Genomic DNA, 53,328 nt, shown 5'->3' on the forward strand with positions numbered 1-53,328 from the left:
TTTTAAATGGATACCACACTGAAGGATACAGCTAAAATGCTACTAGTATTGTTGACTTACCTCATTTGATGTGCATATTGATGGAAAAAAGTACTATAAACAGTAAAATAACAAACCACCAAGCCAAAACTGAAACTCATCTCTGTCTTGAGAAATGTCACAGGAATTTTGAATACATAATGAGGAGGTTTCCCTAAGCAATGAGACATTTCTCCACCATTCAAGCACCTTCTTGTCTAATTATAAATGCCTGTATTTTACTATAAATGCCTAAGGGAAAGCTTACTCTCAAACTAGAGTATAGAACACCAAGTGCCTACACCCAGTGTAATACATTTTCTATATCCAATGTACTTGAGATGGTAGTTTGTCACAAATACTCTGCCTCAACAGACATGAAAAGGAGATTCCACTGCAAGAGAAGGTGGACTTTTAAAAGCAAACACAGAAAATGCAACTTAGCCACTGTCCAGATCCTCATCAAAAACCTTGTTAATACCAGAACAAAAAGTTGATCTTAGAACAGCGAGGAGGGACTATCCTCCATATAACAGACCTCACAAAAAGGAAGTATTGGCATTTTCTCTGTAGGAATATCAGTTGTAAATGCATAGAGACCAATAGATTCCCACTTGGAATATCCCCCAGCAATAAATGCCTAAAAAATTAAATTAAACCAGGTGCATATTAGCACTGCCCTATCTGAAGAGCAACTACTGAGTGAGATTTCCCTTACCAATCCATGATTTCCAGGAACTAAGTTTCTATTTAAAAATATATTCTTTGTATTCTTCTAGAAGGCTGACATTTCTTCTGAGTCATTCAGCCTAGCTGCAGCCAGGATCCACACCCTTCACACACTTGAAAAACTTGGAAGGCTTCAGATATCATGTATCTAAAAAGAACCCTTAAATCCTACTTCCTGCAACTTTATATATCTTTTTTAAGACTGAAAGAATGAAGGCAAAGAAGGGTAAACAATAGCCTATGTAATCAAACCAAATGGGATGCTCCTTAAGTTTCAGCTGCAACTCAGTAGCAGGCAAAGTACCTAATGCAGAACCCAGCCTAATTGATAGAAAATCTCTCATTTTTTCCCCCTTTTAATCATCTCTAGCTCAATTAAATCTATTTATCCCAACATGTTACACTTTTGATTAAATTTATTTTCAGACTGCAGTTTCAGTGCTGTTAACTGGACAACTACATCACCAAATGGAAAACGCTGCCTTTCTTCGTACTTAATCCACTGCTCTCATTTTGCCATTGCTGTTTTGATCATTATTAAATCACTTCTAGTGATGCTGCTAGAAACCTTAGTATAATATTCTTCCTTATTCTCTCAGGTTTTCTGGAGGAAAAAAAACTAATATTTTAAATATAATCACCTGTTGAATACTTTTAATCCTATCTCATGAGACAGCTGCAGTTTTAATAGTCTCTAAAAAGCATTACAACAGCAAGATTAACATTTCAATAGAGTAATGTTTAGATTGCTTGATCACAAGTCCTCTCCAACAACATTGCAACAAGTCATACGCTACTCTTCTGCAGAAAAACTCCACAAATCAAGATCTTGTGCTTAAATTTATCACCTTGCTCTTAAATTTAACACAGTTCCTTCCTACACCTGCTGACAATTTATTAGAAATTAAATACTTCAGGTGAATAGCATTATGTATTCATGCCTGAAAATAGTCATTCTGTCCCTTTGTATAAAGTTTTAAAGTGTTAAATAGACCTTTCTAAGTCTTTTATATTTATAGGAAGTCAGGCATTTTGAAGGCTGTTTTAGTGCTGTTTAGTGCCTTTTTTGGCACAGTTACATCTTTGCTAAATTGGTGTAATAAAGCAGGAAATGGCATAATTTATTAAAGAACAAATTTAGGAGGAACTGATGGTGTTGAACTCCATGCTTCCTCCACATTTACAAACCAATTATCTCTTTAGCAAACATTCAATATCTAAACATTACATTCTCAAAACATTGCACTGAACATGTTACACTTGAACTTACATCACTAGTTACCACTAAAAGGGTAGAGGTGGGTTCAAATTTACAAGATCAGGCATATCTATTTTTCGCCCATTCTTCACAGATAAGATGCTTTTCTGATTAGATAGGAAAATACACATAAAAACCCTCAGATAAAATTGATTAAATAGAGAACAAAGATAAAGAAAAGAGAACATCTGCTTGTTTGTTAACTGTTACAACCAGGAGCAGCATTTTAAAGGAAGATAAAGTTTGGTGTCATGCCCAGAGTTTTAAAATCTGTAAGTTTGTAATGCAAGCAAAATTGTCTGTAAAGAGGAGGAAGTGTGCAAAATTATACCTAACAAATTATTTGTTGACCACTACCCTTCGTATGCCATTATCCAACCAATTCCTGACCCACTGAACAGTCTACTCATCAAATCCATATCCAGTTTAGAGAGAAATGTGGAGAGCAGCCAGGCAGAGAGGGACCTGGAGGTACTGGTCGACAGCTGAATGAACATGAGCCAGCAATGTGACCAGGCAGCCAAGAAGGCCAATGGCATCCTGACCTGTATCAGGAATAGTGTGGCCAGCAGGACCAGGGAAAGCATTCTGCCTCTATATTCAGCACTGGTCAGGCCACACCTTGAGTACTGTGCCCAGTTCTGGGCCACTCAATTAAAGAAAGATGTTGAGGTGCTGGAACGTGTCCAGAGAAGGGCAACAAAGCTGGTGAGGGGACTGGAGCACAGCCCTACAAGGAGTGGCTGAGGGAGCTGGGGTTCAGCCTGGAGAAGAGCAGGCTCAGGGGACATCTCATTGCTGTCTATAACTACTTGAAGGGAGGCTGTAGCCAGGTGGGGGTTGGTCTCTGCTCCCAGACATCCAGTGACAGAACAAGAGGACACATTCTCAAACTGCACCAGGGCAGGTTCAGGCTGAACATTAGGAAGAAATTCTTCACAGAAGGAGTGATCGCCCATTGGAATGGGCTGCCCAAGGAGGTGCTGGATGCACCACCCCTGGAGGTGTTTAAAAGGAGGCTGGATGAGGCACTTAGTGCCATGGTTTAGTTAATTAGAAGGGTTGGGTGATAGGCTGGGTTCAATGACCCTAGAGGTCTTTTCCAATCTGGTTAATTCTGTGATTCTGTGATCCCATGAGGTCCCATAGATTTATGTAGATTTAGGTTCCTCAGGTGGTTCTGAATCTAATCTTCCTTTATAGTGGGAAGGACTTTACGGTCCTCAAGAGGGGTGCAGAACAAGATTGCCAGTGAAGACTGCGGCAAAAAGTTATTGAGTACCTCAGCCTTCTCCTTGTCTGTTGACAACAGCTGCCCATTCTCACTCCTCAGACAGAGTACACTTTCTCTAACCTTCCTTTGCTGGTTGATATACCTGTAGAAACCCCTTTTTGTTATTCTTTGCATCCCTTACCAAGTTCAGCTCCAGCCATGCCTTTGTCCTTTCTGACCTCACTCCTACACAACTGGGCAGAGATACTCCTTCCCAGGTTGTTTGTCCCTGATTTCACTGTCTGTGTAGTTCCCTCTTGCTTTTTATTTTCAACAGGTCCAAAGTCAGCTATGCTGGTCTCTTTCAGGCATAACAGAGAAATCAAATTCCTTTTTTTTTTTTTTTTTTTTTTTTTTTTTTTTAGGCTGTCTTGAAGCCAAAATTATGCTTAAAAGGTCACATTGATCCCCTATGAAATTAAGTTTCTCTCAGCAAAAGCTGCTGTCTGCTCATTTCTTGGCATATACTCATGCTATGCTGTTCAGGTAATGTAGATAGGGCTTAGATTGAGGATTGAATGTCATATTTAACATCTTTTGAAAATATGTTTTCCCATCATCTATTCTTGGTATAGAACATCAAGCATAAAGAAAATGAGAAACCCCAACTTAAACTTATTAGGATAGAAAAGCATTTACAAGCATACTTGAAGCTAAGGCTAGAAAAGAGTTTACAAGTATATCTGGAGTCAAGGCTTATAGAAAAATAAAACTTTCCACCTAAACCTATATATAGCATGCAAGCATCCACTGCTCCTAAGGAAATCCACAGAAACCTAAGTGCCTCCACATATCAAACTTGAGACTCTAAATACTATTTCTAGATGGGTACAGAAATTCTAGTGTAAAAGATAGTTGCCAGTCATTAGCATTGACATACAGAATAGTAATGACCTTATGCAGTAAGAGCTGGGACTCAGTGCTTTTTAGTCATCCCAGACTAGAATACTGATGTTTTTGGCATTTGACACCAAATGGGCATCCTGCAGGTGCTTTCTGGGAGGTACAGACCAGCCCCAAGTTTGATGATGCCATTAGTGAGGTTTAAGCTGAGATACGCAGCAAAAATTACCTCTTAGCAAGTGGTTGTCAGCATTTCCTCCTTCAGTATCTTGCTTCACTTGCTTCATTTGAACACCACAGTACTAAGCACATAACACTGCAACTCCAGCATGAACTGTACACACTTTCTATAAAAACCCATTGTGGAATGATGGAAACATTGTTTTTTTCATTACATTTAACCACCACACAAGCACCTTTCTGTAAATATTTACAGCACTACAAGCATTTGAAATAGAAAATAATTGCCTGCTGTGGCAGTCACAGTTCCTATTTTCTTTTCCAGATTGTTTTACTATTTCCATCAGCACGATCCAGTGAACATTTTTTTTAAATGCTCCTTCAATATTGTACTTTTTTTTCCTCCCTCCAGTTTTTTCTTAAAGATTCAGTGTATAAAGGCCTTCTTAATTCAGAATAAAAACAGCTTATAAAGCATAAAACATTCCATTCATAAGATCTGACCTTACTTTAGCCAAAGCAAAACCTAGATACACAGCTTGTATTTTTAATGTTATCTTGCAGGGGGAAAAAAAACAAAACCAGCTAAACAAAAGGTCTGTAAACATGACTCCTGGTTTGTTTCCAAAAGCTCTATGCAAACTATTTTGCATCAGGAGAAATAAGGAGATGAGAAACCGGGAAATAAAAATAAAGAAGGAAAGGAAACATGTTAGCATTTCTTTACATGATTCTACCCTTCCTCAGATTTGTTAGTTACTGATGTATCAGAAGGTTCAAGGGAAAAAGAGACAATTGTAGCAAAACAGAAAAAAGTCTCAAAAGCTCTTACCGCTAGCCAGCACTAACCAGCTGCACAGGAGCCTGGCCTGTCTGCTGGCTTTCCTCCTCTCCTCCTGACATAGGGAATCTCCTCTGCCCTCAATTTGGTAGAAATCAGTCATTATCTCTATTCTCAGTACAAAGATCAACTTCCTTTCCTTCTCTACTTTGTCTTCTCTCTCCTTTGGATAAGTCTATGCGGAAATTTAATGGGTATTGTATAATTAACACAGCTTCCTTTCTTGTTGTGATGCTTTTAGTTCCTGGTAAAATTAAGTGAGATCAACTGGAGAGGCAGCAGACTCTCACAGAGGAGGGAGTATGTTTAGCTCATCAGAGCTGGGATGGAAAGGATAGCTAGAAGTAGGAATAAACAAGCAAGCAGATTAGGTAAAACCAAGGTGAAAGAACAGTCTCTTTGTATCTCTGTTGAAGACTTTAGACTATTTTTAATATGGGATATGCAGTGTTTAACTCTGAAAATGTCAAATCAGGTAAAAACTGTTATACAGACACTTCTAAAACCTATTATGTTAAATATGTGAATACTGAAAAGACTTTTTTTTTTTTTTAATTACACTGTAATTCTTTATTTTGTGGTTTTTTTTTTTCCAACTCACAGTATTATGATACAGTCTTTAATTATATCTTAATCTAAACTTGCCTATGCCATTCCAGATATAACAAATTGGATATGTAGGGAGAAAGTAAAACAAAGCATCAAAGCAAGCAAACAAAACCCAGAACTTTGCTAGGATTTTCCTGACTCATTTGCAATTTATATATCCTGACATTTAACTGAAATTTCAGCTTCCCAGGATAATATTTCAAACACAATCTTGTGTGTGCTCTTCTAGATTATGACAGTAATTCAAATTCCCTAACTGCCATTGCTGCAAGTTAATTCTATTAAGTCAAGAATTAGGTAAACTATAACAACAAACTGTCTAAGCTTTGCTACCACTGGATGGGAAGTCCACCATCTTGCCAGTACTCTCTAATACTGTTGCACTCAATGATTTTTAAAAGGTCTGAATATTGAACTTCAGCATCAGAGATACACTTTACATCTTTCATAGAAGGTTTGCATTTACATGGGTTCAGCTAAATTTCTGATACCAATGTTCTGGATGTAAACAAGAAACTGCTGTAAGTAGCATAGAATTATGGAATCATAGAATGGTTTAAGTCAGAAGACACCTGAAAGATCCTCTAGTTCCAACACCCTGCCATAGGCAGAGACACCTCCCATTAGAACAGGTCACTCAAGGCCTCATCCAACCTGGCCTTGAACACCTCCAGGAAGGGAGCAGCCACAACCTCCCTGGATGATCTGCTCCAGTGTCTCACCACCCTTACTGTAAAGAACTTCTTCCTAACATCTAGTTTAAATTTCCCCTCTGCCTTCCTGTAGGCCCCCTTCAGATACTGGAAGGCCACTACAAAGTCTCCTCGAAGCCTTCTCTTCTCCAGGCTGAAGAACCCCAACTGTCATAGTCTGTCCTCATAGGAGAGGTGCTCCAGCCCTCTGATCATCTTCATGGCTATCTTCTGGACTTGCTCCAGCAGTTTGATGTCCTTCTTATATTGAGGGCTCCAGGACTGTACACAATACTCCAGATGGGGTCTGATGAGAGCAGAGTAAAAGGAGAGAATCCTCTCCCTTGTTCTGCTGGCCACACTTCTCTTGCTGCAGCCCCAGACATGGTTGCATACAAATAGCTATGAATTGTTAATCCACAGAAGAAAACGGAGGGATTCAGATGCTGTGACATTAATGAGGTATTCAGTATGTAACTCTAATTGGAATGAGTTGGTTTTTTTCTCTCTTCCACAATCAAATTAATCAAATTGATTGAAAACTAATTATGAATTTAAAGGGGTTTGGGTTTTGGTTGGATTTTTCAGTTTGTTTGTTTTTGTTGGGTTTTTTTTATCCTGTAGGAGAGGACAATAAAGAATTTAGCCTGAGAATACAGGACAACAGCAGACTATGGGGGTGGAAAAAGACTACTATAGAGTGAGCAAAAGATTGCTTCTCTGTTAAAAACAGTCTGAAGTTATCTCAGAGGAGATGATGGAGACAAAATGCTCCTGACTGCTAAATTATCTACCTGAAAGTGGCTCAACTCAGAGTGGGACACTTGTCTACTACAAAAACATGTCTACTTGAAATGACCAGTCTGTGCTCACTGCCAAATGCAACTATGGAGATTTTGAGTGAGCCAAGAGGTCAATCACAGGTTAGTTGTGATTTGCTGATGTAGACAAGGAAATTTATGATCATGGATCACTAGTGCAAGCCACAAGCCACATGGTTCCATTTCACCACCCTCTCCCCATCTGTCTCCCAGTATATATCTGGATTTCAGATACACTCCATGATAGTTTGGATGATCTGGTTAAAGAATTGGGTAATTCAAGAATGAATACAGGAACAAAACAGACGGAACAAAGGTAAATTTGTTCACTGCAGAGCATTATAGACAAACAAATGGGGATTCCACAAGTTTAGTGCAAGCTAAGTTTTGTGGGAAAGCATTATGAGAAAGAAATCTAAACCAAACAGCTATTTAGACTGCTTATACACCTCCTTTAACAGAGAAGAGGTCATCTCTTTCATAACCAGAATATTTCCAGTATATAGGATGATTATGACTCAGAACTTTGTTACAGTAGCAAAGTGGATAGGAGCTCCTGAGGATTTTACTGCACAAATTAGACAGGAAGTATGTTTTTTAATATACTAGTGCCTGCTGACAATTCTGAGATTTCGTGCACTGAAATTAATGGGGGTAATAAAAGGTTTAGTAATGCGTTATATCTATGGCAACAGTAACTTGAACGAAGGAGTTGCAACAGTGGTTAGAGATTTGGGGGAAAAAAGATGCAGATCCAGGTACAGGATCTTATGTAACAACATGACTCAGTATGGGCACACAGGAGGCTGGACTACGGCCATGCAAATATTTAAGATTTCCTTGAGGGAAGAAATCATCCTCTGCAGTCTTGGTAGCCATTGCTTTAGACAGCCAGCCAAGGCATTCCCTGTGCACAAAACAGCAATAAGGAAGTCTTGTGTCTTCCTGTTATAGGACTAGGTGTGACAGGGTACTCATAAATTATTATAAAAGTCTCTTCCACCAGTTAGACACTTGGATAAAAGTTTGAAGAGTACCAAAGATTGCTACTGCAGCTGGGAAACAGTGCAACACCTTTGGACAGTTTGCCCACAGGGCATATTCTCATACTCCAAATGGTGACATTTGCAACAACTATAGTTCATACTACTGAGGATGTGGATGGTATCACAATTACTCTCAAGGAGAAGAGCTTAAAGCAGATGTGAAGGACATGCTACCTTTGCTGGAAAGAAATTAACAAGATAAAAGGAATCAGCAACAAAGTCCAGTTAGGATATCCAAAGAACTCAGCAAGGGGCTGAACAGTTTCTCTCAGAAGACAAGCTGTCAAGTTATAGGAGCTCTGAATTACTAGTATCACTTTCAAGAGCTAGCATCACAGACCATTAAAATAGCATCCTGACTTAAAAAAACTCAAGCAAAAGTATTCCAAGAAGGCTGTATGTGTGTGGGAGTTGTCACAATGTCCAGGGACTACCGATGACCAACCCCAACAGTCATAACAGAGAATCAGTGACTTAATATCTTGTACTTAAACCTATGATAGCAAGGTGGTTTCATATGCAAAACTTATAATTAGACAGCATGTTTTGCTATTAAAAGAAAACACTCACCTCCCACTAAACATGTAAAAGCAAAAAGAGGTTTTGATTCAGTTTCATTTCCAAGAAGATGTATTTTGCATTGGTCAGTGCAAAATAAGAACACGGTGACTAACAAAAGCAATATATACGTGAATATACGGAAATATCTGGACAACCTTCAACCTTGATAAAAGTCCTAAGATAAAGTAATATATCAGAATAAAAATGTAAATGGGGTTGAAAGTTCAAAGTATCACTTGATCATATAAACAGCCAACACTAAAATATTTGAGTTTCTAAGAGCCAAGCATTACTATTAGAAGTGTCTGCCTAAGGATCAGCAGAGGGTGAACAGGCTGAAATGAGAAGGTACTCACCATTCGGCAGCATGATAACGAAGTGGGAGTACTGCCAGTCAAGATTAAGTGTAGAACAGAGTAGAGATAGTAGAGGAATGAGGAATTTTTAACAGAGGAGATGCATCTAGTAATAGTAGGAATTATTCTGGCATTGGCTTGCTATACAGACCAGAGATTCTAGGTTATATGGAAAGTAAAAGTGTACCTGACTAACACAATTCATGTTCAAGGTTTTTCACACGTTATGATGATAATAAGAGATACTTTGATAACACCCATACCCAGAAGGTCCTAAAAAGGATTCAGGTTTGCACCACACCTGTGAGTTCTCCATTAATTAGTTTATGTAGTCTTATTTTGATAACAGTTGAAGGCTTCTACCAGAAAACAAATTTTATGTACAAGAAAACAATTGGTATGCAATTCATACTCAAGCTTTTGGCAACAGATTGAAATTTTTATATCATGTACCATCTAGAGAGATTTGGCAAAGTGTAGAGAATGAACACAGCTGTAAAAAATGAACTACCAGAAGCAAACCAGCCAAAATTAAATGTTTTTCATTTATTGTAAATTCATTAGAACAATTGAAATAACTGAATAATTCAATTTGCTGCAGTGCAGCAGCTCATAAAATTTTGGGACAGCAAAACCAAGACTGGTTTAACACAAAGGGTGATTTTACAGATCACAGAAAGGACACACAGATCAGCTACTAAGCCTCTCTGAGAATGAGAATCTCACAATTACTAGGTCACCTCTTTCTAGAGTGCCTACTGGTTGTACAAGGACTGCTTTCCTCCCCTACACAAATGAACATGAAAACATGAAAGAAATGGGCTCCAGACATTTCATCAGTCATCCCACAGTTCAGTTAAGTTCTAAGTAATATCTACCTAACATTAAGATAAATAATCACTGATTTTTTACTCGAAGTAATGTTATCATAGATGAAAATTATATAAGAATAACACTGAAAGGGCACAGACTGTTAATCTGCTATCTGTGATAGAGAACTATGTAGAATCTCTCTAAAATTAAAAGTACTGCTGTTAAGCCTCTAAAGTACTAGTTACTATGTTGTTAACAGAACATTATTGCAGAAGTCAAGTTTTAGAGTAATTCTCTTCAAACATTTACCAATTCTGACTCTCTTCCCAAGAACATTATTTTCCCCATATCAAAGCACTTAAATATTTGCTGATTAAGCCTTTGGGTTTGAAACAAAGGAAAGTGAATTAGTGAATATCAGTGAACATATTCTGGAATATTCTTCAGCTATGCATATATCAGTTCCACTTGAGACAAAACATGAGGTATAGATAAAAATACAGGTATGTGTAGCACAAGCTGACATGCAACTACACGGAGCTAGGCTACACACAGAGTAGGTATTTATTTTAGAACTGTCTTTTACTGCTTGTTCTGATGCTCCTTGTGATGCAGGAAATTATTCTAAGATGTTTTCCCAGCTTGAGCCATTCTATAATTGCCTCCTGCATGTAAAATGATTGCTGCACAGCCATGAGGATGAGATACTGGGAACCACTCCTACCAGAGACAAGTAAAAACATACTGATATTTGGCAAATATGAATGACAGACAGGGTTTACTATACCATCAATCAAAATGAAGTCTTCTTTGCTGAGAAATTAAGACAGACTTCAAGGTCACAAATGAACTGGAGCAAGAAGAATATAAAAAACAAGAGGGAGAGTCCACATCACCAGTAATGTTTGATTAACAGTACCAAGCAAAGATACAAGGAGAGATCATCTGCTATCAACTGCAGGATGAGCATGTTCACATTTCAAACACCTATCAGGTACACTGTCTGCAAGGCTCTTCTGCGGTGTAAGCTTTTCAAAGGGTTTTTATTTTGTTGTTCTAGAGAACAGGCTCTGATACTGAAGGCAACCTTTTTAAAGAGGTGGCCTTTGAGCAAAACAGCAGTGTGCAGGTTGCCTTTGAAGTGTCTGACATTTTAAAATGCACATGAAATAGCACAGAGGAAAGGGAAGGAAAACCGAAATACTTTGAAACTCGAACCAGGACAAATAAACCACAATTGTCAAATGCTAAATAATTGGTAGCATATTAAAAATAAGGAATCTGTAGACAGTACCATCACCAGTTTGAAACAACTCTCTTGTACTGTAATGTCTAAAAAGCCATGCTCAGCTGGTTTTGGAGTTCAGCAGCAAAGGACTTAATTCTACTAGCAAGTCTATGTTCTATTGTGGCCATTTGAGCTAGGTTTCTAGCTCAGACATAAAAATATTCAGAACAGAGAAACTTAGAAGTGGAAGCTCTGAGTGGAGAGGTGAACATTGTAGGGACAGACCATATAATGGCAACAATGGAGAAGTTAATATAATTTCATTGGTGCATCAAGAGCTTTATGTCTGGAAGCACAGCTTGTACCTTCCCCTTGCTGCATCTGCTGTGCTCACTGATATCTTCCCCTGCTTTTGCTGCTTTGCTGCCACTTGACCCCTTCCCCATCTCCCTTAAGGTTATTATACTTCTGTAGTAGTTTATTTTTCTTATACTGCTATATTTATTTTAAACTATAAGAAACATAATTTCAATTTTCCTGACTTCTCCAAAGATCCGTGGTGTAGTGAGTTTACTTTACCAGGGGAGGGATCCACCCTAACCTGGGACATCTGTAAAACTGGGGAGCCAAACAAACAATAGTATAGAAGCCTGGTCCTGGATATAGAGACTATAATGTTGAGAGCTGATAGACTCATACAGATGCAAAGAAGCTAGATGACAAAGCCATAAACTCTACTTTTCCTCTGCAGGCAGGAAGTGACATGAGAAATCTTCAGGCCAATGATCAGAAAACTCTGAGAATAAAAGTTGCAATTTTATAAGAACTGACACAGGTACAAAAATGTGTAATTGTTCCATCTAGTAAATGTTATATCTTCACTAACAAACTTTAAATGGACCTTTAGAACATGCAGACAAACCCAAAATAAGCACATAAAGCTAAACCTTTATATAGAGGTATGAGTTACAGTTGACTCAGTTCTAGCATCTTTCGTTCCAGGAAGTCTGTGTGAAAGGAAATGTTTTTGCATTTCTATCAAGTTTCCAGAAATGGAAGTTTCTTTCATGGGTGTTTGTTGAAAATGTTCTGCTGGCTCTATCTGTGCTAGAGCTCCTAATTGTTAATAACCTGACTTTTATAGTACTTTCATGCAAACAGGTTGTCGTATTTTACAGAGAAGCAACTGAAGCCCAGAGAAAACAGCTGTTCAAAATGTTAGGAGTGCAAAACTGAAATATGCAGACTATGTGCTGCTTTTTAAGTGACAGTTTTACAGCTGTTCTAAGCACAGCTCTAGGTAACTTGCAAATGCCAAAAATAGTAAAAGGTGCCTTACTTGCTGCATTGCATGAGAGGAAAATCAAATCAAATCAAATCAAATCAAATCAAATCTACCTATTTTTATTGTTAAATGAACATCCCCAAAACTATACTTTCACAATGTGCAAGGACTATGCTCACCACTCTATCCTATACCTGCCTCTTGTCCAAGATCAGACTTCTCCCCTTCTTGTCTCATTTGTTCAGTGGAAGAGCAAATTCATTTCAGACTAGGGCAAGGTCTTCTTCACTGAGCTCAAAGAGCAGTTTTGCCTGTTGATGAAATATTAAATGCCATTCCTCACTGGTTCTTCAGACAGCTTCACGTGAACCCTGTGATGGATGAGACATTACCATTTGTCATTAGAAAGACATCTAGCCACAACTCTGAAATTTAAAGTGCTGCCTGTGTATAGTCAGGTGAAAGTGAGTAGTGTGAAAGTCTGGATCAATACCCATGCCTGCTGTTCAGCCTTCCCCACATAACTGTCACCATCACAGGCTTTGGCCGTGTAGCATTGTGTGCGCACCCACACAAGTAATGCAACCCACTGCTGTTAGGTTAGAAACACAGAATCATAGAATCAACCAGGTTGGAAGAGACCTCCAAGATCATCCAGTCCAACCTAGCACCCAGCCCTAGCCAGTCAACTAGACCATGGCACTAAGTGCCTCATCCTTTTGTTGAACACCTCCAGGGATGGTGCCTCCACCACCTCCCTGGGCAGCCCATTCCAATGCCAATCACTCTCTCTGTGAAGAGCTTCCTCCTAACATCCAGCCTGTACTTCCCCTGGCACAACTTGAGACTGTGTCCCCTTGTTCTATTGCTGGTTGCCTGGGAGAAGAGGCCATCCCCCACCTGGCTACAATGTCCCTTCAGGTAGTTAGATGGCATTTTGCAAGTGTATTAACGGTGAGAGACATTAAAGAGAGAAAACTTTCTCCTTCACCTTGGATTTACACAGAAACACCAGTCACAAACCCAGAGGAACAACGCACAGCCCTGCTGCCTTACCTAGCACCCCACAAACCGGCTGAGACACCGGTAAGCCGCGCCACTCTCGTACACTTGTAGGTTTGACCGGCTCGTTTCACGCGGCGCCGTGACACCGTTACCGGCGCGCTGCAGGACACCCTTTCCCCTCACACACTGCGGCGCCCCCTCGCCCTGCCAGGCGCACTGCCGCCTTCCTGCCCTCTCCCCGCCCCTGCCAGGCGCACTGGCGGCTGCGACGGCGACCGCGGCACGCGGCAGCTCTTCGCGCCAGCGGGCCCCGCGCGCGCGCTCGCGGGCAGAAGCGGCGCCGGCGAGGCGCCATGGCCGGCGAGTCCTGCCTGTCCCACTTAGTGGCGGGAGGCGACGAAGGAGGCGACAGCGATGACGATGGCTGGGACATCGGCGTTGTGCGGCATGAGCCACAGGTGAAGCCGAGCCTCCCTGCTCCCGTCGCCCGGCAGCTGGAGCCTGCGGCCGGATAGCGCGGTGGAAGTGGTGTAGGCCTGAAACTGCAGTGAGGGGGCTGCGGCTCGGGGGAGGGTGCCTGACAGAGGGCAGCGGCTGCAGCCAGTGCCTCTTCTGTGGTTGATTCCTAGCTGATGATAGGCTAGTCCAATAGTGCATAAAACGTAAATTTGGGGAGTTTATCTTCTTACATAAGACCTCCCTTAATGTTTATTTAAAGCGTTTTATTCCCCCTTAAATAACAAACCCTAGTCCCTATTTCAACATGAGAATAAATTTGAAAGTGAGTGGAGGTCTGTGAAACTGTTTTGTCTTAACATAGGAAAGAGTCTCCAACGTGTAACACGAAAATTCTGACATCATTCTATCTAATAGATAGCTTGAGGTAGAGGGAGATTTTGTGAGACTTTTTTGCCTGTTGGTTTGTCTCATGGCTGGAGCTGGAAAATGGAAATAGTTGAATACATGTCATACTCTTTTCAACATAATAGTCAGCTTTATAGGGGCTTTAGCACTTAAATTGAGGTTTCTGTTCAAAGGTATGCGTTATTCGGAAATTGCTGGCTGTGTAGAACAAAAGTAGCACTAAATTATTAAATTGCCGTTTCTCACTTGGTTTTCTAGACACTATGCACACTAAAATACTTGCCAAAAATGTTTACAAGACTACAGTGTGCTGGGGAAAGTTGTATGATTCTGACTTGTAACTTAAAAACTTACCATGAAATATGACTTCTTTCCGTACCCACTTCTGTCTGCAAAGAGACTAGTGAACAATCCTCCATTTGGTGTAAGTGTTTAATCTAATGTAGATAGTGCCAGCAGCCATCTAAAGTTGTGTCTGCAGCAAATCTGTGATGTTTGTGAAAGGGACTTGAATCAGACAAATGTGTGATGTGTAAACTGGTACTTTGGTTGGGATTTTTTAACTGAAGTCGTTCATGGTGCAGCAACCTCTGCCACCACAGGAGTAGGAGGAAGGAGGAACAGTAACCCATTCCAGTGGTGGATTCATGCTGTGTTAAGCCAGTCATTGAATTACATTGCTCTAAGCTCTAACTTATGTCTGATGCATATATTTTTCTAATGTTGTGCTTCACAACATATGAAATACGTGAAAAAAACACATAAATGTTTAGCAGCAATTTTCTACTGCCAAAGGATGAAAAAGAATCTTAATTGAAATCAAGTTCCATTAAGAAAAAGGTTCCATTCTCTGAAAACACAGGTATTTTCACTTTGACTAGTTAATTTTAAAATTTATGTTTTACAGTAGGCCATAAGCAGGTCTACAGAGATTTAAGAAGGAAATTTTACCTTGTTACTCCTCCCACCTAGTAATTGTCAATGAAGAAATCATTGGTGCTTTTATACCTAAATCAAACTGCAGTTTTTACCTTGAAACAGTTACTAGGTTTTGTCTTGACTTTTCTTTGTCTGTCTAGCAGTTGGATCAAATGTTGCAGGCAGACAAGAATGAAGCATTAAAGAAGGCTCTGCTTTCTGGTGATGTGCCATTAATTGAAGAACTATTAAACACTGGTGAGAAAAGTTATGAAGCTGAATGTTTTTAATTGATCATGGCAAGCTTCAGAGTTCCTTGTTTCAGAGTAATGTCTTGAGTGCATGTAAAAATATGTAAATGTTTGCACTGCAGGATACAAACTTATGTAAGGATGAAATTAGTTTTTCAGTGCGTCAGCATGCAGAATTTCAGCAAATTCCTTGTAATTTGTATTTCTTTCATCTGTCAGGAAACCTGAAAATTGAGAGAATTAATGCATGAAATATGAAGTAAGATAATTTGAAGTAATTTTTTTTCTCATTTGCAGCCCTATGTGATACTGTTGTCCTGCTGGACAAAGATTTTGTGGTTCTGAAAGGTCTAATAGGGTTTATGTGGCATTTGTCACTAAAACGTAGTTTGACATAGAATCAGACAGGTTGGAAGAAACCTCCAGGATCGTCCAGTCCAATCTATCACCCATCACTATCAATCTACTAGACCATGGCACTAAATGCCTCATCCAGCTTTTTCTGAACACCTCCAGGGATGGTGACTCCATGGCCTTCCTGGGCAGCCCATTCCAATGGCAAATCACTCTCTATGAAGAACTTCCTCCTAATATCAAGCCTATACCTCCCCTGGCACAACTTGAGACTGTGTCCCCTTGTTCTATTGCTGGTTGCCTGGGAGAAGAGACCGACCCCCACCTGGCTACAGCCTCCCTTCAGGTAGTTATAGACAGCAGTGAGGTCACCTCTGAGCCTTCTCCAAGCTAAACAACCCTAGCTTCCTCAAACTCTCCTCACAGGGCTGTGCTCCAGGCCTCTCACCAGCTTCGTTGCCCTTCTCTGGACATGTTCCAGTATCTCAGCATCACTCTTGAACTGAGGAATTGTCTTAACACTAAAAGCCTTTCCTCCTGTGTTACTCGGTATTTGTCAATAATGTGCTTCTGTTATTCAGTGTTAGGAGGACTGGATCACTTATTGCAGAATCCAGGGCAATTGAAAACTGCATAGCTGAGTTGGCCTGCCTAGTGATAATTGTTGGGAAGTTCTGCTTCAGCAAACAAGCAGAATACAGTAGCCAAGTGCTTGCTCTCTAAGGGAAAGCTATCTTACGGCTGGAATAATGTAGTTTCCTAGTTAGCAATGTTTTAATCTGAGTTTCTAACCAATAATACTACTTGACCTTTAAGAAAAAGACTTTCTCACCACAGGGGAGGGCATGGATTTCTTTTTAAATAGCAACTATTGCACAGGCTGAAGCACAGAGTTGTAATACTGAGTGAAATATATCTTCTCTCTTGCTTTGAAAAAAACATGGTTTTCTTTATAAGCAGAGCTTTTAGTGAAGTCTGTGCAGGAGAGTGTTTTAACTGTTTTGTTAGAGCCACCCAGTTTTAATTGCTTGTGTTTCAGTGCAATGGCAATCGTTCATTTTTTGTGTTGATGCCTACTACATAATGAGCAGTTCTGTGCAGTTGGAAGAGGAGAATGGATGTCTGTAAGAGTGTAAGGTCATGCCAAATGTTACTGCAGTTTAGTGTCCATCTCCTGCAATGCACAAGACAGTATCACAAGAGAACTGCTGTTTCCTCAAAACATGCAATTTTTGACCCATCCAGTGTTGTCCTGCAAAGCAGTAGAGCTCAGTGTCTCTCCAGCAAGGATGTATTTCTGAAAAAAAGGTAACATTGTCATTTTCAGGATTGATGCTCAGATTAAATCTTTGCCTTCTAAGTTGCCTTTAGTATATGTTCAGTGGAGCTTGTAGGAGGCTTACTACCAGCACTTGACCAAACTCAGGGTTTGTGTTGTAAGTGGATTTCCTAGCAACAGTTGAGGCCACTCTTTCAGGTGGAGTGAGAACATGTTGTCTTCTGCCTTGCTTAGCCATTGCTTTAAGAATGTTTGATGCTGAGGCAGATTTATAGAACTGCTTTAGGAAACAGACAAGCACAAGGTTCTGTCTTGCCCTTCCTATAAAATCGCAGTATGCTAAGAACAAATTTTGAAGTACCTGTCACAACGTAATGTAAGCAGGTAGCAGGTTCAGGGAGAACTTGGTCATTTTGATCTGCTTTGGGAGTAAAATGCTTAAGACCATACAGCTCACCTGTTTTCTTCAAATGGAATTAAAATAATAGAATCATAGAATCAGCCAGGTTGGAAGAGACCTCCAAGATCATCCAGTCCAACCTATCACCCAGCCCTATCCAGTCATCTAGACCATGGCACCAAATGCCTCAGCCAGTCTTTTCTTGAACACCTTCAGGGACAGCAACTCCACCACCTCCCTGGGCAGCCCATTCCAATGGGAAATCACTCTCTCTGTGAAGAACTTCTTCCTAACATCCAGCCTATACCTCCCCCAGCACAACTTGAGACTGTGTCCCCTTGTTTTGTTGCTGGTTGCCTGGAAGAAGAGACCAACCCCAATCTGGCTACAACCTCCCTTCAGGTAGTTGTAGACAGCAATGAGGTCACCCCTGAGCCTCCTCTTCTCCAGGCTAAACAACCTCAGCTCCCTAAGCCTCTCCTCGTAGGGCTTCTGCTCCAGGCCTTTCACCAGCTTCGTCACCCTTCTCTGGACACGTTCCAGTACCTCAACATCTCTCCTGAATCGAGGAGCCCAGAACTGGACACAGTACTAAAGGTGTGGCCTGACCAGTGCTGTGTACAGGGGAAGAGTAACCTCCCCTGTCCTACTGGCCACACTGTTTCTTATACAGACCAGGATGCCACTGGCTCTCCTGGCCACCTGGGCACACTGCTGGCTCATGTTCATTCAGCTGTTGATCAGTACCCCCAGGTCCCTTTCTGCCAGGCTGCTCTTAGCCACTCTGTCCCCAGCCTGTAGTGCTGCTTGGGGTTGTTGTGGACGAAGTGTAGAACCCTGCACTTGGCCTTCTTAAATCTCATCCCATTTGCCTCTGCTCACTCATCCAGCTTGTCAAGGTCTCTCTGCAGAGCTCTCCTACCCTCCAACAAATCGACACCTGCTCCTAACTTGGTGTTACCTGCAAACTTTCTGATGATGGACTCAATCCCCTTGTCCAGATCATCAGTAAAGATATTTGAACAGCACTGATCCTCGGGGAACACCCCTAGTGACAGCTGCCAACTGGATGTGGCACCATTCACCACTGCTCTCTGGACCCAGCCCTCCAGCCAGTTCTTAACACATATCATTAACACATATCAGTGAATGTGTCCAGCCACGAGCTGCCAGCTTTGACAGGATCTTCTTGTGGCAAATGGTGTTGAAGGCTTTGCCGAATGTCATAACAATTTGAGCTGGTCAAAAATAAAGCTACAGTGAAATTCTCTACTGTTTTCATTCATCAGTCTTCCATTTTTCTATCTTTGCATGACTGCTGCAGTTCATGTGATCTTTTGTGAAGAGTTCAGAGAATTAAAGTAGTAGTAAACAATGGGAAGGAACAATTTTTCAGCCAATTTGGGACTGAATCCTGAATCAGCTGAGAGCAAACTATAGCTGGTGAAACAGTGGGTGGGAGGCGTCAGCAGCTCTGATGTAACTCAGCTTTAAGGTACTGTGAAACCACAGCTCAGACTGACAGACTTTAATAAATCAATGCTCCTGTTAGTCTTCTAGAGTCAAGCATTTTAGAGCTTTTCTATCAAATAAATTGGATTGGAGTATGAGTGGGTTCTAATACTGAGAGCTGTTTTTGAACTAAACAAAAGTCTTTTGAGACCTCATTCTTTTGGTGTCAAATGTGGAATTATTTAGTGTAAAACCTGTGTTTAGAGGTTGCTTGTGGTTCTTTGGGTGTTACCTTGTTTACATGCATGCTCTATGTTGGTCAGTGTGGCCAGTGATGTATGTGTGTGCCTACTGAAAGTACACACTTGTCATTGGTACTGGCTGTACCTGGAGGTGTGGAGCTACAGCAACCTTCTCTCTCTGCCTGTTGGATCTTGTCTGATTTTTCACTAGAATTTTTTTTTTTTCTGGTAAAAACTGCCATCTGCTAGTTAACTGCCCTGCAAATCAGAGAATAAAAAATGCCGTGAAACAGGGAAATCCTAGTCAATATGATCTTAATAGTCTGGCAGGCAATCTGTTTCCGTGGCAGTCCACTTGGCTTGGCAAGAATCAAGATTTTTCATTTTGATTGGAGAAAGCTATTGCACATAAGTGGAAAAAACAGAGGTTCTGTGCACTTTTCTGTAATTGGTTTGTGGGTAAATTTATTATTTACTGTTTTTTTTCAATATGCTCTTTCTGTGGTACTTAACTTCTTGGACTGAAAACTGAGCTTCCTTGGTGTCAGTTCCTAAAGTCATTTTCTGGTGTTCTAGATAAAGGTGTATTAAAAAAATGAAAATGGTGTGAGAGATTTCTCTCCCTAGGACTAAGCACAATTTTTAGCAATGTTACATATTGAGAATAAGGTTTATAACATGTGTGTTTGTTGTAGTGCAGTCTTATGATTTTAGTGTCTTAAATTTTGACAGGTGTAAGCATAGAATCTAGATTTCAGTTTGGATGGACTCCGCTGATGTGTGCTGCCAGTGTGGCTGACTTTGTAATAGTACGTCTTCTTCTGGACAGAGGAGCTAATGCATGTTTTGAAATAGGTAAGATGTGTATGAAAAATATTGGCTAGTAATGCTAAGTACCAGACAATCCTGTCCGTCCTTGTCCTTCTTCTACATATATATATATATATATATATATATAAAATCACAGTAGAACTGGGATGTATAACTTTGCCAGTTTCACAGTAAAAGTAGTAGTGTTAAAATTAAATTGGTGTTCTTGGAACTTATCTGGAATCAGTGGATGGGTTTTCTTGTTCTTTCTCATTCTGTCTTTGCCCACCACCTCTCAGTCCTCAATTACTTTTTTTAAAAGAGTGTTTGGAAATACTTGTACAGGAATTCTAGCATAAAGCTGTAAAGTTAAAATTTTATTTCTTTGATCCTGTTGTGAAGTATGTACACACAGAAACAAGATAGAATCCCAAACAAGATGAACAGCTTTCCTGCTCATGAGAAATTAATATGAGCTTCTGTTAGTTTTTCTATTAAGTGAAAACTATTCTTTAGTGTGTTACTAAATCACTTTTTTATGAGTTCAGTGTACCTTCTAAGTAATATCAGTTCCTATGTCAGTTTTTTTGGCTTAATAATACTTTTTTCCTACTTAAACTGTGGTTATATTTTTTCACTTTAATTGTTTTGGAAGATTTATCAAAAAACCAAACTGCAATACAGAAGAAACTGATGCAACACGTGGTATTGCCAAGTACAAGAAAGCAGTGATCACTTGCCAGTATTTGTAATAGTAGTAAGCTGAAATGCAGATTATACAAATCTGGCTCTGAAAATTTTCTTCCACTTCTTGGCAAGAACATGAGGTTAGACTGCCTGCACCAAAAGCAGTCATACTGTCAGATTATGTTCCTTTTAGCCATCTTCAGAGAATTTCCATGTGGCTGCCTACACCTCATACCTGTTCCTTTTTTATGGCTATAGAGAGCTATTAATGGGGCAGAAACTACTACAGGCATCGTTTTTGACTGGTGGGTTAACCAGCATCCATGGCAGCTTTTTCATTGTGTCACCAAGCTATGTTTGCCCTGAGCAACACCTTGCTAGGGCCAAGTTTCTCAGCTTGTTTTCTTGTTAATATGTGTAGGGAAACAGTAGCTAGAGTACTGTCCAGCCAAGAACAGTCCTTAAGTCATTGATTCAGATCAGGCCGTGTATGTTCAGTAAAACTATGCCATCCTAAAGAGCTATGGTCATCAGTCCTTTTGAGTTTTTTTACATCAGCAAGTGTCAGGTAATCATATACTAATTGCTGCATAATGCTTATAATCCTCATAAAAGATGGTTTTAATTATAGCTGTTACCACATTTCAGTCATTCCAAGTGATTACCTAAATTTTCCCTTTTTGATATTTAGAAGAGCAAGGAACTAATGTAGCATTGACTATGCAATAGGATCAAAATCCCAGCAGCATCCTTAAAGAGTAAATTCACTGGCTTTTCTGGGTTTCTCAGCTAAGCTGAACATAAGCTAATCTTTTGCAGTTTCTCTTTTGCAGAGAAAAACTGGTAAGAAACCTGAGAATTCTAAGGTGTTACTTCCCCCTTACTCTCTCATTCATAGGTATGAGTTAAAAGAAATTCATTTTCCACTCTATTGCTATATGAAATGCTGTATCCAAATACAACTACAGGTTTCCTATAAATGCCATTCCAAATTAATGGTGTTTGTCATGACCTTTGTTCAAAGTCCTGCCATCTTTCTACTCATATTGTTATTCATAACTGGATACAAGCTGCTACTGGGGAGACTCAGACTGGATGCCAGAAAACAAGTTTCACCATTTGAACTATTAAACATTAAAAATCTCCCAAGGAAAGTGGTGGATTCCCCTACATTAAGACAGTTTTGAGGCCCAGCTTCACAGGGTTCTGGGCCATCTCATTTAAATTGTATTACTCTGAAATGTTGGTCTAGATGATCCTTGAGATTCCTTCCAACCTGATATGGTATGGTACTCGTATGGTAAAAATCTGTCAGTGTATCACATTATTTACTGAAATGTTAATTGCTTGCAGTTCAGGAGTTTAAGCTAACCTCTGAAACTTTTTTCTTTTATCTGACCTACTGATTGATATGTGTGAGATCTACATGGGGTAGTTGAAAAAAAGGTGTATTAAAAAAGCAGATGAATTGCACTGCAAAACTAAGGTCATTGTTTGGAGAGGTGGAGGACAAGAAGTGGTGAGAATTAAGTAGAACAGAGTAAAGCACATAAGAAACTTCTCTCATTTACATATAATAAAATCTGATCTTGGCTGAGGAATAAAAATGTTAATACATCTGTATTATTTAAATGTATACAAGAAAGTTAGAAAATATGTTGTAACATACAGTGTGTTTGAAGTAGGCACAACTGCAGTAGGTAGCCAAAAGTATACCTATTAAACAAATTGTTGAAGACATGTTTGAACTTGTGAACAAGTTTGTACAATAAGCAAACTGGGCAACTATTCAAATGACCTCTGACTCTAGGCCCGGCTAACTCACTGAGGTCTTTGAGGTGTGATTCTTCCCACATGTCTCTAGGAGAACCATGGAAAGGAGATCTCCCTTATTGAGTAAGCAAGCAGCAGTGGTGATTTGTGAGCAAAGGTGGCATGTGACACCCAGCCGGCTTCAGAGCTGGAGCCAATATGTTGATTCCTCTCTCTGAGTCTTCATAGATTGTGTAGAAGGTTTTTAAATCCACATTTAAAACCATGCTTTAATTCTTCTCCTGCCACCACTGCACTACAGTAATCTAGTTTAGTAAGCTTGTTTCCTTCCCTATAAGCCTTGTAGAATCATAGAATCAACCAGGTTGGAAGGGACCTCCAAGATCATTCAGTCCAACTTATCCCCCAGCCTTAGCCAGTCAACTAGACCATGGCACTAAGTGCCTCAAGCCTTATTACTTCCTCTGCCTTTTGTATGGGCCTCTGTTCTCCCTAAAACTGATGCTGTTTATAATTTTCATGCCCTTTTTTTATCCATTGCAGTTAACTTTTTGTAAGCTGTTTTTTCCTTTGGCAGTATTTGGGGAGAGATGGGAAGGAACAGGGACTATATATGATGGTGTGGAACAAGATTTGAGAAACAAGCATCTATACTTAAGCTTCTATTGGTATTTTTCTGGGGATACTTAAAAAGTATCCTAAACATCAACAGGAATAAATGCCATTTGCTCTTACCCTTCTGAGTGTCTTCTCCTCTCAGATGCATTTATCTCACCTGGCATTTCTAGTGACTTTCAGTGGAAGAAAACCAAATTTCTTAGGATTTTCTAAATACCTTGAAGTATCATAGCCCAATTAACAACTCTAGCAAATGTAAAGCCTTTCAAAAGAGTTTCTGTATTAGCATGATATTTACACTTACATATGTAATTTTCTAACTGCAAATTTCAAAACAGATAAGTACACCGTGCTGATGGCAGCATGTAATGCACATGCGTCAGAGGAAAACATCTTGAAGACTGTAGAACTGCTCCTGTCAAGGAATGCTGACCCTAATGCTTCTTGCAGGTACCAAAAAATCCCTTGTCTGTGAATGCAGCATAAAATTTAATACTAATAAACAAAGTTGTCTGTGTAGACATAGGTGTTGTTTGAGATAATGTGTGCTTCATTAGCTAGTGTGAAATGTGTCTAGATACTTATTTCTCTTACCACATTCATTTGTATGAGTAAATAAGACTACGATCAATTTTATCAAATTTAGTTAGGTATGTTCCACAACCAAACAAGGAATAAATGGGTACGATGAAAACTAACCTTAATACTTTAGATAACTGCTGTTTAAAGTCAAGAAATAATGTACTCTGCCTTTTTCAAACCATATTGCCCCTTCTGTATAAGGATGTCAGTTATATCGGTAATCATTTCAATAATTCACGTCCTGCTTTTGATCTTTTTTGTGTGTATCTAGCTATATGCCTCTCACAGCCTCTGACAGAAAATAGAAAATTTCTCAGTAAATAAAATGTATTTAAACTAGTGCAATCTGAAATAATCCAGACTGAACGGACATTTGATCTCCTTTTAAAAACAAGTAACAGCTTGTTTCTTGAATTGCCACTTTATGCCTCAACAGTTTCAAGCAGTGAATTATGAGATGTCTGAAGTTGCATAGTCTGATGCAATGTTTCGTTTTGCATCAAAAAGAAAGAAACTCAGGGCTGACTAAGGATTAACTGTCCTCTGCTGGAAAAGAACATAATTTTGGGGTCAAATTGTAACAGCTTCTTTTTCAACTGAGTTCATTTTTTTTTGTTCTTAATATCACATGTCTTCTGCCACATTACCTGAGATATGTAGACTACGTAACTCTAAAAGGAACTGGAGGGTAGTTGGTTTTCTTTGGGAGCATTCAATTACCTTGGGCTTTGGGCCCTGGACCTCACTATTAGCACAGTATTGATAGCCAGAGGTGCTGGCATGTGCTGAAATGCCATTGATGTCTGGTAGCAAATTTAAAATTTATTCTAATTAGAGAAGCTAAAAATTGTATCTTAAAGAAGAGAAATCTAGGGACTCTGAAATAATGACATTGTTACCATCAGATAGCTGGGTGCTAGGATAAACATCCTGCTTTAAAAAATGGGGAAACATTACTAAACGTCAAGTGTTTGAAAATGTAAGCCAAAGTGCAAAGCTGCAGATGGACGTTTGGAAAGGCCTTCAGCTAAACTCGGTGGGAGGGTAGGGGAAGTTTAGATTCTGACACAAAATATGGCAATTTTAGGGGCAGAACTTTATAAACTCAGAATACGTTTCGTATAGTCGGTCTTGACATGAAACTATTTATTTGCATTTGTCTGTTTAAAAAAACCTTGTGCTGACATGAGTTATGCTTGCATACATCAGATATAATGCCCAGTTGTGGTTTTTTTCACTTTTGCAATAGTAGTTTTTCTAAAACTAAAAGTTGTCAGTCAGAAACATTGTATTTGCAGCAAACAAAAGTAGAAGTTGACAAGGTCTATTGTTTTGGTTTGCTGTTCTTTTTCAAAGATTTTTGTGCTGCCTGTATTCCTTGCCAGTATTTGATAGCTGTGCACACTACTTCATCATGCTTAAGCAGCAGTTGCTGCTTTTTGTGGGCTTCTTCCACCGTGCTCTGAAATAGGGTAATAAACCAAATCAAGACAGTTTCTGTGAAGATAGGGGATCAAAACAGATCGTCTGTGTGGAACTGCAGCCCCATGTCACGTGTTTCATTACAGCCGACAGGATGGCTAATAGGCAGCCTTCAGAACTGACAGTGAGTTGAGATTACTTTTAAGAGTACTTCCTGTGTGGTCAGTTTACTACAGGTTTTAAGACCTAAGGTTCACGGTTTTTGTCTGTCTCAGCATTTAAACAGAATGATTTTAGGAAGCTTCTCTTGTCCACCAAAAACTGAAGTGTGTGAATAGAAAGCAAAATACTTAATTTTACTACAACATAGAGTTTAGTTTTTATCCTCTGTCATGCTTTTGGGGCTGCCAGTAGACTTTTTTATTTCATATCATCTGGAGATGATACATAGAAATTCACAGATTTTTTTGTCTACTTCATTAAGTGTGTGTAGAGCAAAGAAGTGCTAGTGAGAAGTAAACTGATTCTTTGAAATGCAGTCAAACAAGAGTTCAGGAGTGGGAGGGTAATGGTTTATTTGCAATAGAGTATTCAGTGTTCAGTAGAGTTACTTTTTATAGTTTTGCTAAATCAAAATTTGGAACTGATGTTGATGGCTGTAAAAACAGTTTTGTTAATGAGAATATAGTGTATAAAAGCATGAGTACTAACTGCAGAGATTTGAAAGATAAACAGTAGTAAGGTTATGTGAAACAAGAAGGCGTTGTTAAGGTCTACTCTGCATAGCCTCTGTAGAGTTGTGATAGTCTGAATGCTTCATTTAAGTGAATGCTACCTTGAGAAATTTGTTATGATTAGCTTGTAGCATTCACCCTCCTCTTGCTCCAAACTGTAAATTATATATTTTATCCTTTTGTAAGGCCTGAAAGTATTTAAGCAACCTTTAAAAAAAAGAAAAAAAAAACCAAAAAGAAAAGCCCCAAACTCTTCTGATGTGTTTCTTAAAGGTACCCTGGTGTTATGAACCTTGGGCTGTGATTTTGCTGTAGGCAGAAGGCAAATGCACTTCTGTAATTTACAGCACAGTTAAGTCCTGGTCAGTGACAAAGCTTGACTTAAACATTTCTGCTCTAAAATGGTTATGCATTTTATGTATGTTTAAGGAAAAGGTTTTTTGTTGTTATTTTTGTGGGTTTGGTTTTTTTAATGTTTGTTTGGTTTGGGTTTTTGTTTGTTTGGGTTGAGGTTTTTTTGGGGGTGAATATTTTAAGAACTAGACCTTTGTCTTTTGTCACTGTACAGCTTGAACTATACTGTCATGTACCTGAATGCATATATGTGAAAATATAATGACTGCTAAGGTCTGATACTAAGTTGCCTATATATGTTGACTTACACTTAAATTCAAGTAGCTTTAAGGGATATCAAAACCAGGTTTGTGATGCAATTTTTGGTCTCTTGTGCTCTCTTGAGAAGATGATGATGGAATGGGTAAAATGTTAATCTCATAATTTCCTGGTTTGCAAAGTAGTTCTCTGAGTTGCATCATCAAAATAAAGCAATCACGTAACACCTCAGTTTTAGCAAGGTACTTACTACTGTTGATAAGGTAGTAGATCTGCATTGCCACATAATTTCAAAGACCTTGAAATTATTACCATATGATAATTAACCATGCCAAACTACAAACTACATTTCAATAAAAGTAAATAGCCTGTGAAAAAATAATGTACTACAGTGCATTTTATGACTGGTGCAATGAAATTGTGGAGTTTGATACTGATTAGGTCAAGACCTTTGCTCCATCTCAGTGCAAAAAATACCTTGTGATGTTACACTCTGTTTTACTTCATGCCTTTGAAATAGTTTTTTGTTCTTGTATTATGAACTCAGGACAGAAAGACTTCTGTTGGATGAACATCAGAACAGAGGGATTAGATGTAAAAAATCAGATGCAGAACTGTATTTACTGAAGTATTGTGTTCAGTTGGGCTATGTCCACACATCTCCTCTCTGTCCTCTTGCCTGAGGTAGGGAGAAGCAAAAGGCATGGTAAATGCAAGCATTCTCTTGAGTTTGGAAGAACTTTTGAACATTAGCATTGAGTCTTTTGGTAAGGGGAGGAAGCTTAGACACTGAAGCAGATGATTGTACTTCTCTCAACTAGTATTGACCCTACAGTAGTACCAACAGGCTTGCAACTGTTCATCGTAGTTTGTGGACAGAGGTATGAAATACATTGGGGCAATAGCAACATGGAATGCTATTTTTAATAGAGGTATTCTGATGAGGTATTGTGTCTTGGAATGTCAACACAGCAGCCTTTATGTAAAACAGAAACAAAACTTGCAACATTCTATCCTGAATATGTTAAACTTCCCATCACTGCTTACTCTGATCATAGATTATTTGCATAGAAATGTTTTTGTTGTCTTTCTTAACATGACAGAGTTGCCCTTTTATTGGAAAGGTGGAGTAGATTTCATGTGTATGTGCTGAATTTCTTGACTGCAGCCTCACTTTGAAAGTAAGGTTGAAAACAGTGGATGTAGATAATCCATTTAGTTTTCCACTTTGTACCAAAGTGTGCATGTTTTTAGCTACATCATCTTGCTTATAAGAATATGGTGGAGTAAGGATGTGGCAAGATAATTGGGAATGTCATGGCATAGAGTTCTGCCATCCCATTGTTCATTTTTATGCTAATACCTTTTATTATCACATCATCTGTGTTTTTCTAGTCATGTGAAGTTAACTTTGTAGCTGCCTATCTTCCCACCTCTGTTTGATGTAGAATTTACACAGATGCCTTCTTTAATTTTGAGAACAACTGTGTAAACAGTTCAGAAGCAGAAAGGTACAAGAAGTGGCAACCTGAAATGAAGTCTAAAACTAAGGAACCTGAAACAGCTATCTCCTTTTCCCCTCTTCTTACTACAGCTGTAAGTTCTATTCTTTTAGGAAGTACTGCTTCAAAAAGCTTAGTGGTAATGGGCTGGTATAGGGGACATTTTTCAGTGAGAGAGATGATAATCACTGTGTCATCTGTTTTTGTTATGGCTTGTGGGTATCCAGGGAGGCTTCAAGTGGTAGCTTTTAAGGCTGTTCCACTCAGCTTGCTTCCTCGTGGTTATGTTTTGCCCCATTTTTTTGACAGGATGAAGTAAGCCTATAGGAACCTCTGTATCTTTCTGTAGATCACAGGATCACAGGATGTTAGGGGTTAGAAGGGACCTAAGGAGATCATTGAGTCCAACCCCTTTGCCAGAGCAGAACAATACTATCTAACACAGATCACAGATGAACACATCCAGACAGGCCTTGAAAGTCTCCAGAGAAGGAGACTCCACAACCTCTCTGGGAAGCCTGCTCCAGTGCTCTGTGACCCTTACAGTAAAGACGTTCCCCCTTGTCTCGAGGCGGAACCTCTTGTGCTGCAATTTACACCCATTACTCCATGTCCTATCACAGGGAGCAAGTGAGAAGAGCCTGTCCCCCACCTCCTGGCCAGCCCTCAGATATTTATAAACATTTATCAAATCCCCTCTAAGTCTTCTCTTTTCCAGACTAAAAAGTCCCAAGTCTTTCAGCCTCTCCTCATAAGCCATGCCCTCCAGTCCCCTCATCATCCTCGTAGGCCTCCTTGGATTCTCTCCACCAGATCCCTTTTCCTCTTAAACTGGGGAGCCCAAAACTGAACACAGTATTCAAGATGAGGTCTCACCAGGACAGAGTAGAGGGGGAGGAGAACCTTCCTTGATCTGCTGGACACACTCTTCCTAATACACCCCAGGATCCCATTGACCTTGGCCACAAGGGCACATTGCTGTGCCATGGTTAACTTGTTATCCACCAGGACCCCCAGGTCCCTCTTCCAGCATAGATGGCGCATACAAAATTTTGGATAGCCCTGAAAAATGAAAAACATTTTGGTTTTGTCTTTTCTTCATAAAAGCAAGGAGACCTAGAAACAAAAACAAAGAAAACAACCCTTCATTTGAATGAAAGCAGTGAAAAAAAATGTTTTATTTTTTAAGTGTGGCATAGCTGGAAGGAAACAGTTGGAACAGACATCATATTTAATTAATAAATTGTTTAAGTGTCCTTTAAGATTCTATTTATTTACTGACTATGGCTTGAGTATCATGTTCATATGGCAAATTGTGCCATACCAAAGGACTTCATGGGTGTTTGGACGAGGTCATCTAGAAGACAGATAGCTGAAATGCTAATGTCTGTACCATTCCTCAAAATTATGAAATGATTCTTCTTTTATCTCCATGGTTATGACTGACTGTATCTTTTATGTACATTTTTAGGTTATGGTAAGGTTACAGTAAGATGTGCCAATGCATTTAATTTCTCTTCAACTTGAGCAAGAAACAGCGGATCTCGAATCTTGAAGCTTGCTGTTGTATTCGTTGGGGTTCTTTGCAGGGTTAGGAAAACGAGAATTATTTTCACTAATGCTGTAGTCTCCCTCTAGTGGAAGTACGCGTAAATGGACCTTGCTTTCTTATCTGATGCCTTTGTATCGTGTCCCGAGACATTAAAAGTTGCCTTCTCATATATAGTGATGCACAAATGCAGTTGCTAATTCATGCAGCACTACATATGTTTCTATTCTAACTCTAAAATAGAATGCTTCAAGTACTAATTGTATATTCTTGTTAGTGGATCTTTTAAGTGTCATGGGTTTTACTTAAAAATGGAGAGACTTTATAATTGGCTTTAGTGTCATAAAGTTGTTATCTTGACTTCAGATACTATGTCTGCAGCACCGTACAGCTGTAACCACTACAGTATATCTGGTTGGAAAAGACTTTCAAGATCATTCATTCTGGCTTTGAACCCAGCACTGAAGGGTCAATACTAAACCACATCTCTGCAGGCCAGGTCCATACACCATTTAAACACCTCCAGGGATGGTGACTCCACCAGTGCCCTGGCCAGACCACTCCAGTGTTTGGTAAACCTTTCAGTGAAGAAATATTTTCTAATGTCCAGCCTAACCATCCTCTGGTGCAGGTTATAACCATTTCATCTATGATTCTAGTCCTGTCACTTGCCACCAAGGAGAAGAGGCTGGCCTCTTTCTCACTCCAGTCTTCCTTCAGGTAGTTGTAGTGAGTGATAAGGACTTCCATCAGACTCCTTTCCTCCAGACTGAATAACTCCAGCTCCCTTAGATGTAGGTCATGTGCTCAAGACCCTTCATGAGACTCACTGTCCTTCTCTGTACATGCTCCAGCACTTCAATATCTTTCCTATAGTAAGAGGCCCAGAACTGAGCACAATACTCGAGATGTGGCCTCAGCAGTACAGTCAGTAATAAATACTTCAAAGGCAATGGCATGGAGAGTCTGTCACAAAATCACCCTGCGGTTTAGGTTGCAAGGGACCTACCACTGGACAGAAATGTGTGGGAGTGAGCATTCTCACTGGGCATGCAAGTTTGATTTCTCTTGCTGCAAACTGTTAGGTTGTGATAAACTTCTGTTAATTCTTTAAAGTGCAGATTTCTGTAGATGTTTATGTCTACATATAGATAATCCCATCTAGCTCTCTCATCAATTAGTTGTTATGTTACAGGAATGGATTATACTGCTTTTCTCTGTTTTTGTAGTAGTCTTTGTAGGATCACATGGTAATCAGGTCAGAGGGAACCTCAGGAGGTTTCTAGTCCAACTGCTTCCTTAAATCTGTGACAGTGGGCTAGGTTGCTATCTGGTCTTGAAACTTACCAGATGTGGAGACTGCAAAACTCTGAGGTACCAGTTCCACTGATTGTGCCCATTATAAAAATGTCTCCTTATATTCAGTCAGAACTTGTGCTTTTGCAGTGTTGATGGACTAAACTGAATTAGTTATAGACTCATGCAGGTCTCTTCATTTCATTACTGTGTTCCTTTCTCTCATTGACTCTATGTCTTCAGGGCCTGATTACCTTTTATTTTTCTTACCTCCAAATATTTGACTTTTTTCCTCCCTATCATAAGGTTCTTTGAAAAAAAAATACAACTCGGTTTTTTTTCAGTGCATTTTTACCTGCATTTGCATGAGACAAGATGTTATCCTTTTGTGAATGAGCCATACCAAGTAACGATGAGCAAAGCCTTAGTTATAACAGTAATCTGGAAGGAGGTAGTCCCTCTAGCGGTCGGTATTGAACTTATAATGAAACACTATAGGTAAGGACAGTCAAAGAATAAATGCCAGGAGTCTGGAAAGATACTTTTCTAACACAAGCTACAGAGCAACTTATTTTTTTTTGTCCTTCAAAATATTCAGAGCAATTCACAATGGTTTCATCTTATAAAGATCTCAGCAAAATACAAGCTCAGGAGACTGTTATCATCCTTTGGGTTATCAAAAAGAGTATGATGGATAAGATGGTGTCTGTAAATACTTCTTCAGTAAATGTTAGGAAATAGTAGAATATATTGGAGAAAGAGCATCAATGCATGCACTTCTGGGAACAAAACAAAGGGTAAAGGGCAAAAACATTTGATGTTGTTTAGTTTTAATTGTTGAAAAGTTAAGATTATCAGTATGGTATATGTATGTAATTCTGAAGACTGCTCTTGGGCACACTCTGGGCCAAGGGTGGCTCTGAACATTGGTGACACATGTGCACACTACTTTTGCACTACTCCTGTGCACACTGGCAAGAGCTGTGTGGCCTGTGTTTTTTTTGCTTACGTTGTTTTTACTACAGAGGATTTTGCAAATATGTACATATTTGTTGTCCTTAATATTCTTCCTCTTAAATATTCACCTGTTATTAGAACTTGCTCTCCACAAAACTGTGTTTCTTCTCAGAACTTTGCATTTACATGAAACAGTTTCATCACTTAAACTGTCCTTTGAAAATTGTTTTTGAAGTAAAAAATGGATGTTTTTGACTGATATCCTTTACTTTTACTAAATTGAAAGCTGTGATCTGCAGTTACACCAACTCCCTTATGAAGGGAGGTCTGTGTGCTGCACAATAGGCCTGCTGCTGGGGCTATAGTAGCAGTAGGAGGAATTGTCTTTAAAAAACTGGTATGATATATAGTTCAGAACCAAACCAGAAATGGTCTAGTCACCAAGCTACCATGTTTCATAGCTGAGACATGTTAAGGATTTTTTTGTGTTAATGCACTACTTGAATTTGGGGATGATGAAACATGTATTTTTTTTAAACTTTTTCTCCTGGAAGTACTGTAGATGTGCTAGTTTGAGGAAAATTGGAATAAATTAATGAGAGAAATTAGATTATAGGCTGTGAAAAGGAAACAGTTATGTCTTCTTTACTCATAGGCTTGCTGAGATGTATAAAAATAAGAACACAAATATAGATAAGACAGTGAGTGTGCGTGTTTCTGTTGGAGCCTGTGCTTTCTCCCTGGGCTGCTTCTGTGTGACTAATCCTTCTATTTCTAACCCCGTGCCCTTGCCAATCCTCCATCCTCACCTTGTGCATAAGGTATACTCTGGGGTAAGGTAGATGGGTAGAAAGAAGGTGGAAGGGTGGTTGGGAGCCCCTGCTGCGGACTCTGATTTTCTGGGAGGAGTATTGTGTTTCTGTATTACTTTTGACTTGTATATTTCTGTATATAGCTGTATATATTTTGTAAATACCTGCTTGCATATTGTGCTGAATTGTAAATATAAAGCTTAGTTTCTTAATTTCCAGCCAGTTGAGTCTAGTCTGGATGATTTCATAAGACTGGGGGGGTGAGTAATGCCCAAACCGTCACTATAGGTTTATATTCTAAATTCCTAGAAGAGATTTGTTGAGTTTCCTCTTCAGATTCTTTCATGTGGAGGACAACTATTTACTTCACAGGTTCATTTCAATCAGAAAATAAATGCAAAATGCAAATATTTAAAATTTGCCAGCTGGACATAAATGAATTGCTGAGTCTGTGCATTCTGCTAAGGTGACTCCTGCTGAGCATGAATGTGGTATCTTGGACTTTCATTCTCTGCTTAGCTCTTCTGTAGAACAGAGAATCCACAGAATTGAGGTGCTCTACTTTTGATAATGCAGTTGGGTTTTGGTATCTTGCAATCTTTTTTTTCACCTGCCCCTTTTCTTTCAGGAAGCAAATGACTCCACTGATGCATGCAGCTAGAAGAGGCTATCTTCAGGTTGTTGCTCTTCTTGTTGCACATGGATCAGATATAAATGCACAAGATGAAAATGGATATTCAGTAAGTGATTTACTTATGTGTTGTAATTAATGATAAAAGCTCAAAAATCCTGACCTCACAAACTTGTTTGAAAGTAAAACTTTCTGAGAAATACATTGTTAAATTCTTTTGCTTTAACACCACTTTGAGATTCTTTTGCATTATTTGTCTTTGTCTCCAGATTCTACCATGTAAGAACTGAGGAAGGTTGCACTGTTGATTGAAACTCTATTTGATTTTGCACCATATGTAAACTTGGTAAAATGAAGTTATTCTTTGCAGGCATTAATGTGGGCATCAGAGCGTGGACATAAAAATGTAATTCTTAAGTTGCTTGAGCTGGGAGCGGACAAAAACCTACAGACAAAAGATAAGAAAACAGCAGCAGAGCTAGCAATGATCAATAAACATTCAGAGGTATCTCATTTCACATCTCATTGAAATGCAATTTTTGTATTTTGCTCCAGATATCTGTTAATTAATTGTGTAATTTTTTTGTGTAAGTATTACTTTAATAACTGAATTTATAGCAGCCAGTCGAACAGCTGTGCTATTACATATATCTTAAGGCTGTTTTCTGTTATATCCCAACTTTTTGCAGGTCTTTAAAAGCCTGCTTTGGGAACTACCTGAAGGGAGGTTGTAGCCAGGTGGGGGTTGGTCTCTTCTCCCAGACAGCCACCAATAGAACAAGGGGACACAGTCTCAAGTTGTGCCGGGGGAAGTCTAGGCTGGATGTTAGGAGGAAGTTCTTCACAGAGAGAGTGATTGGCATTGGAATGGGCTGCCCAGGGAGGTGGTGGAGGAGCCACCTCTGGAGGTGTTCAAGAAAAGCCTGGCTGAGGCACTTAGTGCCATGGTCTAGTTGACTGGATAGGGCTGGGCAATAGGTTGGACTAGATGATCTTGGAGGTCTCTTCCAACCTGGTTGATTCTATGATTCTGTGATTCACTTGGGGATTTCTGTTTATTCAGTTACTTTTTCAGATTTCTTGACTTTAGATTTATAACAAGGGATTATTGATGTTAGTAATGTTGATGTGAGAAGTAGGAAATTAATCGTTTTTTTCCTGCCTGACAAAGCGTGTATGAGAATGCAGATAATCAAATTGTGTTGCAGGGTATAGTTTCTGATTGATTCAATGTGGAAGTGAAAAAGCTAAAGCTAAATGGGGGAGTACTGGCCATCTTCAAATTCTAATCTAAAGAGTAAAGAAAATGTAAAATAATGTAAATTATCTGTGTAGACAGAGCTACTGAAGGCAACATATATTCTCTTTAAGAAAGTCTGCTAACTGCTGTCACCAGTTGATGTGTCATGGTTCAATTGGACCAGAGAGCTGTGCAGTTTGCTTTCAGTTGTCATTTCCAAAGATACAGAGACCTAGATTTTTGCACTGTCTCTTCAAAGTATGTAACTCTAGTGAACTGCAGTTCACTTTGCAGCTTCCTTTTGTGTGATTGGTTGGTTGTGGTGGTTTTTTGTGTTTTTTTGGGGGGGGGATTTTCTTGTTTATCTGTGGGGTTTGAGTTTCTGTTTTGTTTTGTTTTGTTCCTGCCAGGTTCCAGGGCTAGGCAAGAGTATGCACAAAGTGTAGGCTGGTGAAATAGGTGTCTGAGGCTCAATGATCTGATAGCTCAGGTTACAGAAAGGGGCTAAAAATGCCCTCTGCCTTTTGATAAATTACTTGTTCAGCAAACTATAGCCAAAGAATCTTACAAAATTACTTTTTTTGACATGGAAGGAATACAGGCGCCTCACACTTGAGAGGTGTGTCCTGCCTCTTGACCTGTGGAGCGCTAACTTTCACAGTTACTGCAAAGTCTTGCAGATGGTATTGAGATACTTAATAGTCATGAGCTTCATCTAGCTTGGGGATCTGCTCTTCAGGCTGTTGACAACCCCAAGGGTCTGTATTACAGACTGTATCTGCAGAAACTGTATCTGTGATGTGAGATACTCTTCTTACACATTGCATTTCCTTTGTCCAGGATGGAGTTATTTTTCTTCCTCACAGCTGTATGGTGGTGTGGTTTTGGTTTGTGACAAAAACAGTGTTGATAACACAGCTAGTTCAGATATTGCTGAGCAGTGTTTGTGCAGCACCGGGGCCTTCTCTGTTTGTGACTCAGCTGGTCACCTCCAGCAAGTAGTCTGTGAGTAAGCAAGAGGGTGGAAGGCACAGCTGGGATAGCTGACTACAAATAACCAAAGGAATACTCCATTCCATGTAATACCATGCTCAGGAATAGAACTATCAGAGTTTCTCTGAAGTAAGCATTACTTGGAGACTGGCTGGAAATCAGCTTGCTGTTGGGAAGAAATGAGTGACTGGCTTTGTGTCACTTAAGGTTTTGGGGTTTCAGTTCCCATTTGCTTATAGTAAACTGTATGTATCTCAACCCATGGGTTTTTTGTCCTCTCACTTTCAGCCTTCTGATTTTTTTCCCATCCTGCTGAGACAAAGTGAATAAGCAATAAGGGTTTATTTGCCCACCAGGATTACACTGCACATACGTGCATGTGTGTATATGAAACTGTCTAGTCACTTGAATTTTCATGAAACTGGTTTCACCATTCCTTTAGGTTTATTGAGGTCTACTTGTTTTGCTGAATTTTCTGTCAACTGTCTCAAAACTCACATAGGGTAATTCAGTTTCCGGAATCCATCACTGATTCATAGTGATGACTGGCACAAGGCTTGCTTCTTTAATCAGTTGAAGGAATCCCTATCTGTCAGATTGTCTTAAATTGCCAGTTATAAATTGTTAAATGGTGGGTCCATATATGCACTGGAAATGGAAACATTAAAATAGTTGTATATCTCATATTCTTAAGACAATTTATTGACTTGAGAATATAGAACTCTTGTCTACAAAAGTGAATATGCTGATGTTTTGTTCCTTGTATAGTGGCAGATGTTAAGTTTTTTAGATTTTGTATATATTATTTTGCTCTGTCAGTTCATTGCTGTGCTGGAATTTGGTTAATTAAGAAACACTCTTGATAAATTCCGTAGGGTTATTCTTAAGTCCTCGTTTTTGTTGTATGCTTTAGAGAAGTAAAGTGGTAAATGCTTCATGTTCCCTATGAGTTGCAATTTATAGCAGAACTCTTTGTAGTCTGACTTCTGTGTTATTTCTTTATTCATTTTGAGTTTGGATGATAATTAATTCATTCTGACTTTTCCAGATCTATAGTTTACTCTCATTGGCCACAAATCACATGCAAGGGCGATTCTGTGAAACAATGAAACAAGAGGCAATCTACAAATTTCTGACAGTTGCACCTGACCACAAAGTTGGGTAAATACAGCTGTAGTGTGATTTTAGCTTATTAACATTTCTAAAAGATTGTATCTGTTCATATCAGTGATTAAGTTGTACTAATACATATTGTGTATTTTCTGAAGAGCATCCGAGACTCCATTGTAAGTAAATATATTCATGTGAGACTCTGGAATAGGTTGTCCAGAGGGGTTGTGGATGCCCTCTCACTATAAGACATCCTACCACTGTTTGTCTTCATAAGCTTTATAGTACGACACTGAAATCTTGAAGCCCACTTAAAACACTTTGTGGAAGCCAGATGTCTGGGTATGCAAATTTTATTCTGAACTAGACAATTCTTGGAATTCCAGAATTTCACAGTGTTTCAGTAGTCTTTTTTCTAAACTCTACTGCTTTTTCTCTATATCAGATGAGGAACTGGTTTGTTTGTGTAAACAGACATTTCTGTCAAGCTCAAGGATTTTTATGTTAATCATTGCTAATTCTGATGTTTCATAATTTTGAGCATTTCTGGTAATTAGTAGAACTCCTGATTTCAGGAATTAGTCCCCTCGAGCATACCAGATACCAGGCTGTGGTTACACATACAGCTTATCCACTTAAATGCATGCACATACTCATCTCCTAGCAAGCTGGAGTTTTTCTGTCTAGTGACAGTTAAGTGGTGCACTGATACCAGTGCTTACTCATCATAATTCTTGAGCTAGATGTCCACTCCCTGTCACTTGCCTGCATATTTTTCATCAAATGTATTTCCAATTGCCTTCTGAAGTCTCTGTTTTCTCAGTTGCTCCCAATGCATAATGTGGTACTAAATTTCAGTTGTGCACCACTGTACAGGGTCAGTGCCTATAACTTGTCCTTGCTGTCATCATCCTTTTTTCATCCTTGGCTACTGAGTGTATCTTCAATCTTCACTGTCTGTCATCCTAATTAGACAATTGTCCTGACTCCAGAGCCCTGGACTGTACAAGGAAATGCGCATATCTGTCAGGAATTTGCTTTCTACAGTTCATGGATTAGGTTCTTTTCTGGCTCATGGGGCTTCAAAATTACTGCCTGCTGATGATCCTTTCTTTGATCCTGGGAAAAAAGTACCTTTTTCTTGCACCTTTAGCAGAGCCAAAAGTATTGAGTGACTGAAGGGCCCTCAAAACCACTGAAGACTGGACATATTGAATGCCAAAATAACATTTCATCACTGCAGGTCATTCACACACTGTTTCCTATTGCCAATTGAAAAGCAGTAGCTGTACATACAATGTTTGGATGTATATGTGAATTGCTTACTGGTGGCTGCTGCCTGTCTGTTGAGAGGGAGGAATTAGACAGAGGATAACACAATTCTACACAACTTCATGGTAGGGATGATGAATTTAAACTTAAAATTATTTTAAACTCTTATATTTTACCTGTTGACAGAAGGCATGTGCACAGAATTACTGACATGTTACAGTGCAGAGATAGCATGAACTCCTTCATGAGTGATTTAGGGTGCCCATCCTCATAAAGGGATATATTTAAATACCAGATAAGGGATATAGGTAAACACCAGAAAGTGTGGAATGTGAGATTCTTGGCATGCAATCCTGAAATATTTACTCATGTATTTAGATTCATCTTCTGGAGAGAATGAGGTTGTCTGGTTTGTTGGGGTTTTTTTCCCTTATTTTAATCCCTAATTTCAGGTTTAAAAACCTGAAATACTTTCTCATGTATTCCAATTCACTTTCTGGAGGGAATGAGGTTGCCTGGTTTTTTTTTTTAAATTTTAATAGGAAGCCCTTACATTTTTGATGCAAAAAGAGAAAGAACCTTCATTTCAGAGCCTACAGTGAGACAGAGCAAACAATCTCTTAACTCAGGGTTTTGGTAAAGGATTCACTGTAGCAATTGCAGTAGTCCTTTCTGGATTTTTGCATTTGCTTGTTGGGTTGGTTAAGTTTGTTACAGTTGTTCATCTGATTGTTGAAAGCTGCTTAAATATTTTTTTCCTCTCTTACATTTTTATATCTTTTAGTAGAATGGAGAATAAAAATTTATGTTTTGCCTTTGTTTATGAATGTTAGACTCTCAACCTACATTATCTTTTACTTTTTCCTTACTCTACCTTCTGAACGGTAGTCTTCTGACAACAAATTTCTTACCAAACTAATTTACATTATCTTTAATTATATACATTTCTGTTCTCTGGTTTAAATGGAATTGACAGGGTAAGAGTTGTGGGCTGAATCCTGTTTATATGAATGTTACCTGATAAGAATACATGATTACCTTCCTTAACCCCACTTCCAAATATTTCAGGTTTTTGCAATCTAAATTTAATGTTCATTTGGAACATTTTACTACTTGAAAAGACATTTGTTGATGAAAATTATTCCTTTCAGGCAATACTACTGTCATCAATAGGTGTTTACCACTTTAGGCTGCTCCCCTGTGCTTTGCCTGGGAGGCTTTTCTATAGTATTTTGTGCTGGATGTCTTTTTTTTTTCTTTGTCTTTTTCATTTTTTTCCCTAATTTCCACTGTTTTCATCTGGATTTAATTTTTTTTTACATTTACAGTTCCTATTCAACTTTTGATGATATGGAAGTGTTTTTACATGGTCTTGACCTAGAACACATTATAGGATTACTGAAGGTAAGTGTGTGGTGCATCTGCTACCTTTAAAGTAATCCCTTAATGTCAAGTTTACCTACAGCAAAAAAAAAGGTTACATTAGTGTTAGTATATTAATTCAAATAAATTTGTTAAATAGAAATTTGTATATAAAGTGTTAAATTAAACTACAATGATCTGGATTGAATTGAGGAATACCTGGTGAGACCTCACCTGGACTTCTATGTCCATATCTGGAGCCCTCAATATTGCAAGGACGTGGACCTGATGGAACAGCTCCAGAGGCGGGCCACAAAAAGAGGAGACTCTGGGGATACTCGATCATGGCCTTCCAATACCTGAAAGGGGCCTACAAGAAGGATGGAGAGAGACTGTTTACAAAGGCCTGCAGTGATAGGACAAGGGGCAATGGCTTCAAACTACAGTAGAGCAGATTTAGATTGGATGTTAGGAACAGGTTCTTTAGAGAGTGGTGGAGCACTGGAACAGGTTGCCCGGGGAGGTGATTAGGGCCCCATCCCTGGAGATATTCATAGTGAGGCTTGTCAGGGCTCTGGGTGACCTGATCTAGTTGAGGGTGACCTGATCTAGTTGAGGATGCCCCTGCTGACTGCAGAAGGGGTTGGGCTAGGTGATCTTCAGAGGTCCCTTCTAACCCAGACCATTCTATGCTTCTGTGATTTTGGTTACGTGCATTAGACCCAACATGATGTTCCTAAAGCTAGAGAAGTTTTTCATTATGTTGACAGTTGGTTTAGTTTCTGAAAAGTGAAGTAAAATCTAAATGAAAGAGATAAAGTGAACATAGAAGTTTTTTTTCTGAAATTCTTCTTGACAGCAGAAAACTCTTTGTTTTATACAGGAAAGAGATATAAATTTAAGACAACTTCTGATCATGCAAAAAGATGAGTTAATACAGGTGAGTTCACTACTTTAGAACTTAATATTCTCCTTCTTAAATGTTTTTAATGTTTTGACTTTTTTTTATAAATGTCTAGTCCTGTTAAGATTTTTTTTAAAGATTTGTTTTCTCAATCTTTTTGCAATTTCTTGGATCTTAATTAGAATATAGACAGTTTCTGAAATATGGAATCCCACAGATCATTCTCAAGTTCTGAGTTAATTCTTGTGTCTTTTCTGCCTATGAAGTGCAAATACTCAGTATTTGCTGCAATAATGTTGGAATGAGGAGGAAAAAGTTCTTTTAAACTGTATTTTTTATTGTTTTCAGTACTGAAGTACATTGTTCCTGAAAGAAAATCAGTCCTAGGATTTAGCAGTAGATAATCCTATTTCAAATGTGGTCCTTTTTTGCGAGGTGCTATTGTCTGTTAGAAAAACAGAAGCTCTCCTGTGTTGTGGAATCTTGCATGCCACACAAGTTTGTAAAACCTAAAAAAAAAAAAAGAGAAGATTTTTCCTTTTTTTTTTAGTTTACTGCAGGTGGGAAGGTTAGCACTTTGCTGTTATCCAGGATTAAGTAATGCGTCATTACAAGGTTCCAGTTTCCAGTTGAGGTAGGGTGGTTGCTTTTCCCGAGTCTTTGCTGAAATTATTTCAGTGGGATGTGAAAGACTTCCAGTGCATACAGGAGGATGCTGTAATTAAATCTAATTATGAGAGTCTCCTTGGAACAACCTAACTACTTCAGGCCACAGGATTCTTCTGAACATGTACCTGGTCTAGGATATCAGAGACACCTTGTTAACGTGGTCACTGCAAACCTGCTACTGATGCTAGTCTTGTTCTCCATGTCAGCTTATTTTCCCCCTATTCTGATACCTGTGAGGTGTTTACTGTAGCAGCTGGAGCCATTGTTTGTGTACAGATGTTAATACTGCAGAGTTGGTGTCACAAATGTTTTGCCTGAATTTGATGAGAAGAGATTTTTAAGACCTTAGCTTAGACTTAAGCATAAGGCATGTCATTCCAGTGTTACTGCTTTTCTGAAGAATGGGCAGCATCCCAGTATGGGCTTTGTATGAATCTTAAAGCCCCTCTTGACAGGAATTTTGCACTTAAAGGGGAGTTTTCTGGCATTCTTCTGATCAGTTTGCGAGCTGCTGTGTTGGTTGTGGTTGCCTTAAACTGCAAATTTGACAGAGTATATGTTCTTACTGAATGCCTCTTTTGATGTTGTATCATTACTTGGTTTTTGTCCAGAAAATGTTGGGAGAAGGAGGGAGAGTTGTGGGCTTTAGTGAATAGCTAAGTCTTACATTTTTTTCACCAAAGAGGTATAATTTCACACAAACTACTAACTTCTGTTTTAATGTTATGTGTTTGAGGCTCCCTGTTAGAAAGATTGCATTTTTTGGACGAACCAAAACAAATATCTGGATCAGTTGCTCTTGCAGAGGAAAACAGTGCTTACAGAAGCAAAGCTCTGCAACAGAAGGAAACAGTTCCTGGAAAATAAGTAGTATTTTATGCATGGACATGAATTAGTTAGTGAATTTTCAACTGAGTATTTAAAAAATGACATTACACACTTGGCTTATTAGTGCTTCAGAAGTTAACCTAAATTCTTGATGCAGTCCAGGTTTAGAGACAGTTTGTCCCCACACTGCTGATAGAAAAAAATCTAATTTCCTCCTAACTCCAGAATTGAAAGTTTTTAATACGATGGCAGATCTTCAACTAACTGCCTGCTATTTTAAAGGATGGATCTTATTACTACAAAGATTAATGATGACTTCTGATGGATGCCTATGAACCAAGGTGTTCTGTATCCAGAGAACTGGGGAAATATCCCATCACTAACATTATACACTTTACTCCATCAAACAATATCACAAAGATATTTTCTCTGTAAATATCTTTATCTGTATTCTACAACAGAGCCTAAACAATGACTCTTTCAAGCTGAAATCCTTGCATTCCTTAAGCTTATAAACTGTTCCATACTGAGACAAGTCTGTTCAATATACTGAGACATGTCTGTTCACCTTTTGGAGGTTTTTATCTGATTCTGTGCTACTCCTAACACTTGGATCTTTTTTGTCTTTATTTTTTTGAGCAACAGAAGTAATTTTACTTCTGGGTATGTTTAGGACTAAGAAGATTCTTTTTCCACATGTTTGTTACTTTAGAATAAGAGAAACTAGCATCCTGTTCTGGAATGCATAACGATAAGTTAACACATCAACATTCAGAATATAACCCAGAAGTTTAAGTTCATCATTAGAGAATCTCCTCTGTGTGCTGCCATATTGCAGTTGCAAGACTCTTCTTCCTCTGCTTATTGCCCTACTCCACCACAAGAAAGCACTTAATATTTGGCAGAAAATTGTCAATTTATTAAAAACAGGGGCCACTTAGGCAAGATGGCAGGGGTTTAAGAGTTCATGCATAACTGACTGCATCTTAGACATGCTTAATCTTTTATGTGTTGAGACAATCTGAAATTTGCCTCTTTCATTTTCATCTAAAGCATGAGAGAAGAGTAATTTTAATGATGGTGTGTGAGTTTGGGGCATGGATTTTTAGAGTCTGTTTTTTATTTAAGTAGGTATTTAGTTAGTTAAGTGAATGTATAAAGTCCATGTTGTTAGAGTTGATGTGCCTAAAATCCAGATCTAGACTGTTTCACAAATAGAAGCAAGTTCTTGTACAACACTTGTACATTCATAAACATGGCCACTTCCTTACATTTGCATTATTTGAATGGCTGAGTGTAATTGGATCAAGTGCAACTTAAAAGCTTGCTTATCCATGAGGAAGAAGGCCTTCTTGCACTGCAGTTTTTCCATGCATTCATCATGGCATGAACAGTCATGTTCTGGGTAACTCATATTCTGGGTAACTCACATGTTCAGCACATAGACCCTAGAAAGGGAAAATATCTGCAATGGGTGTGCATTTTGGACAGGTCTATCTACTTTCAATCTCTTAAGTTCTGAACTAGTATCTCTGAATTCAGAATTACTGTAGTGGTGGAAGGCTTTATCTATGATGCCTTCCATCATGTTCTTTGCTTCCTAAAACATATCTTCAGTACATGGTGATGCCCAGTCACTGTTCCATTTGCAGAAGCATGAAATTATGTTTTATTTATAGGTGAACAAAGTACAACTGCTGGTCAGAAAGCCATATCCTGATTGGCTTGTTTCAGGAATGAGAAGATGGAGTTAAAAAAATAAAACCAAAACAAAAAAAAACCCAACAAACCCACTATTCTGTGAAATAGTCCCTGCTTTAAGCAAGGTGGTTTCAGTATTGGAGAGTAACTGCCATTCTGTCCTTTGAAGACCTCATTTGATTTGTTAATTATAATTTGAAGTAAAGTTCCTGCTTTTGTATAAATCAGTTTATTTCTACATCCTGCCTTAATGCATTGTAAGCATTAAGAAAACATTAGTTTGTACCAGTTATTCTCTACAAGGCAAACCTGAGAACTGTTAAACAGAGCAAACACACAGCTCAACATAGGCAAAGCAAAGGAAAATCAGGTCTTTCTCCCTGAATACTGTTGGTGATGCCTTCTAAAGAGACTTGAGTATAATTTTTTCAGGTACCCATGTCAACCTATTGGAAACTTGAACGTTCGTAACACCTATAGTTAAACCTAATTAATCTAGTTGAGGTTTTACATTACTGAACAACTTAGTTGTCTGTAGATGTAGAACATGATTTTGAAATGTTGAAAGACAAATTTGTGAGATGATAGTTTCAATGTAACCTGTGTTTTCTGAACATCTGGTGGGAAATCTGAAGGACTGTTTTGTGGAATCAAGATGATCACTGGGCATCAGAAATTACAGTCTTACACAAATCAAGCATTTCTCTAGACATCTTCTCTTCCTTAAAATTGCTACTCAGCACCATCCAAAGAGGTAAGACTGCCTGGTGCTTAGCTCCAATACGTGTTGTCAGCTGTTCATTCAAAATGCCATCTACAATAATTACAGAAATATGGAGACTCCAAACATTAATCTCATATTACCTCATTAATCTCTTATTTCTGAAGCTGCACCAGGGAACTTAAGATTCTCAGAGCATCAGTGAGAGTATAGGTTCTAACTACGGGATCTTTTCAGTCTCAGATTCCAGAGCGGTCCACTTGTGCTGAGTCCAGGTACTCAGCTGTACAGTTAGGAACAAAATCATACTTGGAAATGGCATTATGATCTTTTTCACTTGTGCAAAGAAGTGTACTTAGAGCTGCAGTATCAGAAGTCACAGCAGTCTATTAGATGAGCAGGGAAAAGTTTTGAATGTGCCACAGAAATACTTCACTTGTAACAAATTAATTCTTTCTTTTCATTAATTGGTCTGCAAGAAAACTTTCAACCTAGAATTTCAATATGGATAGGGTTGGGTGATAGGTTGGACTGGATGATCTTGGAGGTCTCTTCCAACCTGGTTGATTCTATGCTTCTATGATTCTATGATTCAGAATGTTACTGCTGTTGTTTGCAGCAGTAGCCAAGAATATAGAAGATGAACTGATCTGAGCTTAGGGACTGCATAAACTGATGTCGAGTAGCATTTAGACTTGATCTTAATCTGAGGCAGAAATCTGTTCTGAGTATGCTGCCCTTTATATATGCTTTTGCAGGCTGTGTCATGGTAGAAACATCCAGCTGAATGTCTTTCAACAGATCGTGTTTTCTCTGTCTAATAGATGTTGATCATTTGAGTTTTTGGAGGTGATGTGAACCAAACAGATTTCTTTTTAGATGTAACTTTATTAAAAATTAAATTCTGTAAGATAATAAGGTTTTAGAAAGAAGTATCATATCTTATGAGACCAATTTCAAAGTGGAGAAAAATACATACCCCAAAAATTTATAAAAGCCCTTGTTAACATCTTACCTCATTCTGTAAAATTCTTCATTTGATACTGATTTGATAGTTTCCATTCTCTTCTTTCTTTCATACTGACTGGTTATTTTACTGTAAGAGGACTGAGATGATACTGAAATAGATGAGCAAAACACCCTAACAATTCAGGAGTGCTTATAAAACTGCTTTTTGGAATTTTTTTTATCAAACCTTAAACAGATTTTCTGAGTATCTTGTGCAATTTCATTTTGGCTCTTCCTCAGCTCTTGTATTTTTTTTTTTGCATCATTGAATGTTTTCTGTGCTTTTATCTTTTCCTTCAGTAGTTATATGCATTGTAATTGGTTGCAATAACTTAAAAGTGTAGAAGCTCCCACAATAAATGGTACTGTACTGTTAAGTCTTTAAAAATTGTATTTGGAATTATTTTTAAACTTTAGATTGGCATTACAAATCCTGGAGATCAGAAGAAACTCTTAGATGCTGTTAAAGAGCTGCAAGTGGAAGAAATGAAAATTGAAGGCCTCTCTGAAGTGCTGAATCTCGAACTGAGGTACTAAATGTGTGTCTAAGGAAATGAAAGCAAAATGTGAACTATTTGAGGTGACTGCATTGTTTTCTAGAGCTCAAAAACAGAATTCTCTTGCACTTTATTCCATGCATAATATGCCATTTAGTAGATAATGAGGGCTGATAGTAGGTATGTTTTATAAAAGAAAATTAGGACCATAGATTCTTGTGCTAGGTATCTGTTTATGGATTATATTACCATTATGTGCCATTACAAGTGAAGAACTTGGCAAGGTATCTCCCTTGTCATAGATTATATATACCAGTAGAAAGAGGTTTATGAGAAAACTGTTTTTTTTTAAGAGAGTGTTACTCCTTCAAACTTCTGTTCCAACTTGATATTTTTTATCCTCTCTACAATACTTCTCTCACTTCTGGTATGGTCTTGTGCAGTCTGATGAAAGCTAGGCCCAACCTGAGAGGAGCATTCTTCAGCAACCTTATAAACTTCAACAGACCTCTAACCACTGACAGAACACTCTTCATGTCCAGCACAAAAAGAATGAAGGGTATAGTACGTGTACAGGTGTCTGATTTCATAAACCTTTTACCCTCTATCTTGCTATGTAATTTTTTTCCAGAAGAGAGACATAGACTTAAATTAGTTTCTGTGCTCCAATCTTCCCTCTTTTGACATTTCAGAACTACAGAACATAGCTCATGGCAATAGGATTACTTTAATATTTTACTTTGCAAATGTTTTAGGAGCAGTCTTGGACAGAAAACTGCTGCTTGCTTAGCAGAGACTTTACTAAGTTGAGCTGTATTTGTTTGACGTAGAGGAGACTGGTTTGAAGATACCGCTCCCTCCTTGTATTTTAGCTGCATCAGTATTAAGTTAGTTCTCTGTGCTTGTTTCTGTCATCCCAGTCCCACCATGATAGGCAGAGCATTATGTTGCCTTGCTTCCAGTAGCCTGGCTAGAGTAGTATTGGGGAAAAAAAACTTTACTGCATCTAGTCTACTCATTAAATAGTTTTATACTGTCTGGAAGAATGAGGTTCTGTTCATCTTTAAAATGTGTGTATCTCCCTCTTGACAGCTGTGCTGCTATTTTAGATATTTCTTCCCTCTCCAAACTACTGGGAGATCTGTCAGCATTATTGGGGTACTGTGAAGGCTAGGTATATTATACTCTTCACTCGGGGGACAAAAAGCATGCTTGGATTCAAGTTCATTCGATATGTGTCCTTATGCTTTGGAAGCTGCTGAATCACCATGATGCTATGTATTAACACTTATGTCATGATGTGCTGCTCATGTTGTGTTCTTCTGTGCCTTGCTCCTGTTCCTGGTGTTGTGCCTATATCTGTATCCATTACTGTGCTTATACAAAATATTGAGATGGGCTGGAAGAGCAGCATATTCATGTTCTGATAGAGGAACTTCACGCTGCTTCTAGTCTCTGAGATTTCTCCATCAAAACAAGTGAATCCAGGTGAAACTTGGGAGTGTTCTGTAAAACTGAAGAATGACCAATGTGATTGTGGATACAACATACTCTTGACAGCACCTGAGTCATTCGTACTAAATGGAGGCTTTGCCACAGGGTTGCAGTAGCAGGCCAGGCTTCTGAGTGTTTAGCTGTCCAAGTTAGGCACCTTTAGAAAAGGATGTTGAGCCTTCAGTAAGGGCTAATTGGCTGCAAGTTCAAGAGGACTTTAGCCAGTTTAAGCTTCCGTGCATTTTTATACTAGAAATACGCTTTCTTCAGTGTGGTCCATAGTGTTGTTTCATATATACATTCAAGCAGAACAGCTTAAAATTTTGAACAGAGGTATTGAATGGAGAAATACAGAGTTAGCAGTTCACTGCATTTGTGGCCAAAACCAACAAAAAACCTACATGATGTTCAGTGCAGTCTCACAAACCAGTGGCATATCTAATTCCCAGTACAATGTGGGTTTAGATCATATGTAGTTCTCAAAACCAGAAAATAATGGATTAAAGACTGTAGTACACAAAATATGACAGCATCTCAGTTGTGGCAAGTACTGCATAGTTTTTTAGACACTGACTTGACATGTATTCTAGGAATCTGACCTTGAGACTAAAATCATAGTCTATGTTTACATGCTATCATATACAAATTTTACTTCCCACTTGCTCAAAGTCATTCTGTGAGAAGGAAAATCAGTCATTAAGTCATAGAAAAACTAACATAGTAGAAAATGTTGATCTGATTGATTATAAACTCACAGTGTCTAGCACGGTTTAGCCACTGGTGTTTTGACAGCCATTAATTCTTTTTGAAAGTGATAATTTCTTGAAAATGTTGTTTCCATTTGCAATTTAAGAACATGTCCCTGCAATAGATACAAAATTCTACAAAAATGCTTTTTTAAGAACTATTATACTTGGTTATTATACCAGTAATTTTTTTTTCTTTTTTCCTTTTTTTTCCCCTCCTCATTGGATGATAACATACTTCATCTTTGCTGAGAATCCTTCCAAATTTATTAAAAATAATATGGCAGAAGATGCCATAACTGATCCTAGCCAGATGAAAAGTTATATAAGTAGAAAGAAGCTTCCAAATTATCTCCAGATGCAATTATTTTGGTTAGTGTTTGGAGTTTTTTACCCTAAATATTCACTTCAGATGTATTATTCTGAAATAATTTCTTTCAAAAAACAAGTTAACAGGACTTTGTTACGTCCCCATCTTCATAAAAACCATGAACAGTTGTGGGCTTTAAGCTCCAGCAAGCACTTTATTGATGCTTCTATGTATTTCTGGTTTAAGTGTTAAAGTCTAAACAGTTCAGCAATGTTGCAAATCACAGATGTCCTGAGAAGTGTTGGAAACTTTGCTCACTGATGATCTTGTGCCAAAGCTGGAGGAAGACAGTGCATGGGCTAAATCCAGTCTCTGTTTAGACACTTGCACCACACTGGCACATGGCTTGGTTTAGCTGTTTAGCAAATTTAGTGTATACCTTTTTGCCATCACAAGCAGCAGCAAACAAGGTGTTATGTGTGGCATTTAGGTTTAGTAGCAGATTGACCCAGGGAAAAGAGGAACATTGAGGTCCAAATTAATTTATTCATATCCTTCCATAAATAAAATAAGAGGTCCTGCAACAGGAACTTAATAAAATTTTCTGTTGTTTTGGCCCTGCTTGACCACATGGCTTACAGAATCATAGAATCACACAGGTTGGAAGAGACCTCCAAGATCGTCCAGTCCAACCTATCACCCAGCCCTGTCCAATTAACTAGACCATGGCACTAAGTGCCTCACCCAGTCTTTTCTTAGACACCTCCAGGGATGGTGCCTCCATCACCTCCCTGGGCAGCCCATTCCAATGGCAAATTACTCTCTCTGAGAAGAACTTCCTCCTAACATCCACCCTATATCTCCCCCAACACAACTTGTGTCCCCTTGTTCTGTTGCTGGTTGCCTGGGAGAAGAGATCAACCCCCACCTGGCTAGAACCTCCCTTCAGGTAGTTGTAGCCATCAGTGAGGTCATTCCTGAGCCTCCTCTTCTCCAGGCTAAACAACTCCAGCTCCCTCAGCCTCTCCCCATAGGGCTTGTGCTTCAGGCCTCTCATCAGCTTACAGCTAGTGAACACTTCTCTACCAGAGAAGATGGGGTTCAGGCTTTGAGAGATTGTTCTCTAAAAACAAATGAATGATCTTGCTTGCCCTTTTTCCCTTTGGCCAGTCAATGGCAACAACTTTCTGGCCAGCACCGTGACTTAAAACTTACTCTCTCTGAGGCTTCCAGTAAAAGGAGGAGAGTCGGTGTCATATGGAACCTCTAGAAACTTAGCATTGAATTTAACCTGGTATTTTTTTCTAATCTTTCTCCATTCTTTGGAAATACTGATCAAACTAATTTCCAGAATTGTCTACCTGCTTGTATTTGAGCACTAAGTATAAATTTCCTTCAAAGTAGATAACATCAGATATTTTCGTCTTTGAGAAATGTGTATCTATATTCAAGGGCCAAGCCAGTGTTCTTTAATTCTTCTTTTTCTGCCACAGTATTGGCAACTAGATGCCTCTAACCTAGTCATATCAGTTCTGCCTCCAAAGTGGAAAACAATTTTATTTATTTATTCCCCAACCCACACTTATCTTCCTCAAAAATGTAAGCTGCAGGTCAGGAATATTGATCTCCCATCGCAAAATGAACTATAAATTCTCTATTTGTACTGTTGCAAGACTGTGATCTGTACATAAGCATATGTACTGGAACTCTGGAAAACAGTTGCAGTTGTTATGCAGAGAGTGTTGAAAAATTACCCATCCTGCAGAAAATTAAATGTTTTCATTAATAACACAAGTTTACTGAGAGTTAGAAACAGAAGTAGAGGTTAGTAGAATATTTCCAAGAAGCTTTTGGGTGGCACTTTTTTAGATTTCAGTGTGTCTAACTAGCTGAACATCCCAGATAACTTACTGATTTGTTGTTCTTTCACAGAGGTGGGGAATGACAAATAAAACCTAAAGCACAAACAAGAAAACCCAAAGCAAAAAAACCCCACAATGTTAAAAATAGTGTTTAACTACCTTGTGGCAAAATTACACTGGATTTTTTTTTTTATGCCATGAAACTACATGTCTGACTCACTAGTCAGTGTTATAACTGCATTGATAATATTTAGCCTTTAACAAATAACAGAATGTCTTTTGTTGTTCTTTTGTAGGGGAGATGAATTCCTCAACTTTCTTCAGAGGATGAATAAAGAGTGTAATAAGCTGACCATTCCTATGCAGACTGTGAATAAACATTTGCTTGAAAATTCTCACAAGGTATTCAACCAAAGGAACAACGCTTGATTTGTTAGAGTATTATTATGCTAGAATGTTATCCACATAGAATCCACATAGAATCAACCAGGTTGGAAGAGACCTCCAAGATCATCTAGTCCAACCTATCACCCAGCCCTAACCAATCAACTAGACCATGGCACTACCTTATATAAGGAAAAATGTGAATGCTCATCAGCCATCTCGGTTATTATATGATTATATAGAACTGCCCAGTGCTCTTCCTCAGTTAAACCCTTAAGTTTCTTCATTTTTCTGCTGATAGAGGTGTTAAGCTGACAGATGGCTCCCTCAAAAGCTGATAGTAAGCAGTAGTGTATAAATCATACAATGAAAACCCAGCATTATGTGATTATAAACTTCTGACACTGCTTTTATGATATGGTAACTAAAGAATATTAAATTACAATCTACAGTAATTCTGACCACTGATTCTGTTAACAGATAGTACTGCAGTGGGCAGGGACTGAAAGATTTATTGAAGCCTGTGAAGATTTGGTTTGCAGCATTGAAAAGCTGGGAGAAGAAGTTACCAAAATGAAGGACCTGGTGGAGAAGGTGTGTGTGTGTGAGACAAATGTCAGTCAGTGAAATGTTCTGTACCTTCATCTTCCAAAAGCTCTTTAGCTTTAGCTCGATTGTTGCATTCACTTCTTCAGCTTTTCCATGGTCAGAATGAGAAATAGGCTAGAATATTCCACATCAGCATGGACAGTCTCTGAAGGAAGGCAGAGACAATCTGTTTCTTTCTGCTGCAGGAAGAAATTAAGTGGAATGTATTCCTGTGCTCTTGGACAATCACCGTGTCATAAATGCCACTCTGAATACTTACACTCTTAATTAAGGAATCTTTTGTTTAGAATTATTGACTCACAAGGAAGATACTAAGGTATTATGGATTGGATGGGAGGCATCCTAGATAACTCTGCAGAGTGACAAAAGAAGAGGGTGGGAGAGGTCAAGGCTAGATGTTAGCACCACATCAGTCATTCTCAAACCAACACAATGACACCCTCTTGTCAGAAGGGGTCATTTTAAGTAATAGGATAGTAAAAGGAATGGCTGCTAGGACAAAGTAAATGGAGCATCAGTGTCAGAAAGGAATCTGTTGCTGAATGAAGCCATGTGGAACTCAAATCTTGAGTATAAAGCTACTAATGCAATTTCCTGTAGTTTAAGTAAATTTAATGTAGTATAACAGCCTTCTCCCAATAAATCACTTAACACCAAATATATTTAAGAGGCTGTGGCAAAGAACTTTTAAGCTATCTGTGTTCCTTTTTTTGCATATGCAGCTGCTAATTGTATATATATATATTTGCCTTCTGCGCAGCCCTAGTTTTAAGAGCTTCAGTGGCATCTAAGTTAGGTGTCACTTTGCTTTGCTCTCATTTGTACTTACAGTTTTATAGCTGCAAAGATAAAGTATAGTAGCTCTGTACCCAGCGTAATACAGAGATGTTAGCCATTAGCTATCTAATGACTTCAAAATGTTATTCCTATTGTATTAAAATATTGTTGTGTTTTATGAATTTCACTGTTGAAGACTTTAATACAAAACACCGTTGTTAATTTGTGATGGGGGACTCTTGAATGAGTACTGAAATATTTATTAGGAAAAGTGACAACTTAAACATGTTATATAATAAACATTTTTTTAAATTCCCTTGAAATCTTTAGTACTGTTTGCTAAGCTTAGTCATTACAAGACATTGCCAGCAGTACATGTGGTGTCTGCATATAATTTTTGGAAACATGGTAAATTAGATGGCCTTCCAAGCATTATAAATTAAAGTAGGGAGTCAGAACCTAACCCTACTGCACTTCATGACAAAACTCCACTCAGTTTTAGCATGTGTTCAAGCAGGCAAGGTAAGGTAGTTGCCACACCCATTAATTTCAAGAGAGTCTCATCTGTTACATATTTAACTTGCTTTTTTAATAAGTAGTTAATTTTAGTAATGACAAAAATACTGGTTTGTTAGTGTTTTGTTAGATTTTTGTAATCATCTACTAGTAGTGTGTTTTACTCCCAATGAATTAAGTTTGTAAACAGCCAGTTTGTTCTTAAAGTGTGTATTACAGAATGAACATCAAGCAAGATAATGGTTTGCACATGTCTATTTCAATTGAAGCAGAGCAGACAGTGAAAAAGAAGTAATACCAGTGCTAGATGCATGCAGATTCTTAGGACTGGATACTTTATCAACATACTTAAGAAACTTTCACTAATTTTTGTTCTGTGTTGGGTTTTTTACATGAACTTAACATCTGCCTCAGCGTGAACAGAGGAATGACCCCAGCCGAGTGAAACTGCCAGAGAAAGCACCCACCTTGAAAAAAAGATTAGTAAAAGTGGGAGCGGTGACATTGCTGGGATTTGGTGTTTTCTTCTTTATAACAAAGTTAAGGGTAAGGAAAATTTGATTTCAAGTTTTAGTGCTATGAATACTTTTTTGAAAACTTGGTCACATTATGCTTCTGTTTGGTGTGCAGACCTGAGCAGAACTAATGTGAAAATTTTGTAGTTTCTCATCATATATGTAGTATTTGTATCCAGTAAGCGCTTTGATCTAGAAATAAAGTTACTTAAAATTAGAGCTGCTACTTACATTATCTTAGCATTTTATTTCAAAATTATTTGTGATACAGTCAGTAGGTCTGAAGTCTTGTCTAAACTGCTTTTCTTTATTGGCATAAAGCTGAAATTATTGTTTACCAATTACTAGTTTAACTTTTTCCTTCAGCTGTTGTTCAGAGATGAACATAAGCAAATAATTCTGATTATATCACATGTTTGTATTTAAAAATGTGATGTAGTTGTGTTTTGGGTGTTGTAAGGGTTTCAGATATTTTAGATATCTCAAGTAATTTTGTGTTGATGAGGA

At 38.6% G+C, this 53,328-nt stretch overlaps 1 protein-coding gene across 2 annotated transcripts; it reads left to right on the forward strand.

The window, feature by feature from the left end:
* The first annotated feature begins 13,889 nt into the window (after window positions 1-13,889).
* ASZ1 (ankyrin repeat, SAM and basic leucine zipper domain containing 1) lies at window positions 13,890-53,047 on the forward strand. Of its 2 annotated transcripts, none has more exons than XM_064142886.1 (13): window positions 13,890-14,016; window positions 15,502-15,598; window positions 20,051-20,173; window positions 23,545-23,656; window positions 33,301-33,412; window positions 33,674-33,808; window positions 36,585-36,697; window positions 39,247-39,322; window positions 40,164-40,220; window positions 45,529-45,641; window positions 50,317-50,422; window positions 50,885-50,998; window positions 52,721-53,047. In XM_064142886.1, the coding sequence occupies exons 1-13, from the start codon at window positions 13,912-13,914 to the stop codon at window positions 52,865-52,867; spliced, it is 1,410 nt and encodes a 469-aa protein (XP_063998956.1). In that variant the 5' UTR covers window positions 13,890-13,911; the 3' UTR covers window positions 52,868-53,047. The 2 variants fall into 2 exon arrangements, with proteins under 2 accessions (XP_063998956.1, XP_063998957.1); XM_064142887.1 differs by having other exon boundaries at window positions 15,505-15,598.
* Window positions 53,048-53,328: the final 281 nt, after the last annotated feature.

The sequence above is a fragment of the Pogoniulus pusillus genome, chromosome 4 (assembly GCF_015220805.1).
Source record: "Pogoniulus pusillus isolate bPogPus1 chromosome 4, bPogPus1.pri, whole genome shotgun sequence".
Lineage (NCBI taxonomy): Eukaryota > Metazoa > Chordata > Aves > Piciformes > Lybiidae > Pogoniulus > Pogoniulus pusillus.

Coding starts and splice junctions, on each gene's coding strand:
- ASZ1 (XM_064142886.1), top strand. CDS start 13,912: ATGGCCGGCGAGTCCTGCCTGTCCCACTTAGTGGCGGGAGGCGACGAA. Junction 40,221..45,528: donor AAAAAGATGAGTTAATACAG/GTGAGTTCACTA, acceptor TTTAAACTTTAG/ATTGGCATTACAAATCCTGG. Junction 45,642..50,316: donor GTGCTGAATCTCGAACTGAG/GTACTAAATGTG, acceptor GTTCTTTTGTAG/GGGAGATGAATTCCTCAACT.